Here is a 59,640-nt window from a genome sequence, read left to right on the forward strand (position 1 = left end):
AGACAAATGTGCAACACTTACCTTGGCGCAACTCTGTTCGCGCGTCGAACATCGCCATAAAATTCATTCTACCCTTTTCAGAGGGTAGAACAGGGGACTTCGATGGAGTCCCCGGCGCAGCCGTAGCACCTTGTGGCGCCTGCGGCTGATCTGTTACCGTCGCCGGCTCTGCAATCATTCAAATAACCAACGGTTTAATAATAACTCAGTCAGATGAAGATAAGCAAAGTATACCTGTTGCAGGCGCGGCGCGGCTTCTCTCTTCAGCAGCGCGAACGGAGGAGGCGACGGCACCATACCTCAAGTGGACAGGAGGTCTGCCCACTCTCACAGGCAGAGAACTTAAAGAAACCTTTGTGGTTTCCTTAGGTCTCTTCGTTTGAGCATGGGGATGAGCGACAGGGGTGTCCTCTTTCTTCTGTTTCTTACTGGCCCCTGCGCCAGATTTCCCCTTAGCTTTGCGCTTTAGTAGAGGCACCTCCTCTTCCTCCTCCTCCTCTTCCGCGAGCTCTAGCTCGTAGTTTTCAAGCGCATCTACAAAAACAAGCGACAGAACTGTTAATAAACTTGGGTATTCTAAAGGAATGAGCAGGATTGCGAAGGCTTACCAGGCGCGTCACCGTCAAAGTCAAAATCCAGATCCACTGGGATGAACATGTCATCGAAGCGATCCGGGAAACCAACCTCCCCAACGCCAAGTTCGACGGAGCCGCCCTCCACATGTTCATCATAAGCGGCAAGGATGTAATCCTTGGTGACTGCGCAAAGACAAGTTAAATGATATCAGCAAAAGAACGATGTTCGCGCAACAACAAAAAAAAAAAAAAAAAAAAAAAAAAAAAACAAAAACACTTACACAACCCGTCGACTTGGATAACGGGCTCAAGCGCGCTGTCGGCCCAGAGCCTGCTCATGCCGACCCCAACCAGCGCCTCCTCGCAAATTTTCTTCGCGGGGGATGGTTCGGCGGTCAGCTTTTTAACCCATGCGCCAGTTGGGTTCTTGAGGACATCCTCATCCGCAGGCGCAGAAGTGATAGAGCGCATGGTCATACGGATGGGGATCACACCGGCCTTAATGTAAAAAAACCTCTCAGACCAGTCATGAAGGCTCTTGAATGAAACAGTGGAGCACTTCACCTTCTGACTGCGAGGAATAAAAGAGATCCAATTGTCTTGGATCTTGGCCTTATAAAAATATTGAAAGCGCCGAGGAGTGGGTTCCTCGCGCTGGGATTTGCACATGAACTCAAAGTGAGTCACGCGCACGAGTCCAAACGGATGGACTTGGGATATGTGAATCCCATAGAACTTCAACAGTGCACCCACAAACCTTGTCATCGGGAGACGAAGGTTGCAGTGGGTGAAAAAGTGGCTATATAGGGATATATAGCCGGCAGGCGGGTCCGCCGCCGTTTGCCCGGACCTAGGCAACATGCAGCCAAACAGGGTGGGAAACCCCTGAGAGGCGATGAGGTTGTCGAGATCGGCCTGCTTCAATTTGCAGGGGATTTCATTCCACCTTTTCGTGGCCTTGGTCCTCCCTACTTCCTCCGATGTGGTTTCAACAACCTTCTTCCCCTTTCCTTTTTGCTTCAATGTCGACATCACCACAGATTTCACACGGCGTCTTCGAGAGGCAACGGAGGTGATTGAAGGGCTAGACGAGTATGAACTATCAGACATACAACTGTAATAGCCGATAATCGAGGATTCCAATCGATGTAAACACTCAAATCAGAATTTGAAAGCAGAAATTTGAATTTTAGAAACAATGAAGATGAAGATAAAAATTTCCTAAGGGCCTGCTTTTATAGGACCAGGAGAGAGAAAAGTAGCAGCTGATCGGATTCCACGCGCCCCCACTCGCAGGGGCAACCCAAGGAAGGCGCGACACGTGTCCCTAACAGCTGTGTGAGGGGACAGAAAGATGTAACCGACCTGCCACGGAACAGACACGCGCCCTCACTCGCAGGTACAAACCAATGCGAGTGCGACACGTGTTCAAGACAGTTGTGAGGGGACGTGAAAGGCAACTGTAGCACCTCGAGCACACGAAACGTCTGACACGTTTACGGCGCACGTCATCACCAACCAACCACGTGTTTGGACCTTTCGTTTTCAACCAAATGGATAGAACTTCGCGCGACGATGGAAACAACCAAGAAAACGACAAAACCCCCTACAAAAGGACAACTCAGTGAGTCTAATATCTATCTTACCACGCTCGCGCGAGATAAGACACACATCAGACTGGGGGGGCTTGAAGAGGTATGTACCCGCCTCAACACCAAGCAAGCCGGGTCAACCCGCAAGATAAAGACATTATGAAGGCACAAAGCCAAAACCCAGGCGCATGGCGCATACAAAACATGCTCAGGCATCATATGCTCGCGCATCACATATGCGCGCGGCGCATATCGCATGCTCTTGCACATCACATATGCTCGCGCGTCACAATTGCGCGTGGCGCACCAGCGCGCGGCGCATATCACACGCTCGTGCATATCACACCTGCGCATGAAATATCTGCGCGTGAGAATAAAAAGAAGACTTCGCGCATCCTCAGGATGGGCGCATATCACACGTGCACATAATCAACCTCGTCCTTATCCAAATCAGGGTTAGGGCAACCTTGATTGTGCACGTCAGACAATCTTCTAGAAGGCATCTTTTTAAGGAGTAAGAATATGCTGATGTTGACAGCTGCCAAATGAAAGGTCGACAACTCAGCATGACACATGTGCTACCACATGATTACAACCAACGAGAAAGCGCCAGGTGTCCCAGAGGACACATGGCGCAGTGCGGTTGGAGGAGGCCAACGAGGCTGAGCCCAACCAGTGGAAACCCTAGCACTATAAATACAGCATCAACTCCACTTTGATGACACATTCATTCACACTCAATCATTGACAGTTACAAGCAGTGATATCACATTCAATCATATTGAATCATATTCACTCACAGTCAGTTACAGAAAGACACACAGTCACATCATCAAGGGTATTCAGCGATTCAGCAATACTCTTGAGATTCACTTACATACAACATTATTATCTTCTCCAAAAGATACTGATTCTCACGCCGGAGGGTTACCCCAAAGAGGACCCCTCTGTCCCTTTCTGAGGGGTAAGTAACGGCGCTGTTCATTTTGTAGGTGGAAGAACTCGGATCCAGAAGAACCATCGGTGAAATAGTTTAATCACACCCGAGGAAAGTAGATCTGCTACCAGTGAGTAGATCCACGTTTCTTCATATATATATATTTTTTTTTGAAAGATGTATGTTACTATGCTGACTGTGTCTCTTCTAATTGATTATAACATTTGTCATACCTCGTCACCCAAGTTTGAATCCCCATTACAGCAGTGATGTTGCCCATATTTCAAAACACACATGAGCTGGTGGGATTTGAACTGTGACCACTCAAAAGAAACCTATGCAAAACCTTATGATCACTTCACCCCACTAAAATGGTAATGGCATTTCTGATATTATATGTGAATTTCTTACCGGCCTTATCGCAAAGTTATAGATGAGTGTAACAATTTTTTTCATATTCGTTTTAGTTGTCTAGTGAAGGCATTTAAATGTTCAAAGTGTTCAAACTACAAATATTAATGGCTTTAAATATCTCTACTAACAGAAATTTGGCAACATCCCTCTAGTTTTGTTAATGGGAATAAAGGACTTGAAACTTAATTTTAATATAAACAATAAACAAGTTGGAGACCCCGCGCGTTACTACAACTTTAACTTATTTCATGAAGGAACTCTAATGTCTCTGTTGGTTATCTTGCTGGAAACCCAAAAGGATCCAAACTCTCTCTCTCTCTCTCTCTCTAGCAGCTTTAAAGTGGAGCGTCGCGGCATGAACTTGGTTGTGTTGATTCGGTTCGTTATGGTTTTGTTTTTTTCCGGAACGTGGGTCGCGGCATAACATGGGAAGTTTATAAACTTTGGATGCTTCACGGAAATTAAAGACTTCATAATTTGACACATTGCTGAAACGTCTAGGCTTAAGGGCTTTAGTTGATAGCGCCATAGTGGACTCACATATGGATGACTTATTTGCTGACACATGACATAATTCGGAGGGAGCGTCCAAGCCCAAGACGTTTTCTTCGAAAAGCCCTAGAAGTTTTAACTTAAAAAAATTGGCATCTAAAAATCCTACGAGGTGTCTAAAAATTGTGTAGAAGCATCTAAAAAACATACTAGCTAAAGGCTCTAAAAACCGTAGAAAACGTCTAAAAATTGTACGAAGCATCTAAATATGATAATGAAGCGTTTGAAAATCGTATGAAAGCGTATAAAAATGTAGGAAATGTCTTAAACTGGTATGGAAGTAAACATAAATTTAGAAAAAAAAAATGAAAAGTCTAAATGCATACGCAAACGTATAAAGAAAATGAAGGTAGCGTCAAAGCCGAAGAAAACATACTGGGCTCAGACATTATTATATATATATAAAAGAGAAGTTTGGTGTCGCTAACCTGACGGCACCAAACTTGTCCATACCATTTTAATTTTCTTTTTTAGTATTGGTAGCATAACGAACAAAACAAGAGCCGATCTAAAGTCAATTTATGCTTACGTAACGAAAACAGACTGAATTCGTGTAAACTCACCACATCAACATCCGGGCCATTTGTTTTTTTTTTGTTTTATTTCCGGTACCATAACGAATGTCACGAAAACCGACCGGATGCCAATTTTCTTTTTTATTTTTTGTTTTAGTTCTGGTAATATAACGAACGAGAAAGAAACCGACCATATTCGTGTTTAGTCATTGCCTTTTGTTTTAGTTCCAGTACCAGCGTAACAAAAACCGACCAGCCACCCCTTTTGTTTTAGTTCTGGTATCGTAAAAAACCGACTAAATTCATGTCAACTTATCATCTCAACGCTCGATACCGACAACTCGTGACTTTTATCACCACTTAGATTTAATCGACTTTCCCGGCGCAACGCGCCGGGTAAATTCCTAGTTTGTTTTAATCCTAAACATTCAGTTGCATATAAAGACTTTGAAGAGAAAACGTCTAGGGTCTATATGTGGGTCTAACCATTAGATAAAGGCTCTAAAGTGTAAACTTGTGAAGTCCTTAATTTTTGGTTTTTGGTTATGGTTTCCATGGCTATTAGTAATTTTTGGTTTTTGGTTTTTGGTTATGATGCCTTTATATTTTCAATTACTTTTCATATTTATTTGGTTTTTGGTTATGGTTCCATGGCTATTAGTAATTTCTTTGTTTTCTTTTGGCATATTATTTAAATTAGATTAAAATAAAAAAGTAAATAAATATCGTGTCTTGAGTTTGGTTTTGACTTCTAGACAACAAATTGAGTGGCTATAGCCTACACCTGGTGTTGTAAAAATCATTCGTCGGTAGTCGGACGGTGGAGTGGGGACTTGCGATTAATCAGGATTAATCGGATCGAACTTTAATATATATTTTTCAGTTTTATTTATACATGCACACGTTTTTATATGTAATTTTCAGTTTTATACACACACAAACATATTTTTGCTGGAATCTTGCTGGAAACCGCTAGTTTTTGCTGGAATCTCGATGGAAATCGCTGATTTTGGTTGGAATCTCGTTGGAAATTGCTAATTTTGGTCAAAATCTTGCCGAAAACCATCGATTTTAGCCGAATTTGACCGTTGATCGATTAATTAGCGGACTATCCCAAAATTAATCAGTGAAGTGAGGACTAACTATTAATCGGAGTCTAGTAGGGATTTTTTCAACCCTTCCTACAACTATCTAATTATCTTTAACTTAAAAAAGTAGCGGGATTGAGTTTATTCTTTGTTATTGGGCCACCAAATATCAGTTGAGCTAGGCATCGAATGGACTAAAACGCCACAGAAGGTTTTCTAGAATGGGACGACAGGTTTTAGGGTGGTTAGCAAGGCAGCACATGTGAAGAAAAGAATACGTAAGAGTTCGTTTGCTCGTCGTTTCCTTCATTATTAATACGTGTATATATATATATATATTCAAATGAAGTTTCAAACCTTTACAAAGTTTGTCTTTCATTATTATGAATCCGTGATTACTATGGCTAATTTGGTTCTTTTTGTTAAGTTATGATGTGTAGTATTTTTGCTCCACACTAGAATTTATCGAATTGTGAGAGTTGAGTTCATATTTGTTCACGTGTTATTGTTTGGTTGTGTTAATTACTGTTTGACGAGTTATAGTATATATAATGCAATTGTTACGCCATAATCAGTTAGCTAATTAGTTAGGGAAAAGACAATACGTAGGAATTTACATAAATCGATATGGGTTATATCTATGTAACTAATGAACTACTTATATTGCACATCTAGATTAAAGAAGTTGTAATCATACTTACTTGAATAAAATTATTTTTAAGCATTTGAACGAGCATTAATTAATCATAGGCATGTGATATGCGTTCGTTTTTGTGTGATTGATTTGGGGTTGATCCGACAAATGGTTTATAGTACGCCACCACACTGTGCCAATTACCCAAGTTAGTTTAGTTAAGGATCAAGCGCTTTGTTTAATTACATGGATCGTCCTTCAGGCCACTGGTAGGATCACCACAAGCGACAGAAAAAATGCCTAAGCTAGGGAAAATATTACCCGAAACTCTATCCTTACCATTAGCGCCAAAAACTTGTTCCCACTGATAGACATCCAAATATACCGGGCGGGAATATTTTCATCTGAATTCTAATCTTTAAGGTTGATGATAGAATACCGAGATAAAATCCTTCAGATTAGGTTAACGAAAACAACAAAATGTGAACTACGCGTTTGATGGTTCCTATCTATTACGTCAGTATAAGTCTCCTTTTCTTGGCTAGGCTATCTGTTAGAAACCGATAACAACAAAACAATGGGTGTGGCGTCGGTGATAAACTTCCTTTTTTCCTTGTAGTGTGTTGTTTTCCTGCAGAAAACTCAAGGGACAAATGATAGACTGATTGTTGCGGTGCTCCAAACGGTCCTATGGGTTTTTTAGATTTTGTCGAACGATAGAATTGGTGAATTTCAATCAAAAGCATCAGAAATATTAAGTTTGGTTAATTGATTTGTTATCCAAGCATAGCTTGTTCCTTTTCTATGTAATTATGTCTGTATGGCACTTAAAAAGGATAATGTAATCTAGTTGAAAAATACAAACAGTAGGCAAAGCCCTTTGCGTTACATTTTGCACAAAAAGGGAAATACAGTACCAAGAACACTTGGAGGGTTCTTCAAGATACCCGTTGTTTTGTTTTATTTATTCAACAGTCAAGCAAAAACAACACAAACTATTATATTATACATAATTGAAGTCCATTCATACATATTAGATGAGTTTAGGGATCAGCCTCATTCTTTAGAAGCCGGATACAAGCGTTGATCAACAATTGCCAGGACCGGTGATCTTGGAACCAACAAAGGAATCAACGGCTTCACAAACAGCGAGGAAGATGCAGTCTCTTCCAACTTTATCCACGAACTTTGCTACCTTTAGCTTGTGAATCACTTGCCATCTTGGACTGGCAGTTGCTAACTGTTACAAAAGTTAGAATGTCATCCCAAATATCACCAGAATTACAATAAAATGTACTCCATCCATCCTATTGAAAGTATCCATATTTTTTTTATTTGTCCAATTACAAATATCCACTTTCAAAATTTATTAGCCAGTTTTCAAGTTTACTCTTAAACACACACAACTAACATTAACAAACAATATTTATGGACTCGATTTCCAAGGCCATTATTGTCATTTGGTAAGAAAAAAAAACAATAACTTAATTTACCTTAAACTTTGTGTTTTTCAAACAAAGACACTTTGGCCGAGACGGAGGGAGTATTATTTTTTTGGTGAAAACAAATTTATGCATACTAAAGAGTAACTATCATTCATAAATTAAGTGACAGAGTTATGAACAAGTTTCTTATTATTATTTTTATAATTTTTTTATCATGCTTGTAAGGAGTTGTGGTTACATGATAATATATTAGGAGTTGATCAAAGTATTTCTTTTTTTTTTAATAAAAATGTGGCAAAACGTCCAAACATCTCCTCATGATCTCTCTCGGGTATGTCTTTAGCTTTAACTAATCTTTTATATTTGTAGGTGAAGCATCTAATTCGAAAGTGACTGAACTTAGTGACAAGTATATTTTTCTGTAAGGCATCACTCACTGTGTAAATATTAGTGGAGTGGCTTAATTAAGGCTAGTGCTTAATTGGTACATATACTCACTTTAATCACTGTAAAAGAATATTGTTGAAGTTGGTGATTAGAATCTTACTTTGATGCCTCGTGAAAGCAACTTCTTGTTAGTTTCTTCCAATGCTAGAGTTCCGGCATAATCGATGTTGGTGACACCTAAAATTACAGAAATATTAGTCAATGAATAAATCAGGAGGCTTTGATCAAGAAACATAGATATAGTAATGTTATATAATATGGATAAAGTTCACTTACTAGACATGTCGAGGATATTCCGTTGATTGGTCTTTTTATAGCTTCTTTTCCGTTCTCTTAAGCCACCCAATTCAGTATCCTAAAGGATTATCCAAGATTAGTACTGACAGATATCAGGATTGCTTGTTGAAACAACTTGTCACGTTCCGTTTTAAAATAATTTCATTTGAGGGGTGTTTGGGATTATTTATTGAAGTTGTTTATTTAATTATATGTATGCAAAATAAATTGAGTTGAATGAGGAGATTAAAGTTGCTTATCTCAAAATCATATATCATTAGTCTACAAGAGTTTTTATTCATGTACACATAGCTTATAATCTTGAATATCAAACATGCGTGTACCTGTCTCTGAGGGGATTTGCATTTGTAAAGCAAAGCAAGCCAGAATTGAGTCGAATTATTAGAATGCCTGGAACCGCTTGCGCAACAGGATACTGATCAACTTCACAGAAGATATCTGTTCCCGGAAGCCTCCCTAGTTCTTGCACACGAGGACGAAGGGCGTTGAGAATTATCTTAGCAAATGACACAGCAACCTGTCATTAAAAAAAAGACGCAATTATTAAATATTAATCAAATAAATAAATTTGTGTTTCTTTAAGAAAAAAGGACTTGACTTGACTCTTGAGTTGACCATACTCCAATAGTGGCATTGATTAAACTCCATAACTGATTCTCTTTTGAAAAGATAAACATATATTCAATGATGGAACCCAGGTCAACTTGGAAACTGTTTACTTTTTGTGGTTCATTGTGGTCAATTTGGATACAGTATTACATTATTTATTCCCATTGATTATGCATCCAACACTCAGAAGATAATATATCATGTATGGTCATGGAAACAACTACATTTTCAGTATTCACTCTATTTAATGAGTGGACTGTCACATTCATTAAATCCCTAAACTTATTGGTTTATGAACTTCTTTTTTTTTTTAAATACGGTTTTCATATAAACTGTTAACTATATCATTAGATACAACACTTATTTTGAAAATGAGGGAATATAAATTAGCTTAGCTTAGTAGCTAAAGGTAACAAATGCTTACCGCAACCATAAGACCCATCTCTACCGAAGCAAATAACACACCAAAGAAAGCTCCGGCACAAGCCAAGAAGTCGAGTTTGTCAACTTTCCAGATATTATAAGCTTCAGTATAGTTTATTAATCCCGGGAGTGCAGATAAGATAATCGAGGATAGTATAGCAACAGGAGTGTAATACAATAGCCCCGTTAAAAATTGTAGCATTATGAGCACGGTGATGGCCATGACTACATTAGAAACCGCAGTTTGACAGCCAGCAAAAAAGTTTACAGCAGTACGCGAAAATGAACCTGAACAAATGAAATGAAGTAAAGCATATAAGTTAACTGTTTTTTGTTCTTCTTTTCTACCTTTTTCTGTTAATTAGAGTGCGGTGATGGCCATGACTACTATAAATTAGGATGTTTCGGTTATGCCACAGTTCAGTTACGCAATAATAATAATAATTAATTAATGTACCAGTGGCAACATAGCAAGAAGACATGGATCCAGCAATATTCATAAACCCCATAGCTATCATTTCTTTATTCCCATCCATATTATACCCCTTGACTGTAGCAAAAGACCTGCCAACTGCCACAGCTTCCTGTAAAATAAAAATGTATATTGCTGTCAAAATTCAATAAAAACCAAAACTGAATTATAAGTTTTTGTCTTATAATTGAGCTAGTCGAACCGTTAGAGCAATGACCGCACAAACGAGCCCGATTTTGACTGATTCTCTGAGGTGTGGACTGTTGAACTGCAACTGATTAACTGAACTTGGATTCAATCCTCCTTTGACATGCTTGATTATTTTAACTCCGTGTTGATCAGCTCTCATTAGGTAGACGATCGCAGTTGAGAGAATCACTGATACCAGAGGAGCGACCGCAGGTAACCAGAATAACTTTCTGTTCCTTTTTCCCTGGAACGTATTTTTCCATGTGAGTTAACAAATTTTCCATGAGTTAAAAACTTCATCATTAAATCTTGTATGTTTTTCAGTTGGTATCCTAAATCCTTTCAAATTCGTTCAATCCTACATGTTTTAAATTGTATTTTCCTTAAGATTATAAAAAATAAATAACACACACACACAAACACATATGGAGGGATCTAAGTAGAACACCATGTATTGCGAGAACTTACAAAAGAAAATGGCCAATTCATTTTTTCCAATCTTAAACAAACTAATAATAAAAGAAAATGATATATTATTTATTGTTTCTCACTTAAATCTCCTTAAATAATAAAATGAAGAAATTGATTCGCTTGATTGTTCGTTTATTTATATAACTTAACATCTGTAATTTATATTGCCCATAAATATGTAGGTGGATGTGTTTATGTCAATAAACTATTCATATATATATATATGTGTGTGTGTAAAGAATAAAAAAATTGTAAAAATATAAATTAATGATTAAGACGTTAAAGGGTTTAGATTGTAGCTTTTCAAGAGATGAACATTCGTTGCTACAAACGATTACAATAAAGTGACAAGCAAACAGGCAACGAGTTACACCACAACCCCTTTTGAATAGTAAGATCAATCCTACTAATAACGACTGTTAGAATGAAGAAAAACAAATCTAAAAACGACTGTTTAGATTTGTTTTTTTTTCTTATAATAACTTAGTGTACTATATAATGATATATATAACATATAACGTATATGGAATTAAAGTTGAATTTGTTGCTTACAATAAGTCTGGTGATTAGGATGACGATGAGAAATGAACAGCCAAGGATGAAATTCTGAGGGTACCACTGTTAGAATGAAGAAAAAAAACTGTTAAATTATGAAATAAGTGGAAGAAAATATTAAATAAATGAAAAACATAAGTTAAAAGTAAGAGTAATCCCCTTTATTGTCATCCTGACAACGACATCTTGGGAGTTTGGAAATTTATTAAATATATTTGAAAATCAAAAAGGGAAAATATATTGTAGATATGTCTAGAAAAGAAAAGATGTAAACTTACTGAAGTGTGGAATGATTTACCAACGGCAACCAACACGGAAACAACATCGGTTTTTGTTGTGAAATGGCTTATGGCAAGCAAACCCTTGAGCTGTTGGAGACCTATAACAATGGCTGCACCCGCCATGAACCCTACTATAGCCGCTTGCGACAGAAAATCGACTAGAAAACCCAACCTACGCATCAACGACATCAAACGCCACAAATTATTTAAAAGTGATGTATGCACTTGCGTTGGTTTTAAAGAATGTTAAACTAATTTATGTAATATTTGTAACTTGAACAAATGACAAGAATTACGGCTTTTAATTCCGAATACAAAGAAGATAAAGCATTACCTGAACAATCCAAAAAGAGCTTGGAATGTACCGGTGAAGAAGGTGACCGTGAACACAAGCTTAGTGTATGATATCGGATCAACAACAGGATTTATTACTTTGGAGACCATGGCAGATATCAGCAGGGAGACGACAGCAACCGGACCGATGGCAAGCTCTCGTGAAGTCCCCATTGTTGTATATATCAAAGGAGGGACAACACTAGTGTCTATGAAGGTAAAATAATGTGACACATTTAACTTCAGAAAGGAAAAAGAGCCTGAATTCTTGCTACAAAACACAACATTAGTAAAATGAAAATTATTCAAAACTTACATAGACCTTATTGAGGATTAAGTTGGGCTAAAGCAGCATACCCAATACTCTGCATAGTTTAAATATTCCATTAGAGAAATGGTGTGTAATTGAGTGTACCTTTTGCTCAAGAAATGTACCTGGGGTATGCAAAGGCTAGCAAGTGTAAGCCCTGAAAGCAAGTCATCCTTGAACATGGAAGCCTTGTAATCCCTAGCCCAATTTAGTATCGGAAACACAAAACGGAGAAACGTCACAACCCAAGCCAATGGAGGTTGTGACGAACTCGGTTTGTTGTTTTTCTGAGAGCAAACAACATTTTTGATAGAGCCAATAATCTCTTGGCGAAAGCCTGGAGGATCAGGCGAATCAAGAACCCATTTGGTTCGTTCAGTGATTCGCTTACGATCCTCCGGACTAAGCTGCAACTCATCATGTCTCTCAACATTAAAGACATGATCAGAAGCAGCGGAAACATCAGACGTTGGCAGTGATGCAGCCATGCTTTTGTTTCTTTGAAGTGTTTGGGGAAACCCGGGTGTGAGACTTAAATGATCACTTATATATACATGCTACGGAACAAAACATGCAGTTTAAGGAACGAATATAAACTAGAAATTTATCCAGCTATAGATGATAAAGGACACAACCTACATTAATGTTGTTCTCATATCCTTTGAATCTTTACAACAAAGATTTGCTGGAACTTATAAGGTTTAAAAACTAGACACTAGTTGCTAGTAATTTTCACAAATAGTAAAACACTAAAACCCACTTTAAGGTTAGTGCTGCAACAGTGCTTCACTGAGTTAATGTGTGTGTGCCTTTTTGAATAGTGACATATGAATATGGCACCAAATGCTGTCTAGATGCACTGAACTAATAGATGTGAAGCTTCTCTATACACCTGTGGTGGATATGTCCCATTAGAATTTGTGTAAAGTAGTGGCTTTTTCTGAAAAAGAACATTATATATATTATGATGAAAAAGGGGAGGTGTAAAAACATCGGAAGAGAATTAAGCTCGTCTTTTCAGGACTTTGGGTTTTTGGACCATGTAGTCAGGTTGCTGCATATATATCTTTTAACAATTTATAGTTTCATTTAGCTTTAATTCAAACCATTCTTTTTAAGTTGATTCCAAGAGGACAAGATACCAAATTAAACAACACATAATAAATGAATGAATGGTTTATAAAGCGCATTAGGTTTGGGAATATCGACTAGAAAACCTTGACTCAACATGATCATAGAGCATCTTGGAGCAGATTATTTAAGATTTACACCAAACACGTAGTTAATTAATCTATAAATCGGATAAATATAACTAATAAACATTTTTTTTTTTGTTGTCGCCATGACATGGCATTATGTTAAGTATTTGAGTTCATGTGGAAGATGGTAGGCATGATGTTGAGGAGAGAAAGGATGGACGTTTTTGTGCAAATAAACATTGAATAATAGGTCATGTGAGATGAGTATTAGAATGGGAGAGAGAGAAGATGCATTTTTTAGCTGATCTTTGCTATGAGCGGTAAAAAGGCAGAGCCGGAGTGACATGGCTAGCGCTTTTATCTTTCTATAGGAGGACTACAAAAACAATGTTAATATCTAAAAGGTATTTAAATGTATAAAAAGTCTTTTATGCATTTCTTTTAACCGATACTTATATTCTAGAGAAAAGAGACTAGTTGGGGGATTACTTTTTCGTATTGGTCTGACCTCGGAGTAAGGATAAGATCGGTACCGTATCCGAACCTCAGTAAATATGGGTGCCCGACTGAATATTTTGGTACGGGTACGGGTACTAGTACTTTAGGTATGGTACTCGAGTCGCTTTGGTGCCACTTTGTTCTTTTTTTTTAAAAAAAAATCCACTAAACTTGGTATTGATACTGGCACGGTATCGACAATCAATTATCTATAATACCAAATCGTAATACCGTAATACCGAAACTAAAAAAAATTGTGGAGCCGCACGTTTGATGGTGGCCGTTACTAGTTATTGACGGGAAGAAGAAGAGAAGATAACTATGATTCGATTGGTTTGATTAGAACTATTATCGAGTATTTAATATTTTAATTATCAATGTTTTTGAAAAGTCCGCTTAAAGCCTTGAGGATATCTCGATAAAAACACAGTTAGAGTTATGAGTTTTGGAAATCTTAATAAAAACCCCAACATATTTCAAACGGGTACCGAGTATCCGTACCTGTACCTAAAATAAGTAAATAAGGGTACCCGTGCCGAGAAACGGGTATGAGTATGGGTAATCGGGAAATAAATCCCATCCCTACCTTGGAGTAACGTAGTAGGATGAAAAAATATATTTTTTTTAACGACTATATTTTTTGAACTCTATAGGGTTTAAACCCATGGCTTCTAGCTAATTTTACGCCTTAACCACCTTACCATCCCACCAAAGTAGAAATGACGGGATGAAAAGATATTGAAGATCAATTTAAATTTATTTAATGTATTATTGATTAAAAATATGTTAATTAATTCCAACACATGCTACACTGAAGTTAGGCTTGTAAACAATTAAAAGATTAAATTATTTGTAACAGAATAAACTCATTATATAATATTAGGAGTTAGTGTTCATCGGATGTGCACCTAAAGATCAACGCAAATTTCTTAAAGTTTCTCCTTTTCAAGATATCTTTGAAATTTTTAAGTTGGTTCTATCTTAAAATGTGATCCATCCAAAGTTGGAAGTATTGTATTCCTTTCATTTAAAACCAATGTTTCTCAAAATTTATATTTTTTTTAAAAAAAGCAGCTTATACCACCAAAAAAACAAGCGAACCCTCAAACACACTTTGGTTTATCAAGTATATAATTCAAAAGGCCATAATCAACGCAAAGCAATTGCACATTTTCGGTTTGATTCCTATAGTAATTATTAATGCTACCCCACAAATATCTATCCTTTAGTACAGTAAAACAGTTTATATTTGTTGGTGATGATCTAGCTTAGAGCATTAGCGATTCATCCATCACATAATTCTATATAATTCTATGTAAGTGAAGTTTTTATAATTTACGGAGTCGTTTAAGGTGTTTTGAATGAAAGAAAGAAAAATGATATGATATTATTATATATTATAATTAAGAAGTTTGGCGATTTTTATAATTTACGGAGTCGTTTAAGGTGTTTTGAGTGAAAGAAAGAAAAATGATATGATATTATTATATATTATAATTAAGAAGTTTGGTGACGCAATCACGTGATTGGTCACCAAACTTCTTATTTGTTTTTAATTTGTTTTACATATGTAAATTCGTGTCGGTTCGCTGCTGTAAAATACGGTTTTTTTTATCGTCAATATGTCAAATGATTCAGGTCAAATTCGTGTTAGCTCGCGGTCGCAACTCAAGGTTTTTTTCTGTGAGTTATTATAGTCCAACGATTCTGGACGAACCCGCGCCAGGTCAAGGCACACGCCTATATATTTTTTTTCGTCATGGTCTTTTCTATGTAAATATGTTAATTTGTTGCACTTTGAGTGTGAACAAATTAACTTATTGCTTTAATTTTGGAGTCATAATCTGATACCAACCGAACCTGTGTCGGTTCACCACCCAACACATGGTTTCTATGTACGATTTAGTCTCAAAAATGTTGATTCCGGCTGAATTCGTGTTAGTTCGAATCAGCTCGCAATTGCAATGTGCATGCTTTTTTGTCCCTCGATTCCACAATCAACAAATTCGTATCAGCTCGCAATTGCAACGTGCATGCTTTTTTGTTCGCCACATTTTTAAAAATTATAAATATATTAAATTGTTGTATTTAAGAATGGACGAATTTATGGTTTACTTTATTTTTTGGGTCGTAACAAGATATCAACCGAAGTGTCATCGGTTCGTAACCTCAATGCGTATTTTGTTATTTTAATCTGTTGTATATTTGTGTTAACAAAGTTTTTTTTTTTTTTTGGGGTGGGGGGTGGGGGGGGGGTTTTGATAAGTTGTACGAGTACGTCTGTCAATAACATCAGCCCGGCGCAACGCGTCGGGAATCTTCCTAGTTTTATATATTTGAAAATTTCTGTAGCACCATATAATATTTAATTCTCACATGACATTTTCTCTCTCTTGCTCATCTACGTACCCACGACCACTCATAACCACATATATCATATAATTTACAAAACTCACTCATATATTTATAAAGATCATGCTAGCACTACCATCTTTATAACCATATTTATCTCTAATATATATTGATATCTACATTTTGCATTTTCATAGGTTTTCTATCTTCATCTCTGTTTGTATAATTTAGAGTTTAGTAAATACTAATACTCTAACTATAGAGATGTACTATTCATCATCTCTATAAATATTTGTGAGTGTATAAGAAAGAAAAACAAAATAATATAATAAATATTTGTGAGTGAGATAAAAAAATTAGAGATATATAGAGAACTAGACGTGGAAGGTTAAAGATAAATTTAGAGAAATATGATATCTGGTTAAATTATAGAGTGGAGATGAAGAAGTTGATGCGAATGCTTTAGCAACTAGCAAATAATATATGAATTAAACTTTTGTGATGAGCGGGTTATTTGACGTGTTTATAACGTTTAATCATGTTTTAACTATTTTATTATATCAAACGCAATTATTTTGATTAGTTTTGTAAGTGCAGTTACCGAGGCATATATTAGGCTAAAATAAATTACAAGAACAATAATATATGAATGTTGGGTTTCTCGGCTAGCTAAATTTAAATATAAGGTTCTGAAATCTGGATGGGGAGTACGTTACACCGTTACTGGCATATGGTATGCCGTGACGTATCAGATTGCGTATGGGAGCAAATTATCGTATGGTGGTCATGACGTATAATACACAAGGGCCCGATCTGATGCGAAATATCCAGATTTTGCACTATGAATACATTATGTTTAGAGTTTTGTATGAGAACTTTTCTAGCCGATTTTGGGAGTAGCAAGGGTGATTTTGAACTTCTCTAATCATTCCAATCAAGTTTTCGATCATGATTTCATCAATCGAAGCTGTTACAATGATGAGACGAGGCTAGTTTCTGTGTAATTAACCAGGGTGTAGGGTTTGAATAAATTATTGCTAGATTTATATTGTTCTTTGTTTAGGATTGGATTTGTGGACACGCTAAGCCCTTTGAATTCAATTGTCTGTTCGATTTATTTAAACGGTTTGGCTTTGGTTGATTTTGCTCAATTCATCGTTTCTTGTTTTTTTTTTCATTGAAATAATTTGATATTGGGTCAGTTGATTAACTGAATTGGGTTGAATAACTTACAAAGTCATGTCTATATGATTTCTTATTTAAGAATATATTAATTGAATTGGTTATATGCATAAACTTGAACAAGCCTATGGTGATTGCTTTTCTTTCCAACTGAGTTCACAAACACAAGTAATTTGTTTTCAGATTGTGGACGGTGTCCTACCCCAACCCGTCCGAGCTCAGAGGCTTCGGATTGGATGCCCCGCCTACCCTAATTAAGATGATATGATCTTTTCACTTATGTATAATTAGAAGAATATATATGTATGTTATTCCATACTATATATCACTATTTTCTAGTAACTTTAGTACTTTAGTTCTTAAACAACAAAGAAGTTTTGTCAAATGGGACACGATCGAACACATTGTGTTAGCGATTTCATGACGGACCTACATGCATAAGCTCAAGCAATCTTATCCAATTAATAAGTTGAATTGTAGCTGTTCTTTGGTCAAATTGGAGAATATATTTCAATGGTTGAACCACAATGCTAATTTCGATCCATAAACTTGATTGAAACACACATGTATGTCGCTGTCTAATGTTTATTTGTCACTCAATAATGGCGCATCTAATGCCATTGCACATCACTTAAAAAGCTGTATCCTTTTTGTATGGGTAGCACATATATATAGTACTGTTTTCATACTCACACACACACACACAGTCATTGTATACCCTTGAAGGTATCTATAACAATTAACAAGACCACCCTTGAAGGTAAATATATCATGTACTTAAAGATATTATTAATTTGCTAGTGGACCGAGACTGGTTCACAACTTTGTAATGAATCTTGTTAGCTAATTTGATTCTTCAGGATGTTACATGTAAATAATATTAGTTAACTTTCATGATGAAGAGATTCCTGGCATGTTATCACCACTTTGGTCGGGTGGTAAGTTTTACATCAGGTTCACCTAAGGGTTTGTCTACTTGGCATCACGGGTTCGAATTCTACTCACGTGCCATATTCTCAGGTTTAAGCTTGGGTAAAGCACCACTAGTTGGATTCGTAAGTTGTTCAAATTAAAAAGAGATTTCTAGCAATTTCATCATGCATCGGTCAGCTATCTCCACAATATATATGCACTACCTTATAATTAATATGCTTGATGTGGACAGCTCAACGTTGCTTCCTATAGCACAACTTGTACAAAAATCTTGTATTCTTACTGTCCCAGAGAACAATTTTTTGTGTGTTTAAGCAAGATATGATTTGGTCATATTCAATGTGTTGTTATTATTACTAAGAGGTCCTCCCGCACATAGTGCCGCATATCCTATCCGATCGAAACTGGTCCTTAATTTAAAATTGCACGTCGTTGTTCCTTTTCCACCACAAAATGTGGTAGACTCGAATGGGGCCGATTTTGGATAAGTCGATCTAAACAACCAACAGGGCACCTTTGATGGTTAAAGACTTAAAGTGAAGGTGGTGAAGTTTTTTGGTGTATTTTAGTTTTGTTATTATTTGCACGATCTGACTTATTCTGCTAAACGTGTTTGTGCCAACATCATTGATTTCTCGTAGGTAGTTGGAGTCGCTGTTTATTGCTTTCTTGTGCGTGGGTGGTCCATGTCTAATGACTAGCTTTATATTATTCTGGTTTCTTTTAATTGAGGCCTCCACTAATAGGAAAGGGCAGCTGCGACGAAAAACATAATCTCAGCGACTGATTTACGACGATAATAACATAACGAACCATTGCGACCAAACTCAACATTCGAAAAGTTAGTAACTTATTTGCAATCGATTTGTTACGGATAACGTGGTAACTCATGCCAAGTTAATTTCCATCCAACTTGTGAGCTACTCGAAACCTGTTGGCTAAAATCTTGAATTGGGCTGAGCTTAAAAGAACTTAAGTCTTGCAGTAAGTTTGTTTAATAAATGAATCAGAGCTTAAGATTCAATATTGAGCTCGAGCTGACTCGAGAATCTAAAAGAGCTTGTTATCTGGATAATTTTTGTTTAATATATTAAATATATATTTATTAGAAAAAAGTATGATAAAAGTAACTAAATAATATATATTAGATAAAAATTAAAATATATAAAAATAAGCAATATGTATATAAATTGATTAATAAATAATAAACGAGCCCAAGCTAAGCTCAAGCTTGAAACAAATCACGAGCCGAGCTCAAACTATAAAAAAGGAGTTCAAAACGAGCCGAGTTAGAGCACAAACTTTCATAAGTCAAAATGAGCCGAGCTCTAGTCTAGTCGAGCTTGGGCTCTGCTCGGCTTGTTTACACCTCTAATAAACATTGACATGCATTGCATAACTACTTTTGTATTTTTTTTTACCGGCAAACATACCCATGCTCTACGTCTCTACTCAACATCTATTAAACTCCTAAAGTTACCATACATGCACTTCACAGGATGAAGTGCATTTGAACCTACAACCGCTAGTTTAAGTGGTATAACACTTTACCTATGGAATGTCCCGTTGAGACACATAATTACTTGTTCAATAATTGTGTATGTGTCAATGTCCAATACTAGAGGAATATATATATATATATATATATATATATATATATATATATCATAAAGTGTACCAGTACCACCAATAAATTAAACTGAAATAGACAATCCTTTAAGGTCTTCTGTACAAGTCTTGTTCATTTAAAGCCATACTTGATTTCATTGTCCCAGATGTTGACAACTTGACCATTGTAAGAACAACAGCCGTTGACTTTCTATGAGCACCATTGTAATTGCTTGGCACTTGGCAGAAACTTAGCGTATACAGCAAGCAGATCGATATTTATTTCTTGAACCCCTTTTCTTTTCCAACATAAAATTAAATGTAGTAATCAACTGGAGATTCCTGAACTTATTTTTACACACCTTTGTCAATGAAATGTACTTTTGGCAATAAATTGTATGTTGCTCAATGGTAGAGCACTCACTTTACTAGTGAGAGGTAGGGGGTTCAAACCTCACTACCACCAATTTATATGGGAGATATAAGGGTTGACCCTGGCTTGCCAGGGTTCGAGTCCTGATCTCACCCGATTTTACCGGCCCCTCGCTGTCGTGCCGTTTGGCTACCTTTAGCCAATGGGGGCCGCGTACGGAGTACCCGGCGTTAGTTGGTCGTTCAAAAAAAATGTACTTTTGGCAAATTTTTTATATCAGGACTCGAATCCTGACCATCCCATCGAAAGAAATCCTTTAGAAAAACCTCACTGACCCCCCACCAGAGTTGTGATGGCAGAGTTTTCTAAACTAATGGGTAACAATAAATTTCTAGTGTATGTAAAATGTAAGTTCTGTATGGTATTGATGAAAATTACATTACAACGCGGTGCCCGATTTATAAATCGAACCAATACAGCTTCGTCATTGAGTCCAATAAAACTTAGTACCGATGCTAATGGTTGGGATTGTAGGTCTCGGGTGGGTAGTAATCATTAATAGCACAAGTATCTCCTTAGCTCTACACCAAATTCTTTGAGGTTTTCGCAAGTTAATATATGGGGCTAGGAAATGTAACATAGTTTTTATCTAAATATGTTTAACTAAGATTATCTTTCTCAATTTGTAATATCTTAAAATAGAATATAATTATTCGCAAGTCATGGTATTTATACATAGAATTTGAAAATGTGTCGATAATAATAAATAATAACAAATGACATGTTATGATCTAATGTGGCTTTGTGGAGCATAAACGAACCCACAAAGACATGTCACAACCCATTTAAGCTCAAAAGTGTGCATATAGTAGACATGTATATAGCATCAAAATGACTTGTTATGACATAATGTGGCTTCACGTGACCTAAACGAACCCACTAATATATGAAAGGAGTTGGGGTTTTCCGATAGGTTTTAGAGGAAAACACAGCCAAGGTTCGTTAAGAAAAACGAGGAACCCGAACAAGTAGTTGATGAGTGTCGTTTTGAAGGCTAGGTTTGTATTTATGAGAGCTGCCTCTTTGAAGGATGGTTCGAGTTGACACTCCAGGCTGAATAGTAGGAAGTTCACCCTGCTTGGTTGCAACTTGTGGTCGATTTCTAATGCTCGGTAGGTAGCTGTTGGAACATTTCATATAAAACTAAAGTGCTCATTTGAGAGATCACACACTAAAATTCTTAAAGCGCACGCGCACACAAACAAAAATAAAAAACGAAACAACAACCTTTTGTTCAATCTTTGATCTGGTTGCTATCAATTTAAGGTACAAATTCGGGTATTAAGTCTTTTCAGTAGCACGTAATGCTTCGGCTACTGTACTACAAAACATACTAGTACTCTCAAACGATTCACAATTTGTTTTAAGTGACTCGTGACGTTGAACACGAATCAACATCCCCCTTGTTCTTCTTCGTTCTTATATTGTATTTAATTTCAGTTGTAACAAATATTGTAATTTACGGCTTTCATTTCGTTTCTAGTAATTCAGTAATTAAAGGTTTTATTTATATTATTTTACGGACGATTCTTTTGTATAAACACTTATTGTTTTTGTTTAAATGAACAGTATTGGAGACAAATATACCAAAATGAAATGTTCCTTTAGAACATGATGTCATTGTGCAATACAAGAATGTGACAAGCCAACGACTAATTAAAGTGCACCAATGCAATATGTAGTTAGCATATGGGGTAGTGGGCAATTTGGCAACCTAACCTAATAAAATATAATCATATATTGCATGTGTGGACTCAAATCTCTTCAAGTATATCTTTTTAACTTTTTGGATAGTGCAACCTTTTCCTATCTTAATGCTCTGAACTCCTACATAAGTGGATTATGGATGCTTGTTTACAAATAATTATAATGTTATATTATTTACTATTTTTGTGAAACTTCATTTGCAAATTATTTGATAGTGTCTATTACGACTTGTTATAATCGACTGAAATATGTGCCAATATTTGAATATCATATCACTATCATAGTAACACAAAAAGTGAATTTTGAAATGGATGGTTTATTTGTCCATATCGTTGGACTTGTAACTATATATGACCTCTTTGTGAGATGAATAAGACTATGGTTATATTTTTATTTCTCTGCAGTCGATATCATCTTATTAGTATTTGAGTTTTGGTCTAACTTTGGAGTTCAGGTTCATGATTTGTCATTAATTGGAGGTAAGTCGCAAACGTACGTGTATACTTAATCAAAGTTCGTATGTTAATTTAGTAACGATTGGTACTCAATTGTTAAAGATCTAGGGATCACATCTAGAGGATTCTTTTCTTTGTTTTACATGATTCGAGTTAAAAGGGCATTACAAGGTTGTTGATCTTTAAATAATGATCATGGAATCCATGGAAGCATGCATTATATTGTGTGACTGAATTTGATTTATAAAATAACATTGTTTCAACGCATGCTAACGTTGGTCATGAGTCAAAACTTTTACCATAACTTCTTGAATGTCATATGAATAGTTCATGTAAACTACGATTTGCATGTATCCGTTTGTAAGTTGGGCGTTGATGAGGTCCATGAGCTTTTTGATATGGATTCTCATGGTTACCAAGAAAAAAAAAATCTGAAATCCATGTCTATGAAAAATTTATGTTGCAAGGTATAATCCATGCACATATCATATAAGTGTGTCAATAAGTATTTCAAGTTGAATTGATTATTCTAAAAACATGTGACACACATCACAATGATATAGTATGTGTGATCAAACGTTTATGACCTAGATAAATTATACATCAATGGATCGAAAATGAACATTCAAGATCTATGGTAAGATTTCTATCTTCTAGAAGTCTTAAAAAAACTATAATATTAATGTTTTTAAAGTAAAATAATTATTAAACTAGTGGCTCTCTAGTAGTCTCTAGTCTCTACTCTTTACTAGTTCACTGATGGAACGTTGGACTGGTCTCAACAATAGCTCAATATTACGTAAGTAGGCCCAACCCAAGAAGAAAAGCACAAATCAATTTAATTAAGCATAGCAAAATCCAATTAAACCCAAACAAATTCAATTGGCCCAATAACATATAACTCATTCAATTGGCTCAATAACACTTCATTATTTTACGAACCATTTTGTAAGTACTAAATTATTTTATAATAAAATCTATAAGTTATTTAAAAACTCTTGCATATTTTAAGTAAAAACTAACTTTTTTAGACAACAGAGGATTCATGTGGCTTAACCAAATTACATATTTGATGCATATGCTTTTAAAATTACATATTAAGACAAGACATTTTCTAACGGGTGACAGATTTAGTCCCACCCTTTCAATGTCGTTAATTTTTAATTTTTAGTACAACTTTTTAAGAGTTTTTTATTAGTAGAATCAAGCATTAGAGTAAGGTAGTGTGTTGATATAAATAGTGTAATGAAAGAGGAAATGGAATAACTCACTAAAAGATAATAAAAATAAAAAGTATTTAGTTGGTCAATGAAACAAAATAATGTGTTAAACAAATATTCTCTTTCCCTCTACCCAAGTTGTACCTATTCCGCCCCAACCCTCCATTTTTGTTGTCTCTCCATTCCATTCCAATCAATTAATTTTCTTACTCGCTTTTGCCTACTTATTGTTCTTATCAATTTCATCATCCTCTCCGATGAGGCGATGACAAAGCTGTAGCTTCATATTGGACACCGATATCATCTCAAGTTTACAAAACCCTTGAAATTTGAACCAACTCATGATTTTGAGTCGACTTAATTTTTTTTTTTTTTTGGGGGGGAAGGGGGGTTCCATCCCATGCTTATGATCGTAGCGATTGTTGTTTTATACTAGTGCTTATCTTCAATGTACGCTATGTAATTCAATCTCTCGTCCCCATCCATTTCAATTTTGGGCAAATTCAATTTCTAGGCTACCCCAATTATTTAACATATGTGACCCATCAAGCATCGACGGAGGCACCAGATGCAAAGACCATGATTCAAGACCACTATTATAGGGTTTTGTTTAAGAACTGAGATACCATAGATAAATATGCGGAATCCCATAACATCTTTTTCATTTTAATTATATATATATATATCGATTTCAAATTTAAGTTACCATGTAAACAAATAAAGAGGGTATACATAGTGAGGTTTACTTTTGTGTGTGTGTGTGTGGGTGTGGGGTGGGGGGGATATATGATAAAAGACCCCACAACGGCAAACAATTGAAAGCCCATCAGAATCTGTATTAGAAATATTTTAATTTTGTTACTGACGGATTAGTCGTGTGTAAAAACTTATTATTATTATTATTATTATTATTATTATTATTATTATTATTATTATTATTATCTCGATTGTTGGTGTTGCTACTGTCATTATTGATAACAATGTAAGAGGTATGGTGCTTCACCTGTTTGTTGATTCTAATCCAAGTAGGCAAGTAGTATGATTACATAAGGATTTTGACTCGTTTGCAATAGATCAAGAAGTATTATAGCTTTGTCTAGTCAATGACCTATTTGTAGACTGTTAATTGGTAATATAGTTAAAAAGAAAGAAACGACCAGGCTATAGGTGTAAAAATATCGTTACCTTGTGGGTAATAAACTAAGCAGCATGGTAGTTGTATATTATTCTGATCCGCTTGTGTCTATTCCAATTTAAGATATCATGTTGTAACAATAAGTTCATAACACAACTTCAAGTTAAACTTCCATTTTATAAATTGTCTTGGTCAAGTATTGTTTTCAATACAAAATCAAACGTTGTAAGTGTAATGTGTAGGTATTTGCTTAATGAAACCTAGTTATGATGTAGTTGTCAAAAAGAAAAATTTTGGGACCTATTTTCTGCAATATAATGTAGAGTTATTTTAAATTTGTGGTGTTACAATTATAACATAGTTTAAACACGTACTTGAATTTATTGCTTAGTATGTGACCGTATGGGGTCATAATTTAAAGACAACGTTGTTATATTATTGTGTTTTGGATTGTAACGTTAAGTAGAAAGAGACATCCGGGTTGGACTAAGACTAATAGTGTAAAGAGAACCTTGGACATGTCAGACCTCCTATTCCTCATATATCACTTACTCGAGGTGTGGACACATATGTTACGCGTAACCACTTATCGTAGATTATTTTTTACATGGTCTAATTCCTCTAATTCAGATTTAATCTCTAGCTTTATCGAAATGAAGTTGTCAATGTGATAGGATTTTACAACGCAGCCATCTCGAATTGGCTTCTATCAGTTGGTCTCACGCATAGCACCAAATGTTTTTACTAGAGTACATGTTGGTGGTACTTGAATTGAGATAACTGTGTTGGGTGATTAGTTCGCCTCTAGGATAACAACGAGCTGACAGGACGGGTATTTTGTCGGGACATGTTTCATATCAGGGCATGTTTTGGGTGAGGATGGGTTTCGAGTTGTCACGGGTTTCATGTCGAGACGAAACTCGCTTCGACTCAAAACTCGATTCGACCGAAAAGTCGTCACGACTCCAACCCGTGTCGAGCCAAAACCCATGCCGACCGGTACCCATCCCTACATGAACGTCAACTGCCTCGAAACCGTTCTAAACCTAAAACCATGCCTAGTCAAATTCCGATCCGAACCGGCCTGAAACCCATTTCGACGCAAACCAAAATTTGACATTTCAACATTTTTTTGAGTGGCTATTTTGGTCCCTGTGGTTTGTTGATTCTAATTATTTTGGTTCAATCGCCAAGCCCTAACAAATTGAGTCAATACGGTTTCAATTTATTACGATTTTAGTCCAGTTATTGTTGCGAAAGCTGAAAGAAAAAAAGGTTTTATTATCAAAGTTAAGGTGTTAAAAGGTTAGTACTTAAAACTAAGGTGGCAAAACTTTAGAAAAACTAAATTATATAAAACTAACGAGTAAAACTTAGAAACTTAAGTGGCACTAATCTAAAGAACTAAAGTTTATTCCTCATTGAAAACCACCGGCAGCTTTCACATCGGCCCCTCGGCCAGTCGGCCACACAACCACCATTCAATTTATATTGACCGAGTCCAAGCCCGTAATAATCAAATCTAGCAAAAATGGTCCAAACTCCAACCCAACCTTTGTGTATAAAACCATTATACATTTTAACAGGTGGTCAAGTGCATTAAGTTGAACTCAAATATATGTAGTTTTAATAATAATAATAATAATAATAATAATAATAATAATAATAATAATAATAATAATAATAATAATAATAATAATAAAGGAGTCTAACTAAAGATATACTTAACTTTCATTAAATTCAAATCAAAACCACAATTTCTAAAGTTTATAACACGTTATGCACTTTTTGTCTCTGACTTCTACTCCAATTCCGTAGTCCCCATCAATCTAATCCGTTGACCCAAAAATCAAAAATCGTCGCTAATTTCGTCCCTACAATATTTGACATTTTCTATATCATTGGTCCCAAATCTCTTGCTTCCACACATAGTCCAATCCGATCTAATCGTAACCAGAAAGCCCATGACTCTTATGTACCCATTTAACAGTTTCAAATTTCTTTTATGAAATTGTATCCATTTTTGTCACAACAATCGTAGCTTGGATTTTATTCGTCGCTAATGAAGTCAATTTAGGTACAAGGGGGTGTCATGAACATGGATGGAATTCGAGCTAGATTTCCGTAATTGGTAACGTATTATATTACCCTTTATATGACTTTTTAAAGTGTGTTATTATTTAATTTAAAAGCATCAACCATCCATGGTGGTTAACAAATTTATATAAGGATGTGAATGAGTCGAGTCTGAACTCGTCTAAGGGTGCTAGATTGAGCTCGTATATTTAAAGGTGTTCAATAACAACTTTTGAGTAATTTTCCCACCTTGGGTTCGTTTGTGCTTGCCTCTTTTGTTATTTATATATAATTTTATGAAGGTTTTTTTATATATAATGTTATTTTTTAAGTAAGTATATTTAAAATAAAAATTATATAAATAACGGCCTTGTTTAAGCCCCGAGTCTAGTTAAGCTCGGCATGTAAATTTTGACGCCCGTGCTCGTTAATTAAAAGGGCTCCAATTTAATTACACCTTAGGTTCGAACTAGAGCTTGTTTATGCTTTGCCTAATTCGAGCATTTAACGATCTAATTTCGAGTAACTCACAAATATTTAGCTTGTTTGCTCCGCTCGATGGACGTTTAAATATTAGGATAGATTTTTTACTTTTTACTTTTTATTTTTTTTGAATGATAAAATAAAAAAGTCTCAAATACTTCTATAAAAAGTCTCACAAATACACGCACCTTACAACTAACTTAAGTTTTGTTAGCTTAAATATCGACGAAAAAAACACAGATGTTATCTGTATGTATTGGTCGCTTATAAACAAACAAATAAATTCGGAAAGTTTATAATAATTATATATCATACTTTTTTATTTTATTTTTGGGCTTTTTAATGATTAAAATGTATAGTCAAATATATATCTTTATGACTTTGAGTTGTGGGGGCCCTATCTGATTTTGTAGGCATATTGACATACAATACAACCACTATCAATGGTGTTCAAAGAAGAAGTATGTGCATTGTGAACGAATCTAGTTAAGACTTTTGTTATGTCAACTTTAAGTTCTACTAGAAATCAAGTAATAGTCACCTATAACTTATACGACGTTTTAAGCTCACTTGTAAAGTCACCTAAATACAAGTTGTGAGAAGGGGTCTAAAGTCGCTTAAGTAGGGGTCATGTGAGAATGAATGAAAGAGAACATATTTTTTTAAGTCGTTTTTTGTTGTAAGAAGGGTTAAGGTCAGACTGGGATGACTTGATTGGTGTTATATAACCATTCTACTATTGATGTTCTAATTAGTTGCTTGAATTATTTGTAACACTTAAGATTAATCACACATCCTTACATCATTTAAGAAGCCTCACAAAGATTTGAGTTGAATCTCACATTAGTCTAGATGTTAATGATATTAATTTATAAGGAATTGAATATGATTAAGGAGTCTTTAGACGTTTTAGTGGCAGACGAATGATAACTTCACAGTTAAACATGTTTCAGCAAAAATAGTATGAGACCTTCTATAAAGTATTCACCTAAACAGCAAAAATTAAAATATTGGTATGAGATGTTCGGTGTTAAAACCATAAAGGACATGTTATACATGTGGGGACACATGCACAGTGGTGACGTGGCATGTGCGGGTAATGTGGTGAACACATGTGCGGTAATGTTGCATAATATAAAATTGAAAAAAAAAATCCGAAACTGATCCATTAGAGGAGATAGATTCCCATATCGACCCATTATTTTGCTTGATTCCAAAATAGTCTGTCCCAATCCAATTGTGATGGGGATTCTGTTGGGTTTAGGTGGTGATCAGTCAAAATTATTTATTAAAACCCGGTTCAATAAATATGACAAATAAGAATTAATCCAATTAATTCATATATGCGCAGCGGAAAAGTAAACGAGTAATCAACACCAAAACAAAACCCGACAGGATCCGGTTACATACAATACGAGCACGATATAAATATAACAATTAATCTATCTAACTACCGATGAGATAAATATACCTTTGCGGTTAATAACTAACCATTCGAGACACCGAGGTTCAACGAACTAATGCTAGGTGACGAACCGAACAAGAGCGGGTGCGACAGACGGTGCATGGCAAGCGCGGACAGCGCGGGCGGCAGCAGGTCGCAGCAGTGGCGGTCGGCTTGACTGCAGCGGTGACTGGTGGTCGCTTGAAACGGAAATGGTGGCCGGTGGCTTGTGCAGCGGCCTACAACTCTTGTCTTGTTGCCGTGAGTACAAGAGAGTTTTCTGGATTATGGAGGTCAGCTCCATGTGGTTCTCCCAAACTATTGGAATAAACTTGTATTTTGTTGTTCATGAAAAACAAAATCACGAGGGCCGACTGCTTTTTCCTTTCTTCCAAAACATGGAGTAAGTAATATTAGGTATATCATTATTATTATGATTATGTTTATATATAATCATAATAACAACCGGGCCTCAAAGTCCAACTCGATCCAACTCTTGTTTAAAGACCGAATCAATTTATTTAGCTAGTAAATAAACATAATATTTATATTTAGTATAAATAATAAATGCGTTTTATGTTCGTCATTACCGGTTAAGCGAGTTAAGCGGATTTAATGTTCGTTGCCCAAGGTGTAACTCTTACGGGTCGTAACTCGGTTGGTCGCATTAAATTAATCGGACCGGTCCATAATTTCCAACAGTCTCCCACTTGGACGGATTTCGATTAATATCCTATATGCAGACAACCAGCGGTGCTCTAGCTACACATGGTTGCCCCCAACAAGTTATGACACTTTAAAGTCATTAACCAAAACATCTTGAAATACACTATTGCAAGACAATGAGCTTATGGTAATCGTTGTCATTTATCCTTTCCGTATAAGACATCAATTGAACAATGAGACATGGATGAAATTCAATCTCATATGGTGTTCAATCATTATCGTTCTCGATCAAGAGTCAAAGTGGTCCAATCAAACACACAGTAAGTTTGGGTAAGGCCTTACACTTCACCAGTTTGAATCAACGAGGGCGCCATGATCTAACTGTTACAGATAATGTAAGAGCACAGAATCCCATCTTGACTACATACAACTCCCACTGAACTTCAGAACTACTCCCAACCAATGCCTTTATGACTGGCAGTTACGCGACAGCGGTTAACACTGATCAAAGAATATTCTTTGGTAAACGAAAGTTCTAGTATATATCTCAGGTCAAAGGATACTAAATGAGTATACCAATATCAAAGCATATTATGACTAAGATCCATGAAGATGATTTGATGCGAGTTACATCCAACGTCATTCATAATGAGGTCTGTGAGTTTGGAAGTCAACTCCTTGAGTCCAAAGTCAGAATAGTCTTAATTCAAAGTTGTTCCCACGAGTCTGACCGACTACGGATAATTTAGAATTCAAGATTCATGGATTAAACGTATTAAAACTGAACACAATTATAAGACTCAGTTGTTGCATTTAACCAGTAAATCAAAAGTGAATTCAAAAGTATAACTGTTTAAGCGTTCGTTCATCCAAATACTAAATCAAAGCATATGAACAGCTAATCTAAGACCGATAGCATCCCAGTATTGGTCATGCTTGTTATGAGTCATCGGCTTAGTAAACGGGCCTGCTAGGTTTTGATCTGTGTTTTTATTTTGCTTATTATAATGTCTTCTCGTTCCAGTATTTCTCATATATAGTGGAACTTACTTAGAAATGTGCTTGGCACTGTGATGAGATCTGGGCTCTTTGGCTTGAGCAATGGCTCCTGTGTTATCACAGATTACGTCGATTGGTTTCTGAAAATTGGAACCAGGTCGAGGTTGGATATGAATTTCTTTATCCAAGCAGATTATGAACGAGAAACATCTCGGTCACTCTAAAAGTTAGCGTCAGTGTAACACTTTACAGTGAGCTTCTCTTCCACTCCTCCAAACACTAAGAACATATATTTGGTTCTTCTCAAGTACCTTAGAATGTTCTTAATTATAGTCCAACAGGGAACACCAGGACTTTGCTGATAATGGTTGGTCATGTTTAAAGTATATGAGACGTCAGGTCTAGCGCACAACATAGTGTGCATAATAGAACCAATCGCTGAAGCATATGGAATTGCATGCATGTGCTTAGTTTCAATGTCCGTTGCTAGAGATTGTGATTTGTTCAATACGGTTCCTTTAGCAATGGGAACAGCTCCTTTCTTGGAGTTATCCATTGAGAAGCGTGTCATGTTTTTGTCTATGTATGTACTTTGACTTAGCCCTAGAAGCCATTTAGACCTATCTCAGTAGATCTAGATTCCTAGAACATAAGCAGCTTCACTAAGATTTTTCATTGCGAAACAAGATCCCAACCAATGCTTAACTTCCTTAAGTATAGGAATGTTGTTTCCAACGATCAGTATATCATCCACATACAAGATGAGAAATGATATAGTGCTCCCACTAGCTTTTCTGTAAACACACGGCTCATCTTCATTCTTGATAAAACCAAACTCTTTGATTTTCTAGTCAAAATTAATATTCCATCCGCGAGATGCTTGTTTAAGTTCATAAATGGACTTATTCAGTTAGCACACTTTTATCGATTTGATCATAGCAATAGGCAAGAAGGTTTCATCAAAGTCAACGCCTTGAGTTTGAGTAAAGCTTTTCGCAACTAGCCATGCTTTAAAGGTGCGTACATTTCCATGCATGTCAGTGTTTTTCTTGAAAACCTATTTGCTCCCTACCGCATGAACTTCAGGGTAGATCAACCAAGTTCCAGACTTGATTGTCATACATAGATTGCATCTCGGGGTTCATGGCTTCTTGCCATTTCTTAGATTCCGGATCTAAGACAACAAATATGTAGTTAGTAGGTTCGTCATTTGACTCACTCGGCAACTAATAGGACCTCGGGACCATCTAAATGCCATATGTATTTAGAATTTGGTACGCGAGTCCTACTACTTCTACAAACGCTCGTGTTTATGTCTGATGTATCAGCAACAACATCTTGTTGATCAGACGCTCCAACTTCCTCAGCGGTTGTTTGTGGTTCTTGAATTTCTTCAAGATCGACAATATTATTTCCAGTTCCTCGATCGAAAATTTCTTCTCGAGGAAGTGGCCCTTCCTTTTGATAGAAATCAAATTTGTATCAGGGTGGAAGAAATAATATTTGCTTTGGTTATAGTACTCGACGAAAACAACTTTTATGTCGCAGGGATCGAGGTTGTCATCAGAATCATTGGTGACATATGCATCGCATCCCCATACTCTAAGGATAGACAAACTGGGTTACGCCCATTCCATATCTCATATGGGGTTTTGTTAACCCTTTTAGTTGGATCCAGATTGAAAATGCGGGCAGCGGTTATAAGGGCAAAGCTCCAAAAGGAGTGAGACAAGTTAGTTCTACACATCATCGATCGGACCATGTTTAGCAAGGTTCGATTTATCCTCTCGCTCACGCCATTATGTTTGGGTGTACCAGGTGGAGTGAGTCGTGAAACAATTCCATGCTCTTTTAGATGATGTATTAATTTCGAGCTGAGAGATTCTCCACGTCGATCAAATCGAGGTGTTTTAATCATTTGACGGTATTCTACTTCGTTTTAAGACTTTGAACTTTTCAAAGTTTTAAGATTGTGTTTCATAAGAAATACATAAGCATATTTACCAATATTAGAAACGAAGTATCTTTCTTGATTTCTAGACATTGTTCTGAAAGGGTCGCAAACATCAGTATGTATGAGTCCTAGCAGATCATTCGCTCGTTCACCTTTTATGAGTGAAAGAGTTTTTGGCGAGTTTGTCAACTGAGCAAGACTTGTATTCGTCAAAAGAGTCTGGTCCTGGGGATTCAAAAATCCCTTCGGATTGGAATCTCTTAACTCGTGCCTTGCTTATTTTACCAAGTCGACAATGCCATAGAAATGTATCATTGATGCCAGATCTGATATGTTTAGAAAGATTATATATGTTATTGTTTGTTTGAACATCAATCTCATAAAAACACTTTCGAGGTTTAGCCTCAAAATAATGAGATTAGTCAAGTAAGCGAAAATAGAAATACCATTAAAAGCGTACTTAAAACATTGTCCAAAAAGTAATGAAACGAACAGTTATCCAAGGTAACTACAAGGCCAGATTGACCATGCAATACAATATGTGCCAGTTTCAAGAACTGGGACTTTCTTCCATTTTCATGTTCATGCAAGACATTCATGATGTGGTAACACATCCGGTATCAAGTACCCATGTGTCTCCAGAAACATTGAAAAGTCCAATAACAAAAAAATAGAAATCCCTTAAGAGGAGCATTCTCCAATGACCCTCTTGTCTCAGCTTCGCCAGGTTCTTGGGCAGTTATATTTTAGTGCCCCATCTTGTTGCATTCAAAGCATTGGCGCTCTTCATGATGCGGCAGTGGTGGTTTTGCAACTTCTTGTTAGTGTTGGTGGCAGACGTGGCAACAACAGTAACATTTTTCTTGTCTTTGCTGTCATAACCCGTTTTCTTGGGGTTGGGCTTCTTAACACCCATAGATTTGACCACACGAAATTGATTAGTTTTATTTGGAATATTCATCACTCTCATCGCCAGGCATTCATAATGATATTCTTCACGAACTAGTCGTAAGAACTGGGGAGAGAGTTAAAGATGAAATCCGCTACCATTTCATCCGGTAGAGGACAACCAAATTCAGTCAATGTACCCTTTTTCTTAAGCACATGAGCACTAAAAGAGTGCTTATTTGCCATTTTGAGAACTATTCTTAGATTGCGGTACTATTAGAGAAAGGTGGTGTCATTCAGCGTTTCTTTCTCAAGTACATGCTTGAGAGTGAATGAAGAGTTATTATCAGTTGACATCTGTTTAATAAGCAAAATCAATTTTAATTAGTATTTTCGATGTTTTAATTCCATTATTAATGACCCAATTAACATTAATAAAATAGGAACTTGAAAATCTGGCTTCCAATTAGTAATGGCAGCTGTAGCACACAACATTAGTAAGTGGTTAGGCAGACTGACAATGATTGCCAATTGTGAATAAAGCACAACTCTCAGTTATGAGGCCTATTAAGACAACAATTGCCTAAGTTGATACGTTTAGCCTCATCTATGCCCACTTTAGTCTTCAGACAGCTGTAGCACGTAACAGAAGAGTAAAGTAATAGTCACCCTAGTATAGTCACGTGTGAAAGGGCCGGATGTGTCAACGAAACCCTTTCACATTGAAGAGATAGGCTAGAAAACAAGTGCGGTGTTGTAGCTCCAAACACTTGAAATTTCACTGTATGCCTCAAGTGTGGCTTATAATAGGATGGCATAGACTATTGATTTTAAAATTGGGATTACTTTTAGAATTTATCAAATAGAGTAAAAGTCCAGTTTTAGTTTTACTGTATTAATCGGGACAACTTGATGAACCATTTCATCTTTCAGGACACTTGGTTTTGATAACCTATTAAAACTAAGTTTGTCGCGATATATATAACCAATTTTAAGTTAATAGAAAATCTATTAAGTTATAAGATTTTGAAAATTAAATTTAGTTTAATTCACAAAAACATAATTGGTTATTATTTGTTTTAAAATTTAATTTGCCAAGTTGTAAAACTCCTTTTAGAACTTGTTTTAAAATGATTGTTTCTTATTATTTTAAAACTCCTTTTAAAACATATATTGGTGTGAGGTTGGTTATAATATAACAGTTATAAAGTCTAAGCAACCACAAAAGCAATAAAAATATGTAAATCTATATGGCCAAATATTTGTTTGATCTTGCTAGAGCCTATTAGCAAGACCGAATGGGTCACGGGGTCACAACACACAAACAACCACAAGGATGAACTTGAGTGCATCCAATCGTCGTCTTAAGCAACTCCCACTGACTTCGTGATTCCTGTTTGGCTTCCTTGGTTTTTGTCTTCGGGTCTTCGTTTATTACATTATATATAAAGAAAATATATACAATAAAGGAAAAAACCTAGCTATTACAACTTTGAACCATCAATATGGTCAAAACCAAAATCCAAAACCAAAACCAAATCATCATAAGAAACCACAAAACACGGTCGGGCCAGATTTACATATTATGAAACAATCACACAATAAATCATAAATCGGGCGAGCTTTTGGTAAAACAAAACAAATAAATTTTGACCAAAATATAAAGTTGCCCTGTAAAAAATTAGATCAGAAACTTTAAAACCAGTTAAAGTTTGTGTTCTAATTCCGGTTAAAAGACCGGTACCGACTCGCATGTTGTAACCAAGGCTCTGATACCACTGTTGGGTTTAGGTGGTGATCAGTCAAAATTATTTATTAAAACCCGGTTCAATAAATATGACAAATAAGAATTAATCCAATTAATTCATATATGCGCAGCGGAAAAGTAAACGAGTAATCAACACCAAAACAAAACCCGACAGGATCCGGTTACATACGATACGAGCACGATATAAATATAACAATTAATCTATCTAACTACCGATGAGATAAATATACCTTTGCGGTTAATAACTAACCATTCGAGACACCGAGGTTCAACGAACTAATGCTAGGTGACGAACCGAACAAGAGCGGGTGCGACAGACGGCGCATGGCAAGCACGGACAGCGGTTGCGACAAGCGGCGTGCGTGGCTAGTGCGGCGGCAGCAGGTCGCAGCAGTGGCGGTCGGCTTGACTGCAGCGGTGACTGGTGGTCGCTCGAAACGGAAACGGTGGCCGGTGGCTTGTGCAGCGGCCTACAACTCTTGTCTTGTTGCCGTGAGTACAAGAGAGTTTTCTGGATTATGGAGGTCAGCTCCATGTGATTCTCCCAAACTATTGGAATAAACTTGTATTTTGTTGTTCATGAAAAACAAAATCACGAGGGCCGGCTGCTTTTTCCTCTCTTCCAAAACATGGAGTAAGTATTATTAGGTATATCATTATTATTATTATGATTATGTTTATATATAATCATAATAACAAGCGGGATTCAAAGTCCAACTCGATCCAACTCTTGTTTAAAGACCGAATCAATTTATTTAGCTAGTAAATAAAAATAATATTTATATTTAGTATAAATAATAAATGCGTTTTATGTTCCGTTATTACCGGTTAAGCGAGTTAAGCGGATTTAATGTTCGTTGCCCAAGGTGTAACTCTTACGGGTCGTAACTCGGTTGGTCGCATTAAATTAATCGGACCGGTCCATAATATCCAACAGATTCAACGTTTAACAAGAACCTAACATGTGGCCTCAAATCTCATTAGATTTGAGGTCATTGTTTCATTTTCTCGTAAGATGGTGAATCTCACTGTGAAGGGTCTTTTTTAAAAAAAACTACGGGTGAGTCATTTTTGGAATATATCTCCCTAACGGGTCATTATAAAAATTTACCAATAAAATTTTGTAACATCACTTTGCAAGTCATCATGATATCATCCATCTAGATTAGGGAATCTAATGTACGGGAAGATGATTGAATTTGTTTTATTTCATGACTAAACTGTATGACTTGCCGGACTAGATATCAAATCCAAATGACATAACAACAAAATACTATTTTCTAAAGATTATTATATCATCTATAACAAAAATATTAAATTTTATATATACCCTTTTGGATACCAATTCTTTTCTCTATAATATCGTAATTATCATTTAGTGGTGTAAAACTTAACTTGAATATAGCAGAAAACTATTTTTTTTTTCAAGAAAAAAAAGTAAATATTTCTATTTTCAGTTCTTAGTTTTTTAAGGCTTAACTTTGTTCGATTTAGCTATTTTTTTCTCTTAAATCACAACTCTCTTAGCTTTTAAACCTTTAAATTTTTTGATGGAATTATATGATTTTGAGTGTTTAAAAATCGTATACAAATATTTGTTTTAACATATTCCTACAAGATAGGATCCAAGGTAAAAGAAAAAACATACTTTTACAGTAGTTATACGAAAAGGTACAAATTTTAGGATTCGTGTTATGTCTCAAAAAGGTTGAGCCGCCTTCTTTATTTACTCGTATACTTTTATATGGATGTATTCTCAATGTACAATCCTTGTCCAAATCGCTACGTACGTTACTTTGATCGCCCGTAATATTGTATGTTTAATCTTACATAGAATAGAACAATAATAGTTGTACTTCGTATTTTGTAAGTATTATTTATTTTAGCTAATGAAAACAAATAAATGCTGTTCATGTTTGACTTATATGTGGAACTAGTCGTATTTGGTAAGCTTGGAAGTTAGAACAATTAACTGTTATTGGGCGGTAAGAGACCAATTATGTTTACACGGTGACTACTCCGTACTTCATATTTTATTTATTTGTCTGTATTTTATTAAATTTAAAAAAAAACTACACGAAAACATAAATAAAATTGTAAATATTTTACTAAATTTATTGTGACGCGCGGCTCGCTTCTAAAATCCAATATGATTGACAAGGGGACCGATTAGTTGTTCGTTCTTGTTATGAGAATATTAAAGAGAACTTCAACATCGTTATCATTAATTTGGAAAAGAATAAAATCTAAAAATGTCTATATGTGGCGTGATACTTAAACTTTGATTAACGACGTTTGATAACGATTAGTTGCATCAAAGTCTTTAGTTTATTACTATGTGAATGCTGCATTTTGTCAACAAGCATAAAGAAAATTGATTTAAGAAGGATGTTTTGTCAAACGTTAGGCTCAATCAATTTTTGATTTTGTGTTCTTGCGTAGAACAAAAGAGTAGACTTACATTATTGAGATCCAAATGTTTGACTTTTAGCCTTGTTAATTGTTATACTCAAAACTTATATATATAATCCTAAGCTTCTTCACTTATTATGATACTTTGTTTTTCTTGAACTCGACGACTTGTTCAGATTTTATCGTCAAAAAACAGACGAAATGCCTGTTCAAGACGACAAAGATCTTGACATGAACCCGAAGAGTTTGACTTCTCCGGACGGTCAATCACCAAGTGTACCTTACATTCACAAGATTGGTGTCCCTCCAAAGCCAAATCTCTTAAAGGAATTCAAAACCACAGTGAAAGAAACATTTTTTGCTGATGATCCGTTGCGGTCCTTCAAAGATCAACCAAAATCAAGAAAGATCATCCTCGGTGCACAAGCGATTTTCCCAATTCTTGAATGGGGAAAAGACTATAATATCAAGAAGTTTAGAGGTGATCTTATTGCTGGACTCACTATTGCTAGCCTTTGTATTCCTCAGGTATAAAAAAGTTAACCTTCTTGTTTCTTTATATTACTTCAAATACTTTGTATACTTTATTATACCATAATTTTCTTTTTTGAGTCGGGTTCTAACTAAAAGCGGCTTCTCTGTCTTCTGTAATAGAGGAAAGATTCACCTTCATTTTATCCTCATTAGACCCTATTTTATGAGTGAGATTTTACTGAGTGCCTTTATCTGTTTGTTTAATAAGATATATATTTTTTTATTTCAGGATATTGGTTATTCAAAACTTGCAAATCTGAAGCCACAATATGGATTATGTAAGTGTTTCCTTCATCTGTTTGTGGTTCGGTCTGTTAGCAGGGACGACTCAACCTCTTCGGAGGCTTTATAAAACGATGTTTAAAAATGGAGCCTTTTGTAAAAAAAAGTTATCTTGCATTCAATCCAAATAAATCAAGATGCTGTCATCATTTTTTGAAATACAGAATTAATGTAGTTCCTTAGACCTAATTCAGTTTAAATGGTGCTCAAATCACACACATTCATCCAAGTCCCAAATGTATAATTATTAATTTTGTTTTAAAATTAGACGCCTTAGGAAGTGGAGGCCTAAAGCCCTAGCTTCATTTCGCTGTCTCTAGAGACGGCTCTGCTTGTTAAGACTAATAATGGTGCACACGACTGCAAACACAAGAACAAATTGTGTGCATTATGTTCTGTATGTGATTTTTTAATTATTTATGGTTGAAATGATGAGTATGAAATTCGACGTTCGACTCTTGTGCAGACTCGAGCTTTGTACCGCCTCTAATCTATGCATTTATGGGTAGCTCGCGTGATATAGCCATTGGGCCAGTGGCCGTGGTTTCATTGTTACTGGGGACGCTTGTTCGGAAGGAATATGATCCGAAGACCGAAACGGATGAGTATCTTAGGCTTATATTTACAGCTACATTTTTTTCTGGGATAACTCAAGCTACTCTTGGAGTTCTTAGGTAACCGAACATACTTTCTTTTGTTTTATATCATCTGAAAACCATTTTTTGCGGGGATTTTTCACATACGGATTACACTAAAAAGTAAAATTAAGGTGGGATTACAAGTACCTGTCTATTTGCGAGTCATGGTTTTCGGTGTGTATACATACTACATAATTGGATTTTTAGCAGTGAGATGAGCCAATCTTATACAAGTTATAAGATCAATTAGCATAAACATTACTGATTATTGTGTTCTAAGCTAGCATAATCTAGTTTCTAACAATGGTTTGATGGATCAGATTGGGGTTTTTGATTGACTTTTTATCGCATGCGGCTGTTGTTGGTTTTATGGGCGGGGCTGCGATCACCATTTCCCTTCAACAACTCAAGGGCTTTCTTGGAATCAGCACTGAACATTTCACGAAGGAGACCGATGTTATATCAGTAATGAAGTCGGTCTTTAAATCCGCTCATCATGGGGTGAGTTCTTCAATCTCATTGCTATGTAAGTTTTGTGAAGGACGTCCTATTAATAATAAATTTGTTGCATTTTGTAGTGGAACTGGCAGACAATTGTTATCGGAACAAGTTTCTTGGCTTTCTTACTCGTCGCCAAGTACATTGTAAGGCATCGTGGTTATTAGGGCCGCTAAATGGGTCGTGTTGGTGGGTTAGCTAATCAAATCCACGAGACGAACCAAAAAATATTGTTAGACACATCATGAACTGGAATATGACACGTGTATTCGTAGGTTGACAGGAGCATGACTCTAAAAATTATTAAATCTTTTTTTACATATTAATACTTTCAAATTCTAAATTTACATATTATTTTTTGTAAGCAGTTATGTTTATACCTTGCCAATTTATCTTCAAAGTTTTTTGACATAAATATACCCGAACAGGGCTGTCCTCGAAAATCCTAAAGAATCAAGGGCTCAGGGTAAATGAAAAAATGGGTCCTGAAAATAAAAACTGGATAACTTGTATATAAAAGGTCAATATTACAACGATATTTATGATAAAATTAACAAAATAAAGTTACCGTAATATTGATCTAATTATAACTTGTATACTTAAACAAATCGCGAGTCTCTTCAAACGTTTTTTATTTTAAATGAAAAATCATTTTGGTATGAAAATAAAAATTTAATAACATATATAAAATGTCAATATTACAACGATAATTATGATAACAATTAACAAAATAAAGTTATCGTAACAATGATCTAATTATAACTTGTATACTTAAACAAATCGTGAGTCTCTTCTAACGTTTTCTATTTTAAATGAAAAGTCATTTCAGTTTTTAAATACAAAAAAAAAATATGATGAAAAAAAACATTAACAAATAGAAACTGTCAAGTGCAAGAATCGAACTTGAGTAGGCAATGTGATAAAAATGGATCCCCCTAGTTGAATCAAATTCAATTTTTGAACTATTTTGGTTGGTTTGTATATTATATATAATATGCAAAAAAGTATGTGTGGGCCCTAAAAGATGTTGGGCCTGCCCACCCTATGGGTCGGGCTTGTACCCGAATAGTTTAATCTATTATAGAATACGCATTTTTTAATAACTACACAAAGTTAGTCGGGTTAACACGAACACGTTCCATTTAGCTAAACATAGTAATAACTCTTACATGCAAAGTCTCTAAATATACACATGAAACAGGGAAAGAAGAACAAGAAACTCTTTTGGGTGCCCGCGATAGGACCTTTGATCTCTGTTATCTTATCGACTTCCTTCGTGTACATCACCCATGCCAACGATGACGGTGTTGCAATTGTAAGAACATGGTTTTGACTTTCATGGTCAAATTGTTTGATTTAGTTTTTCAAATTGTACAAAAATAATTTTGTTACAAGCAAAAATCACCAACTCTATGAACAGAAACTAATTCCCCTAATTTGTTTTGTCAGGTAGGAAAGATTGATAAAAGAATCAACCCTCCCTCACTTGACAAAATCTATTTTTCTGGTGACAATCTACTTAAAGGATTTAGAATAGGTGTCGAGGCAGGCATGATCGCGTTAACGGTTAGTTTCTAGCCCAAAAGACAATCATTTTTCACATGTGAAAGAGTAAACAAAACAATTTTGTTGAATGATATTTTTGCATATTGAATAACTTTAGACATATCATTTTAGAGTATTAACGATGGAAAATATAAAATGATAAATCTAACCAACTAATGATACTGATAACATTTTAACAATTATCCTTATATCAAATAATGACATCTAATCTTGTTCCTTAATATGTCAGGAAGCCGTTGCAATCGGAAGAACATTTGCATCAATGAAAGATTACAAAGTAGACGGAAACAAAGAAATGGTAGCACTTGGGACCATGAACGTTGTCGGCTCAATGACATCGTGCTACGTTGCAACAGGCTCATTCTCTCGGTCTGCGGTTAACTATATGGCTGGATGCCAGACCGCAGTTTCGAATATTGTGATGTCCATTGTGGTATTATTAACTGTCAAATTCTTAACACCTCTTTTCAAATACACCCCAAACGCGATTCTAGCTTCGATTATTATATCGGCTGTTATTGGGCTAATCGACATCGATGCTGCAATTTTGATCTGGAAGATTGATAAGTTTGATTTTATCGCGTGTTTGGGTGCGTTTCTTGGTGTCGTTTTCGACTCAGTCGAGACGGGTCTTCTGATTGCTGTAAGAATTAAACCGTTCTAACTGTTTTGTTGAATCTTTCAGCTCGATTTGGAAACATTTTAACGCTTTTGTTGATTCAGGTTGCGATATCTTTCGCTAAGATTCTTCTGCAAGTTACACGCCCACGAACCGCGGTTCTTGGAAAGATTCCAATGACAGAAGTTTACCGGAATGTTGGACAGTATCCGGAAGCGAATAAGATTCCGGGTGTTTTGATTGTTCGGGTTGATTCTGCTGTTTATTTTTCGAACTCGAATTACATCAAAGAAAGGTAAACCTTTTCCACAAAACTTGGGGATTATTGTGATGATTTTTAACAATTATTAAGAAAAACTTGGGCCGGGTCATATTCACGGGTTAAACACAACACTAAACCCAAGCCCACGGATTTCATGTTAAGTTCATGTCATGTCAGAAATTCACATCAGTAATTTGATGCAGGATATTAAGATGGTTAACCGAAGAAGAAGAAAATCTGAAAGCAACATATCAACCCAAGATTCAATTCTTGATAGTCGAATTGTCACGTAAGAAGCTTGATTTCCTGTTATTTAAGTTGTTCCAAGTTCTCATATCTTGTTGTTTAACCGCAGCGGTTACTGACATCGATACCAGTGGAATCCATGCCTTCGAAGAGTTACACCGGAGCCTACAAAAGAGAGATGTTCAAGTAAGTAAAACTATTTGGGACAATGATGCACTCAGGGACAAATAGTCACATAGGACTTATAATAAACTTTTGGTTTAAATACAGCTTGTTCTTGCAAACCCGGGCCAACAAGTGCTAGACAAGCTATACGCGGTGGGTTTCCCTGACTTGATTGGTGAAAACAAGATTTTTCTCACGGTAGCGGATGCGGTTCATACATGTTCACCAAAGCTCCACCAAGATGTCTGAGTTAATCCAGAGAGTGTAAAGTACAAGAAAATGATAAAAACATGCCCAATATATATTCGTGTAGCTATTTAAAAGGGCCACACATTCTCAAAGATTCAAGTCAAAACATATAGATATAGCCGATCAATAAATATTTGTTTCTACCTTTTGATATGATTAGAAATGCAATCTGATAATTATATACATATAAATGTTCTCAATATGTAGTTATCATATAACGTATACGGCCCGGATGGCGTCTCATTTTGCCGGAAAAGTCTCAACAACCCGCCGGAGTTCGTCAATTGGTTACCTCTTCCAGAATTGTGTCATCCTCTATACAATGCGAAACTTGCTACTGTCTTTTTTCAACTAGTACAACAAAAATTAGTAATTGTTTTGAATTTATACATTGTGACGTATGGGGCAAATATCGAACACCTTCTTTCATGAAAGCCAACATCTTACTATAGTCGAGCCGTATGGATTTATCTCCTTAAACATAAGTATGAAGCTAGCACCTGCCTCATTCACTTTCACTAAACGGTGCAAGTTCATTTGAAAAGAACATTAAAAGGATTAGATGTGACAACAGGTGGAATTTACTTCCAACAATATGCTTAATTTTTATGCTAAGGAGGGGATCGTATTAGAAACAACGTGTCCACATACACCACAACAAAAGTGATGTTGTGGAACGAAAACATTGACAACTCTTGGAATTTGAAGCCAATTTACCTACCAAGTTTTGGGGTGAGTGTGTCCTAACGACCACTCACATCATAAATCGACTTTAATTCCCTCCGATGTGCTCGACCACAAAACACCTTATGAATTATTATACAACAAAAAAGGCGAATACGAACACTTAAAGGTCTTTGGTTGTCTCACGTATTACCCAAGCACGAAAATGAAAGGAGATAAGCTTGAAGTGAGAGGGAGGGCCGAAATATTTATGGGCTATCCACCGGGCATGAGGGCAACAAGATCTATGATCTTCAACGCCAAAAGATCATTATAACAAGAAATGTAAAGTTTATAGAGGATGTTTTCCCTCTCATGAAAGTAGATATACCTAAAAGTGAAGAAAAAGTTTTTGTGTGGCCTAAGCATTGGGATGATGATGAAGTCGAGCCTACTGAACAAATTGCACAACCCACAAAACCAATTATAAATACCACAAGTGAAGCTTAAAAGGATGGTGACATATATCAAGAGCCCAATATGCAACAAGATGAGTCCTTGGAAAATGAAGATGTTCATGGCCACAAACAGAAGATATGTGTATGCAAAATCTAGAAAGAACAAACAATGTGGACATCCCAAACTCACAAGCAGAGGATGTTGAAGAAGCGTGTATCGACTTACTTGTATACGATCAACGTTCCTCGGGTACGAGTGTGCTATATCACCGATGGTTTTCCGAGATACGAGTTCTTCCACCTATGTAAGTCCCCCCGGGGCGTCGGCGATCGATACGAGATCCGCACGAGGTCTAGGAGTGCGGAATCCTCCTAGACTCGTTTATGGTGTACAGACGAATAACACAAACACGTACACGATCAAATACACAAACAAATACTAGAACGGGATAAACAAATCTGCAGATTCATATATAAAATAATCACGTTACATACCGTAACAAAAACAGAAAACACGACTGACCCGAGGTGAGCTCTACCTCGGGTCGTCTCACACGACTCTAGTCTCTTACTCTCTCTCAATAAACAAGCTGCTCAAACACACACTGATTTCTAGATTAATCTAAAACTAAACAAGACACAACTATATATAGACAAAACATTCACGGGCCTGGGCTTCAGTAGGCGAAGTTGTACATAACTTCGCCTATGGCGAAGTTGTGATAACTTCGCCTAAGGCAGAAGTTGTTACAATTTCGCCGTTGGCGAAGTTGTTCTAACTTCGCCTAAGGCGAAGTTGTGCTAACTTCGCCTGTGGCGTTCCGCTGGTCTGAATTGCATAGCGACGGTCACAAAATGCACCAACAGTCTCCCCTTTGACCGTTGCTCTCAATTCTAACAAACACAAAAGATCATCTGTTACAAAACATGCACCAACAGACTCCCTCTTAACTGATGATCTTCTGTTTGCTCATCAACCAGCCGTGTCTGAAACTGTCCTGTAGCTTCACAAATCTACCAATCACCCAGCGTCTTCCATATCAGATCTCCCCTTCAGTGTAAGCATCTCCGACTATAACGATTGAGGTCTTTGAAATGCATGCATCCTCGTGCCAATAGATCATCTCAACCAATCACGTGAGTCCATCTGACTTCACCAACACATGAAGTTGGGCTTCCTCCACAACTTCACCAACTCGTCGGCATACGATAAGGTTTAATCTTCAACTACTCAACATCAAGTGATCAGTTTCATCACAAAACCACCTTGACAGAATCTAACACATGACCATTAATTAATCTGAAGCATCTTCAATCACCAGGGATAACGATCAGGAACATAAACACTTTAATTCCCGGTTAAATCCAACTTGTTCCAGAATCTTCACTCTAATAAATATGCATCACGTTTCAGGATCCAATTCTCGAACGCCTTGAAAATAACATAAATAATATGCTCTGACCGCAATCCAGTAATGACGAAAAACCTTCAGTTCAATTTGACTTTCTTCGGTTGGTCACCACGAACAACAACAATTTCCTTTCCCACAAACACCCGAATATGTGTCAATATCCAGTTTCAAACAATATCCCATTCACAACCTCAACTCCAAATCAGAGTTGACACGTATTTGTTCACACATAAAACCAAAAGATAACAAGATCACTCGTTGACGGAACAACATCTTCGGTCTCACAATAATCGTGTACACCCGGCCATACAGACGAAAACTCCAATTTTTTTATTTTTTTTTATTTTTTTTTTTATTTTTTTTTTTAACTTCACCTGGCTGCTAACTTCGCCTGGCCATAACTTCGCCTGTCGCCTGGCCATAACTTCGCCTGGCCATAACTTCGCCGAGAAGTCAACTTCGCCTAAAGTCAACTTCGCCTGTTCATAACTTCGCCTGACCTTATATCTTCGCTGAAACCCTACGAACAGTGACGGCAACTTCGCCTGATGAACAATAACTTCGCCTGAAGAACTGTTCGGCCAGAAACGCACAGAAACGTGCCAAAAACACCAAAACGCAGATCTCGAACCATAGCGTAAGAGCCTAAGGCTCTGATACCACTTGTAAGTCCCCCCGGGGCGTCGGCGATCGATACGAGATCCGCACGAGGTCTAGGAGTGCGGAATCCTCCTAGACTCGTTTATGGTGTACAGACGAATAACACAAACACGTACACGATCAAATACACAAACAAATACTAGAACGGGATAAACAAATCTGCAGATTCATATATAAAATAATCACGTTACATACCGTAACAAAAACAGAAAACACGACTGACCCGAGGTGAGCTCTACCTCGGGTCGTCTCACACGACTCTAGTCTCTTACTCTCTCTCAATAAACAAGCTGCTCAAACACACACTGATTTCTAGATTAATCTAAAACTAAACAAGACACAACTATATATAGACAAAACATTCACGGGCCTGGGCTTCAGTAGGCGAAGTTGTACATAACTTCGCCTATGGCGAAGTCGTGATAACTTCGCCTAAGGCGAAGTTGTGCTAACTTCGCCTGTGGCGTTCCGCTGGTCTGAATTGCATAGCGACGGTCACAAAATGCACCAACAACCTACAAAACGAACATCACCGTGAGCTTACCCTTCAGAAAGGGACAGAGGGGTCCTCTTTGGGGTAACCCTCCGGTGTGAGAATCAGGTATTGTAGGAGAAGATAATCAGGATGTAAAAATGAGTAAAGGACTTAGAATATATTTTCTTGCCTGCCCTCCAACTGTGGAGGTGGTGTGGTATTTATAGTATTAGGGTTTCCAATGATTTGGCTCAGATCCAATTGGGGCCTTTTTGGCCTCCTCCTGTTGCTTCGCGCCACGTGTACTTAGGACACCTGGTGCTTTTTCATTGATTATTCTCTGACCAAGGTCTTTCACCTAACCCATGTGCCATCACGTGGTGGCACATGGGCTTTGCTGAGTTGTCCACCCTTCATTGGCAGCTGTCAACATCAGCACATTCTTTATTCCTTAAAAGATACCTTCTGGAAGGTTGCCTGATGAGTACAATCATGGTTGTCCTTATCCTGATTTGGATTAGACTATTGTCTCATTTGTTGTGTGTCGCTTACGCGCGGCCTTTATGCGCCTATCCCGGGGATGCGCAAGGTCTTCTCTTTATTCTCACAGATGTTTCATGCGCTTGCGCGTATGTGATATGCGCCACGCGCAGATGTTTTATGCGCTTGCGTATAGGTTTTGGCTTTGTGTCTTCATGACATCCTGATTTCAAGCCTCTTGTCTATATCTTGTGGGTTGACCCGCCCCGCTCGATGTTAAGGCGGGTGCATACCCCTTCAAGCCCCCCCAGTCTAACGTGTGTCTTGTCTCGCGCGAGCGAGGTAAGATAGATATTAGACTTAATAGTTTGCTTTTTCAATAGGGCTTGTTTTTTCTTTTTCTTTTCTTGTACGCGCGTTGCGCGAAATTCCATCCCTTTGGTTAAAACGAATCGTCAATGCACGTGGTTGGTTGGTGTTGACATGCATCAGAGATAGAGACGTTATGTGTCAGACCTTTCGTGTGCTCGAGGTGCTACAGTGGCCTTTCACGTCTCCTCATGTAGTGCCAGGAACACGTGTCACGCTTATGTTGGCCTACGCCTGCGAGTGGGGGTGCGTGAGCGTAGATCTGATTATTACTTGTTTCTCTTTCTCTCCCCTGGGCCTATAAAACCAAACCTTTTAAACGGTTTTTTCTTCATCTCTATTGTCATTTTCAGAGATTTTGCCTATCATTTACATTCCGATTAAGAGCTTTCGTCTTCGTCCCTGAATTCCGTGCTTAAAGTAACCATATTGTTCGATTCGCAATTGTATGTCTGATAACCCAGACACCACAATTTCCCCTAGTAAAGGCCGTGTAAAATCAGTGGTTATGTCTACTTTGAAGAAAACCGGCAAGGGTATTCGGGTTTCCGAGGCTTCGTCGGAGGAGGGGGGAAAGAATAAAACGGCGAAAAGATGGGACAAGATCCCCTGCAAGTTGAAACAGCCTGAGCTTGATAGTCTCATTGCTTCTCAGGGTTTTCTCCCTGAGTATGGTTGTCTGCTCCCGGCAGCCGGGCAGACGGCGGCGGATCCTCCCGCCGGCTATATCTCTTTATATTCTCACTTTTTCACCCGCTGTAATCTTCGTCTTCCGATGACGAGGTTTATAGGTGCGCTCCTCCAATTTTACGGGATTCATATATCTCAAGTCCATCCCTGTGGATTAGTGCGCATGACTCATTTTGAGTTCATGTGCAAAGCTCAGCGCGAGGAGCCCACCCCTCGGCGCTTTCAATTTTTTTATAAGCCGAAAATCCAAGATCTTTTGGTTCTCATTCACACCGCGCAGTCAGAAGGTTAAGTGCTGCACTGTTACCTTCAAAAGCCTTCATGACTTGGCTGAAAAATTCTTTTATATCAAGGCTGGTGTTATTCCCATTCGTATGACCATGCGCGCGATTACTTCCGCGCCCGCGGATGATGACGTTCTTAAGAATCCATCTGGCGCGTGGGTTAAAAAATTAACTGCTGAACCATCCCCCGCCAAGAATATTTGCGAGGAAGCGTTAGTGGGGGTTGGTATGAGCAAGAGGTGGACTGACAGCGAGACTGAGCCTGTCATCCATGTTGATGGCTCAGGTGGGTTGTTTGTTCATTGCATTAATTTTGCGCGAGTATAATTCGTTTTGCTGATATCACTTGTCTTGTTTTATGCAGAAAGCAAGGAATACATCCACGCCGCCTATGACGAGCATACAGAAGGTGGCTCTGTCGCCCTGAACGCTGGGGAAGTTGCTTTCCCTGATCGCTTCGATGATATGTTCATCCCTGTCGACTTAGAATTTTGCTTTGACAGCGATGCGCCTGGTAAGCCCTTGTATTTGTGTTTAGGCCCTTAGAATACCAAATTTGGTTTTAACATTTCTGTTGCGCATATTGTAGATGCGCTCGCTAATTATGGGTTGGAGCCTGTGGAAGAGGAAGGGGAGGAGGAAGAAGCTGAAGCGCGAAAACTCAAGCGCAAGGCTAAAGTGAAGGGACTTGAGAAAACCAAGGGTTTTACTTCCAAGTTTTCCTCGTCTTCTTTGCCTCAAGGTGTGGGCACTCCTCCAGTCCACACGAGGTATGGTGCTGCCACCTCATCTCTGCGCGCGGCGGACAAGGGAAGCGGTGCTGCGCCTGCTGTTTCGTCTTCTCCAACAGGTATACTTTGTTTATATTTTGTGGTTTTATGAGCGTGATTCCGATAGAGTTATTAATGAAGCTTTGTTCATTCAAATGTTTGTAGAGCCGGCAACGTTGGTGGCTCAACCTCAGGCGCAGCAAGGTGCCAAGGCTATGCCGAAGGTTGTTTTGAAGTCCTCTGTTTTGCCCTCAAAAAGGGGGAAAATTGACTTCATGGCGATGCTTAATTCGCGGACTGCGGTGCGCCAAGGTATTTATTGCGCTTTGATTGTCTGATTTTTTCCTTTAGTTCAAGTCATGAATCATTTCTCCTTGTTGGTTTTTTCATAGGAATTATAGCTGGCACACAAGCTGCTGGTGGCACTGCTAGCGCTGGCGCCGTTAGTTCTGCTCCTGCTCCAACAAGTACTGAATCTCCCCTCATTGGGATCACTAAGGAGCAGGAGACTATATTTCGCGCTACTCTAACAGCGTCAAGACCTCCCTCACCTCCTCCTGCGCGCAGCCCTCCTCGCGAGACTATTTTTGATTCTTCCAAGTCGCAGGAGAAGAGACCTGTTATAGAGGATGACGAGGAGGTTAATTTTGAAAATTCTGATGGTGGCTGCGTAAGCCCTATAGCGCCACGAGATTTCGTGGCGCAGCCTTTTTCTCATGGGGCAGGCAGGAGCTCATCAGCTGGCGCTAATCTTTCTGCCGGTTCTCCTCAGGTATAAGTTTATTTTGCTCCGCTGTGCAGACTTCCAAATTAGTGTTTAGATAACTAAAACGTTTCTTTGCGTTTCTTTGTGTTTGTAGGGAGCCGATCACATATATCGCCCGAGCTGGAGTATCACTGAAGAAAGCTCATTCCAATCCTTGGGCGTATGTGAAGACTTTTGGGCTCACTCTGTTCCTCCAGCTGAAAGGAGGTTTCAAGAGGACCGCGCTCGCGTGGATTTGCTTAATGACCACCTTTTTGCTGGGTCTGCGTTTTTTGCTGCCTCCCAAGAGCTTCGCAATGATTATATAAAGGTACGTGATGCCCTTGTGGAGGCCAAGCAAGAGGCTAAGATTTCTGCTTGGAATCTTTCTGATGCCCGAGAGAAAGCTGAGAAACTACAAGCAGAACTTAGCGAGAACCGGGCAAGTTCCAACGCTGCTTTTGTGAAGCGCGGGCTTGAGCTGCAAGCTGCGGGAGAGAAACTGCAAGTGGCAGAGGCAGATGTGGCAAAGCACGCACGTCAAGCTCGTGACCTGGAGTTGGCAGTGGAGGCGCGTGACCGAACTATTGCGCAGGTTAATACTGAAAAATCTTTGTTGGAAAGTGAGGTTGCGCGCCTGAAAGAAGAGCTTGTTGCTGCGCAAGCAGAGAAGAAAGAGGCCTTGGCGGCGGCGGCGTCCGAAAAGGAAGAGCTGAAGCAAGCCAAAGAAACTGTTGAGTTGTTAAACTCTCAGATTCCTGCTTTTGAGACGTCTGTCTCTTCTCTTGCGCAGGATCGTCATTGGCTGATTTCACAGGGTGTGACTCGTTGCGCTTATGCCATGAAATATTCAGACGAGTTCCAGACCCTTGTGATGGACTGTAATGCGGCGTTGCGCTTGGTGGGTCGGGCTGAGGGGTTTAAGGATGGTTATGAATATGGCATGCTAAAGAAGAATCCATCCAACTACCCTTATCAGCTTGACGCTGTCTGCGCTGACATGGCTGAGGTGGGGGAGAAGTACTTGAATACTCCAATTCCCATCATTGAGCAGGTATTTTAACCTTAATGAGTTTACTTGACTTATTTTCATAATCTTTTGTACTTATATTGTTCCTTGTGACTTGCAGATAGCCGCGCTTGCTGACCAGCCCGATCTTGGCGCTTTAAAGAAATTACTTGATGAATGTGAAGGGATTGGTGGCAATGATGATGGCGCGGGCAACGCTACCTCTACCAGCGGCTCTGGCGTGGCCAAAGGACCTACTCCTGACGCTATCATGACAGAAGACTACTATATTCAAGACGAACAGCTTGATTATGGTAAGTTTGGAGATGACGAGGAGCGGGCTGCGCCAGATGCTGAGGGAGGAAATAATGATGAGGAAGATGAAGAGGCTGATATTAACATAAAGACTTGAAAAGCCCTTCTTGTTTTTTTTTTTTTTTTTTTTGTGTTTGTAGTTTTTACCTCATCATTTGTAAATTTGTAAACTTCTATGTTTCGGAATGAAATTTTGTTTTTCCCTTATTCACATCTTGCGCATTCCCAATTCATCTCTTTATATTGCATGTGTGTGCTTGTTGAATATAAGGTATGCTTACACATTGAAACTTGAACAAGGTTGTAAGGAAATTATTTTTACTTAATCCTTAACAGTTGTCATATTTCAAGTTTTTTTTTTTTTTTTTTTTTTGCGATATTCTGAATATGCTGATACGTGCCTTGGCATTTCATTATTCCTCTTTTGCGCGACGTTATCGTGCAATTATTATACGGAATTATGAATGAGTTTTTTAGCCTTTACGTGTCAGTATGTGTTACTCTGCTTATATCCATTATAATCCCATGCGCGGCCCCGACCTGAGACCTTAACAACTATGCTTTGGCATGTGCTTTGCCTTAGTTGTGCTTAGGTATTTTTATGGTCCAGCTGCGCAATACATAGGATGGATGCTATGAGTAATTTGAGCTAAGGCTCATATTATTGGGCTAAGGCCCTGACGTTTTAGAGTTAAAACTCGTTAACGCGTCTGAGCTTGAAGCTCGCGCATGTATGTTTTACTTCGTTTTATTTTTAGTTTGATGTCAATACAATGTTGTCATATTGCTCAAAATTAATAAAGGGAAGTGCGAAACATGTATGCAAAAGGTAATAGAACGCATATAGAGCGTATCATTACTCATAATGGCTTAAAAAGCCTTGATTACAAACTTAACAACTTTTACATGAAACATTTTCTAAGTTGTGCTGCGTTCCATGCGCGCGGGATCTTCTTTCCATTTAAATATTTTAAAGCGTATGCGCCTTTTCCCAATTCTTCCGAGACTTGATAAGGTCCCTCCCAGTTGGGAGACATCTTTCCCGGGGGTATTGCGCGACTAGCTTCATTGTTCCGAAGGACAAAATCATTCTTCTTGAAGTGGCATTCTTTCACGCGCTGATTGTAGTATTTTTCTAGCTTTTTCTTGTATTTGGCTTCACTGATGATAGCCGCCTCTCTGCATCCCTCAAGCAAATTGAGATCCAAACTCCTTTCTTGCTCGTTATCCGTCTTACTCATCATGAGCACTCTATAGGATGGGCATCCAATCTCTGCTGGAATCATAGCCTCCGTTCCATAGGTTAGGCTGAACGGGGACTCGCCATTGCTGGTTTTGCTTAATGTCCTGTGCGCCCACAGGACATTAGGTAACTCCTCGACCCATGCATGGGACTCTCCCTCCAACCTTTTCTTCAGCCCATTCAGCAAGCTTTGGTTCGTGCGTTCCACTTGACCATTCCCTTGAGGGTGGTATACTAAAGTGAAGACCTGATTGATGTGCAATTCCTTGAACCAACTGGATATCTTCCTGTCAGTGAATTGTTTGCCATTGTCGCTCACGATTTCCATGGGCAGGCCAAAACGGCATACGATGTGGCTCCAAATAAATTGCTTCATTGCCTCGGCTGTAATTTTTGCCAGTGGCTTGGCTTCAACCCATTTTGTGAAATAGTCTACTGCCACTACCAAAAACTTTACTCGCCCTGGCGCTTGTGGTAAGGGACCCACAATATCGATTGCCACTTGTGGAAAGGCCATGCAGAGGTCACCGGAATCAAGTTGTTCTTTGGCCGCATGGTATTTGGCGCATAGCTCTGACACGCTTTGCATTTTTGGATCTCTTTTAACGCGTCCAAGTACATGCCTGGCCAATAGTAACCTGCGTTCATTGCCTTGGCGATCACCATGCGCGGGCCAGCATGTATTCCACAGATTCCTTCGTGTATCTCTCTGATCACATAGCTTGCTTCCTCAGCGTCTAGGCATTTCATGAGTGGTCCAAGATAAGAGCGTCGATATAACGTACCATCGAGCATTTCGTAGTTCTACGACTTGTGTCTTATCTTCCTCGCCTGTGCGCGATCGTCGGGTAACTTTCCCTCCTTCAAGAATTCCATTATTGGAGTTATCCATGATGAAGGTGTTGTATGAATTACAAGAACAGACTTCGCTCCCACCGACGGGTTGCTCATTACTTCCACCCTGACATCTTTGCCAAAATGATCGAAGCTGGTTGATGCCATCTTGCTTAGCGCGTCGGCAGACTTATTTTCACTGCGCGGAATGTGTATGATTCTGAAAAAGTCAAATTGTTCGGTGAGTTTCTTCGCCTGCTCTAGATACAGAGGCATGGTGTTCTCCTTGGCATCATAAAGGCCATTGACTTGTGCTGCTACCAGGTATGAATCTACATGAGCCTCTAGCTTTTTAAATCCGAACTTGTGCGCGATGCGCAAACCAGCCAGCAGGGCTTCATACTCAGCTTCATTGTTGGTGCTCTTGAAATCCAACCTGATTGCGTAAGTATACTCATGATTTTCTGGATCCACCAGTTTGAGGCCTGCGCCGGACCCTTCGTTGTTTGAAGCTCCATCAGTGAATAATCTCCAAACGTTTTCTTCATTATTGGCTTGCGGAGGGTCTACTTCGCGCTGAGCCTCTTCGACTTTTCCTTCAGGGATTTCTGCGATGAAATCAGCTAAGACTTGTCCCTTGATTGCTGGACGAGGCTTATAGGTGATCGTGTGCTCCCCTAATTCCAGCGCCCATTTTGTCAGCCTTCCTGAGAGCGCGGGACGTCGCAAGACTTGCTGGATGTTGTGATCAGTCAGGACTTCAATAGGATGACCATTGAAATATCTGTGAAGCTTGCGTGACGCATGCGTTAGTGATAAAACTAACTTTTCTATGATGGTGTAGCGCGTCTCAGGATCTGTCAGCACCCGACTTACATAATAAATTGGTGTTTAAATTCCCTTGCGATCCACCAATAATACTGCGCCAATGGCGCGCTCTCCTGCTGACAGGTACAACGTTAAAGCTTCACCAGGTAGTGGAGCTGTGAGCGCAGACAGATTTATCAGACATTCTTTTATCTCACTGAAAGCTTGCTCGGCCTCAGGCGTCCACTTGAATTGGCTTTTCTTTAAGTAATTTCTCAATGTGTTAATGAATGGGGTAGATTTGCTTGCATGGTTTGCTAGGAACCTGTTAATTGATACCAATCTACCATTCAACTTTTGAACTTCCTTCATGGTGGATGGTGAGGGCATGCCGAGGATAGCCTCCACCTTCTCTAGGTTCACCTTGAAACCATCCTTGGTGACCATTACGCCGAGAAATTTCCCTTCTTCCACGCCGAATGTGCATTTGCTCGGGTTGAGCTTCATGTTTACTTCCTTTAGGCGCCGAAGGGTTTCTTCGATGTCTTTGAGCATTTGTTTTTCCTCCCTGCTTTTAATCACCAAATCATCCACGTAGACTTCTAAGTTTTTTCCAATCTGCTCGTTGAAAATTGCATCCATGAGTCTTTGGTAAGTGGCTCCTGCATTCTTCAAACCAAAGGGCATTTTTGTGTAACAGAAAACACCCTTGTCAGTTCTGAAAGCAGTCTTGTCTTCATCCTGTGGTGCCATTTGAATTTGGTGATAACCCTTATAGGCATCCAGGAAACATTTGAGCTTAAACGGCACCATAGAGTCCACCTTCATGTCAATGTTTGGGAGGGGGTAACAATCTTTCGGACACGCCTTATTGAGGTCCTTGAAATCAATGCACATTCTCCATGACCCATTGCTCTTCTTTACCATCACAGGATTGGCTACCCATGTTTGATATCGTATTGGGCGAATGATATTCGCGCGCAGTAGATCTTCTACTTGCTCATTCATGGCCTTTGTCTTCTCGTCTCCCATGACTCTTTTCTTTTGAGCAATTGGCTCCACGGACTTGAATGTGTTGAGAGAGTGCTGCGCCAGGTCTCGCGGAACCCCAGTCATATCAGAATGTTGCCACGCGAAGACTGACATATACGTTGTGAGCAATCTTTTCATTCTCACTCTTGTGTCATCTGATATCGTAGCTTCGATTGTGATTGTTTGTTCTGGGAATTTTAGGTTGAGAATCCATTCCTCTGGCGCGTTGTTTGCCACTGGAAGCTTCATTCTCCCCTCTCGAGGTATACTTATTACTGCGCATAAATGATCTCGGTACACAAATGTTACTCCTGTTGGTGTTGGGAACCCCAACGCGCCATGCGCTGGTGACGGTATGGCGTTGAATTGGGCAATCGTTCCTCTACCCAAGATCATACTATGGCATGAAGTGGTGGGCAAGACCAGGAAGTTGACAATTTCAGCTCGCTTGTGCTTCTCATCCCCCATAGTTAGTTCGAATTGTATCTGACCTAGGGGTGAATAATTTCGTTTGAGACACCCGAGATTGGTGCACTCACAACTTCGAGCCTTGCTTGGTCTGCTGGATCCAGCTTCCTGAAACATTGCTCATACATGATGTCTGACTCACTACCGGTGTCCACCAGGACTCTTGACACCTCATAATGAGCGATGTGTGCAGTGATGACTAGAGGACTGCTGATAGACGGGCCTCCTCTGATTCTTGGAAAGATTACTTGTTGCTCGCGCCAATCCCCTTGGATTTGCGCGCTTCTCTTCCTCGATCCTTCCCCTTGCCTTCTTCCTTCAGCTACACAAATTCTTTTGAATTTTTTACTGGCTGAGGCTCCGTCTGGTTGTTCGTTCTCTGGTCTTGGATTTTTTACCAGGTGAGCCAACTTGCCTGATTTCACATCTTTTTCAATCGCATCCTTCAAATGATGGCATGCATCGGTGTTGTGCCCTGTGGATTTGTGAAACTCACAATATTTGCCACTGTTCGGTGGTCCCTTATGGAGTAATGGCCTGGGGTTTTTAAACTGGACATTCTCTGTGCTTAACACTTGCGAAGGCGTTTTGGTGAGGGGAGTCCATATTCTTGGTAGAGGTCTGTTAGGCTCTCTGCCGCCTTCCTTCTTGTCATCTTCTCCGCGATTAAGAATGTCTTTTTGGGGTTGGGGTGAACTTTGTTGCGCTTGCTTTTCTGTAGGAGAATAATTGGTTTGTTGCAACCTGGGCCATACGGAGTTTTGTTTGCGCCTCTTTTCATTGTTGCGTGGTGCTTCTGTTTGATGCCCTTTATCTCTTGCTCTGTCTTGGGCAATTTTTTTTTCATTTCGCGCGAAGACTCGCGATGCTTCCATAAGCTTAGCCCAAGTGGTTGGCATGCCTTCTCTGCTCACGAGAGCTCTGCGGAGTTGATCACTGCGCTCACCTTGTATAAAGGCCACGCGCAAGAGTTGTTCAGTGATGCCTCCAATTGCAAGAGATTCCTGATTGAAACGAGTTATGTAGTCTTCAATGGTTTCATCATTCCTGCGTACGCAGTGCATGATGTCATCGGGGTCGCGCGTGTGTCTGCGTTGCTGTACAAAGTGAGCCTGGAACTTTTCCAATAGCTCTTCGAACCCATCGATTTGTCCTGTCGACAAGCTTTCGAACCAGACACGCGCTGCGCCCGTGAGGCAGCGAGCGAACATGTGACACCATGTTGGCATCGTCCAGCTTTCTAAGTTTCCAATGTTATAAAAACCTTGTAAGAAATCATCTGGATCTGTTGTACCATCGTACTTGCCTAAACCACTTGGCATCTTGGTTTTGTGTTGAATGGGAGCCTTCGCAATGCGCTCAGCGAATTTTGAATGTTATACCAAGATGGCTGGCCTATATGGTGTGGTTACGTCCACTTGCTCTTTCGCTTGTGGGTTGTATGGTGTGTATAAATCCATATCAGCTTTGGCTCCAGGTGCTATGTGCGTGTGTGCGCGAAGCTGTGAACCTCCTACATGAGTATCTCGCGTCTTCTTCATGCTGTGCACCTCTTCCTCATCACTAATATCAGCTTGTTCGGTGTGAACAGAATGACCGTCTTCCAGCGCGCGCGTCTTTTTTGTTGTTCCCTGAATGGTTTGTTTATCAAATGCGAGCCTTTGTGTTAAATCGGCTAACTTTTTGTGTTTTACCAACTCATTGTATTTGTGCATTAAACGCCGTTGTTCGTTTATGAGCCATTCTTTAGGGTCATTGGTTTCAACTTCCGGGCCCATTGGTCCTTTTTGTTTTGCACCAGTCAGATTTTGGAACGTGAGATCGTCTGGGGGAGTTTCAGTTTGACTATGAGGTGTTGTGTTGAAGGGATGGTTACTGGTGGTGCGCGCAGTGTCACGCGGCGCCCTCAGAACCTGATGTCCCTCATTAACATCCTCAAGCTCATTATCCTCCAGAACTTGATCATTGTTTCGAACACCGGAAACCATGGTGAAGAGAAAATTGATGAAATAGTAGTTTTGTTACCGTTGTAACAGGTGATGGCGCCAATGAAGAAGCGTGTATCGACTTACTTGTATACGATCAATGTTCCTCGGGTACGAATGTGCTATATCACCGATGGTTTTCCGAGATACGAGTTCTTCCACCTACAAAACGAACAGCACCGTGAGCTTACCCCTCAGAAAGGGACAGAGGGGTTCTCTTTGGGGTAACCCTCCGGTGTGAGAATCAGGTATTGTAGGAGAAGATAATCAGGATGTAAAAATGAGTAAAGGACTTAGAATATATTTTCTTGCCTGCCCTCCAACTGTGGAGGTGGTGTGGTATTTATAGTATTAGGGTTTCCAATGATTTGGCTCAGACCCAATTGGGGCCTTTTTGGCCTCCTCCTGTTGCTTCGCGCCACCTGTACTTAGGACACCTGGTGCTTTTTCATTGATTATTCTCTGACCAAGGTCTTTCACCTGACCCATGTGCCATCACGTGGTGGCACATGGGCTTTGCTGAGTTGTCCACCCTTCATTGGCAGCTGTCAACATCAGCACATTCTTTATTCCTTAAAAGATACCTTCTGGAAGGTTGCCTGATGAGTACAATCATGGTTGTCCTTATCCTGATTTGGATTAGACTATTGTCTCATTTGTTGTGTGTCGCTTACGCGCGGCCTTTATGCGCCTATCCCGGGGATGCGCAAGGTCTTCTCTTTATTCTCACAGATGTTTCATGCGCTTGCGCGTATGTGATATGCGCCACGCGCAGATGTTTTATGCGCTTGCGCATAGGTTTTGTCTTTGTGTCTTCATGACATCCTGATTTCAAGCCTCTTGTCTATATCTTGTGGGTTGACCCGCCCCGCTCGATGTTAAGGCGGGTGCATACCCCTTCAGATGTAACCTCTACAAGGCCAACTTCAGAAAATGTGAATGTTGCATCTGGCCTTGAAAACTTTAAACAACCCAAAAGAAATAGAAGTAGACGACCTATCTTAATGATTATGATGTGAAGTTGCCGCCATCTATAAACCTTGAGCAAGCATCCCCTTGCTCCGATCATGAACCTCAACGGTACACTCGAGCACCCATCTTTGGAAAACGAGACGACAACCAAGTTTGTAAGCTAAAAATATCACTCTATGGGCTTAAACAAGCATCAAGATTTTGGTACCAAAAAATTACTACCTCCTTGCAATGTCCCGGTTTCAAGCAATCAAAGGCCGATCACACAGTGTTTTTATTCCAAACAGAAGGAACTTGTATAGTTGCACTTATTTATGTGGATAATGTTATCATCACTGGAAATAACATGACAAAAATACAAGAATTTCAATTACCGCAGCATACCAAGTTTAACAACCATCTCATCCATATAATTTCACTTAGTGTGGATGCGATGGCTCAATATTCGGCTTCGAGATAGAGGTTCGAGAAACAACCAGCCTGCTTCTTTGACTTTCAAGAAATGGGTGCTCCTCCTAAGAGTAACAAATACCCAGTTCACAACTTTCTTGTCGTAGAACACCCGAGCCAGTCTGAGTCACAATAGGTTGTGAGAGTGGTTCCACCATCTTTAGTAATTGTATGGAAGGATGGGGTTATCAGCGAGGGTAGTGTTGCCGAAGGGACAAAAGACTTTTTAGGTGACGGTAAGACCTTTTAGCTTACATGATATAAATCCCTAAACTATTTTTCATAAGAAAAGAGATTGTAAACATTTGTTAAAACATTGTTTTGTATTAAAGAAGGGCATTAATTAAATCCCTAACTATGGAAGTATATTTTATTCAACTCTCTAAGGTGTTTATTTAAATAAAAAGAAATGTTCTCTGGTGCGTTAATAAAATAACCAGGTACCACTGTTGGTCACACTTCCAATCTTCCATGCCTGGTGTGACAGCTGTGTTGAGAATTCAACCCAAGATGACAAACAAGAATATTGCTAATGCGACATATCTTTGATTACGGTAGCGAGTCTCATTGGTTTATTATGCTTCATTGATAAGTGTTGTGAACTTGGAAGCTGTTGTTGTATACGTGTATCTGCTCCACCTGTGATCGTTCCTTCTACCGAGCCTTTGGTTGATCTCTTTATGAATCCTTTCTCTTTTCTCTCCTGAGGCATGCGAACGACCTTTATGATTCCGGGTCCGCTTTGGGAGGCTTAAATTATCAAACCAATGTGCTCCATATCATAGGTGGATTAAATTTCTCACCTCGTATAAGTTAAACATGCATATTTTATAATGAATCAAAGAATAGAATATATTATCATAAAGACAAGTATAATGATTTAGAACGTATTAATTATTACAAGTGACC

The 59,640-nt window shown here is 38.2% G+C and overlaps 1 protein-coding gene and 1 pseudogene across 2 annotated transcripts; one reads left to right on the forward strand and one right to left on the reverse strand.

Moving 5' to 3' along the window:
• Positions 1–7,128: 7,128 nt before the first annotated feature.
• LOC143609557 (low affinity sulfate transporter 3-like) lies at positions 7,129–12,802 on the reverse strand (annotated as a pseudogene). The gene is made up of 12 exons (XR_013149440.1): positions 12,265–12,802; positions 12,146–12,194; positions 11,831–12,038; positions 11,494–11,668; positions 11,213–11,278; positions 10,203–10,433; positions 9,986–10,112; positions 9,530–9,816; positions 8,820–9,013; positions 8,476–8,554; positions 8,300–8,376; positions 7,129–7,547 (listed from the first exon to the last, which is right to left on the reverse strand). The product of XR_013149440.1 is annotated as a low affinity sulfate transporter 3-like (transcript).
• Positions 12,803–26,529: 13,727 nt separating this feature from the next.
• LOC143609564 (sulfate transporter 1.3-like) lies at positions 26,530–42,728 on the forward strand. Its single transcript, XM_077084285.1, has 13 exons — positions 26,530–26,992; positions 37,728–38,079; positions 38,315–38,363; positions 38,834–39,041; positions 39,326–39,506; positions 39,584–39,649; positions 40,705–40,818; positions 40,953–41,069; positions 41,299–41,712; positions 41,793–41,983; positions 42,154–42,239; positions 42,306–42,382; positions 42,467–42,728. The coding sequence occupies exons 2-13, from the start codon at positions 37,753–37,755 to the stop codon at positions 42,608–42,610; spliced, it is 1,974 nt and encodes a 657-aa protein (XP_076940400.1). The 5' UTR covers positions 26,530–26,992; positions 37,728–37,752; the 3' UTR covers positions 42,611–42,728.
• The last annotated feature ends 16,912 nt before the right edge of the window (positions 42,729–59,640 follow it).

The sequence above is a fragment of the Bidens hawaiensis genome, unplaced genomic scaffold (genome assembly GCF_021521415.1).
Source record: "Bidens hawaiensis isolate Kalapana, Puna unplaced genomic scaffold, B.hawaiensis_p1.1 tig00004769_1, whole genome shotgun sequence".
NCBI lineage: Eukaryota > Viridiplantae > Streptophyta > Magnoliopsida > Asterales > Asteraceae > Bidens > Bidens hawaiensis.

Excerpts from the sequence above, each read along its gene's own strand:
- LOC143609564 (XM_077084285.1), top strand. The coding sequence starts at position 37,753 with ATGCCTGTTCAAGACGACAAAGATCTTGACATGAACCCGAAGAGTTTG. Across the intron at positions 38,364-38,833 it reads GAAGCCACAATATGGATTAT|ACTCGAGCTTTGTACCGCCT; the intron begins GTAAGTGTTTCC and ends ACTCTTGTGCAG. Across the intron at positions 39,650-40,704 it reads TACTCGTCGCCAAGTACATT|GGAAAGAAGAACAAGAAACT; the intron begins GTAAGGCATCGT and ends CACATGAAACAG.